This window comes from Talpa occidentalis, unplaced genomic scaffold, assembly GCF_014898055.3.
Source record: "Talpa occidentalis isolate TD23 unplaced genomic scaffold, MPIMG_talOcc4v2.1 talOcc4.12, whole genome shotgun sequence".
Taxonomy (NCBI): Eukaryota; Metazoa; Chordata; class Mammalia; order Eulipotyphla; family Talpidae; genus Talpa; species Talpa occidentalis.
Genome location: NW_023601212.1, coordinates 91,752,258 through 91,822,072, shown reverse-complemented (window position 1 = coordinate 91,822,072; position 69,815 = coordinate 91,752,258). Strand labels below are relative to the sequence as shown.

Here is a 69,815-nt window from a genome sequence, read left to right as displayed (position 1 = left end):
AGACTATTGTCATTATAATAAATGTGAGCGTATGACTGTCAGGTTGCAATTATGAAATGAATGTTGGTGTTCAATTAAATCCAAAACAGCAAAAATGGTTGTGGGAGATACACACAAGGAAAACCCTACTTGCCTTCTTGTGGTGGCTGCTTTATCAGAGTGAATCTCTCTTCTTCCAGATGCCTCTAGAATCTGCTATTCACCCCAGATATTAGTCAATTTGCAAACCCTACTGAAAAGCCAGGCCGTTCAGACACTGAGCTCACCTAAAGCACCAGGACTGAAAGGGACTGAGACCTCTGCTCTCAAGCTGCTTTAAGTCTGACCTGTAACTACTCCCTCCCATAAGTGCTACTTTTTTGAGCATTGTCAGAATATTAGCACTGAGCATGGGAAGTCCATCGTGAACTTCTTGGCAAACTTTTAGATTATTGTCTAGCTGGGATTTGAAGATGGGTATAACTTCGACATATCTGGGTTATCGAATACAGGCCACTTTCTGGGGTAGCAAAATCGTAATAGTATCGCTTTCTTTTGGTCTCAAATATGTTCCTTGGACTTGCCTGCCACTTAAACTCTAATTAATTCATCAGAACTCCATTCAGATCTTACCACCTGATACATTTTTCCCTGATCTTTTCCAATACGGTTAATTACTTCTCAGTGAGTTCCCTGTCCACTGTGTACTAATTTGGGATTTATTTGCTTATAAACGTGTCTCATTTTTGTAATTGTTCGTTCTGCCTATGGGCTTTGTTCCTCTTATATTTGCACACTGGTTCCTTTTTCTTACTTGGTAACTTTATATTGCCTCCTCTGAAAAATTTTCTGACTGATCATTCAATTGTATCGTTTTTCTTCCTATATTTTTAGCAGAACATATCAAACATCGGTTGGGCACACGGCCACCAAAGATAAAGACTATCTTTCCCAGCTTCCTCTGCAGCCAGGTGTGGCCATTTGACTAAGTCCTGCCTAATGAGATATAAGCAGAGTATAAGGAATTGACTTCTTCCCTGTTCCTTCCATCCTGCTGCCTAGATATGAAAGTTTGAGCTCCAGCCGCCATCTTGGTCTATGAAGACCAATGGCCACACCTTGGAGATGGTGGAGGTGTGAGCTGGAAGGGCCTGAATTCTTGATGACTTTGTGGTTCCACCCCACGACCCTGGGTTGCTTACCTCTGGACTTCTTTATGTCTGAGAGTAACACACTTCTGTCTTATTTAAGGTGTCATTACCCAAGCCAGTAACTTTCCACCCCATCAACCTTTTTTATTTTTAAATCACCTTAACTTTTCATTGCCTGTTTCCCAAATGGAAAGTAAGCTCCATGAGGGCCTGTGTCTGTTACCACTCCATCTTCAGTACTTAGAGCAAAGCCTGGCACAGCGGCTACTTGATAAATATTTGTTCTAAGATGACTTGCTCCCTGTTGGACTGAGCATCTCGACAGCCAATCCTGGGTCTGATCCATTTCAGTCTCCATGTTGCCTAGCCCAGGGCCTGACACTAGAAGAGACTACTTGAATGTGCACTGAAGTGAAAGGAAGGAGAGAGAGCCCGGGGGAGGGCTGAGGGGAGCCAGCGGAGCTGTGTACCTGCAGTGTCAGGGCTGCCACTCACGAGACCAAGAGACTGGGCTGGGCCACCTGAAGACAAGAGCAGAAGGAGAAGGTTTGCTTAGACTGCAGTGAGTGTGGCACACGGCTGCTGCTCCAATCCCTTCTGGGCTTGGCATCACACCACTGGCAATCCACTCTGTGGGGCACCTGTTACTAGCAGGCACCTTTCTAAATGCATCCCATTTAGAATGGATTTGAAATGCAATCCCCCTAACAGATCTATGAGGGCAGTCTTATCCCCACTGGACAGATGGGAGACTGAGGCTGGGGATGGGTAGACTTCCTATGCTGACCTGGCTAGGAAGTAACAGGGCTGGGATTTGAATCTCAGTTTGATTTCAAAGTGGAAGTTCCTTGCCCCTCATCTACCCTGTGACACCCCACGGGGCTTCAAGGTGAAGGCCCGGTAAGGGGCAGGACACCCAGGGCAGAACCTCCTTCACGAGACAGGCTCAGTTTACTCATTGTGAGAGTGGAAGGGGTAGTGGGGTTTGCTTCACAGGCTACTGTGAGCATTCCATGTGCTAATTCATAGGCCGTGTCTTCAGCTTAGCACCAGGCTCAAATCCTCCTCCTCAACATCGCCACTCCTACATCCTAATTTCTTTAGGACAAAAGCATGCTTTCCTTCTTTTGAGTTTCTTGACTCCTCCATTCTGATTGGAATAAAAACCATGACCACTAAACTGCAGGTAGGATGGGTGAAAATTCTAGGAGCCGTTGATAAGCTTGCCCAACCTCCCACCTATCATACTGTCAGTGGCCTTTGAAAACCAATTGTTCACCAGACAACAGCACAGTTGGGTCAGGATTTAGAATTTATCCCAAAGGGACTAAGAACATGGGAGCAGGCAAAACAAGGGAAAGGACTCAGGATTTGGAATGAGACCCAGCTGGGTTCAATTGTTACTCCAGCTTCTCACGAGTGGGTGACCTTGGGTACATCACCTAGTCATTCTGAGCTTCAGTTCCTCACCCATGAAGTCAGGGGAGGATTGAGTGAGGAATGGACACTGAGAGCTCAGTCAGGCCTTTAGCAGTGGGGAGGCCTGGCACAAGTGGTCAGTGCTGGGGCATTGTCACCCAAAGCCCCTCTTGGAAAGACAAACCGGCACTGAGGAGGCAGAAAAAGACTAGGTTTTTGAGTTGGTGACTGCAGGGACCTGTGGTCAACTGTCAACTCTTGTCCAGCTGGCCTTATCTCTAGGACTCACCTTTCCGAGTGATGGGTCCCAAATCCAGAACCTGGTCTGAGTTGATGGCTGTGATTTCACTGCGGAGTTGTTTTCCTGAGCAAGACTACAGGGAAGGAGAACTCTGGTTATGCGACAATTTAAAGGCATGGCTCCTGTCAGATTGCACCTGCAGTGGGGGGGCAGCTCTGGCCTAAGAACCAGGCCCACCCACCCTGTGGCCCTAACTAATGCTGCTCTTATCTCCATCTGGAATTCTTTCTGCCGTGTCATGCACACACAGGTTTGAAGTTCATCTCCATTCTCTTAGTGTCCAATTTGAGACAAACAACATCAATTCTCTACACTATTATTCAATAGTACTTTTCTGTGTGTGATAGTTAAGACCAGCCATGTCTACACATGCAGGCACATAGTATTACCTGACAAAGTCAGCCATTAGCAGGCGAATGGGGGTCAAGAACATGGGCACAGGAGTCACACGACAGCCAGGGCAGATCCCAGCTGATCTCTTCTACCTGTGTGACCTCTGGCAAGGGAATGCTCTAAGTTTCACTTCCCTCATCTGTATAACGGGGCTGAACAAAGAATCTACTTAAAGGGTTGTTGTGAGAACTACATTAACTATGGCATATGAAAGTTTTAGTAGTTCTGGGATGGAGTAAGCACCACACAAGCCAACTATTATTATCTTGTGCCAAGGAAACTTACTGGACAGGTGCCTCCATCTGATCTGCCTCTTAGGGACACAGTGACAGTTTACAGGTAAGCTTTTAGGAAGACTAAAGTCCAACCATTCATCCTTCCTTCTTCTCTTCATCACTCCATCCCTCCACCCATTCATCATCCAATTCTTCAACTCTTTATCCATCTGTCCAATCTCCTCTCCTCTCCCCTCCTCTACCTTCCCAGGCCCTCCCCTCCCTTCCTTCTGTCTGTTTGTCTTTCTTCCCATTCATCCAGGATTCCAATAAATACGTATGGAGAGTCTACTAGGTACCAAATCCCACGCCAGGCTCTGAATAGCCCAACCCAGAATGATACTCACTGGCTTGCACTGTTGAGTAACAGAATCACAGAGCTGAATCTCACAATGCAGGAATACCAGGTCATAATGTCCAATAAACGCAAACATCTGAACTGAGAACCGGCCTTCTGAAGAGACCCCATTCTCTTCCACGAAGATTGTGGAATCAATGCGATTTGGACAGCTGGGAGGGAGACAGGGCAAAGTTCTAACTTCTAGACCAGCTCAGGAGTCCTGAGCCCCTTGCCACATTTTAAATCTGTCCCCAGTATAAAAACACCATCAGAGAGAATGAACATCCCTTATACCCCTCCACAGACAACATGGACTCTATTCCTGCAGGTTACCCTAAGCCCACATAGTTTAAGTTTTAGGGGCACAGTCTTTGGAATGAGGCAGACTGGTTTCAAGTTCTTACCAGCTCCACTTTGCAGCTAAGTGATTATGAACCTACTACTTAAAACTTATAGTGTCTCACTTTTCTTATTCAAAAAGTGGAGGCAGGAATATTCATCTCCGAGGGTTGATGTGAGCAAGACTGAATCAGCTAATTCATGTACACCACTTAGCACAGAGCTTGGCACTGTAGCTAAACTCAGAGAGAAATACCGATGAGTATTATTTCTGTGGTTTGAATCATGATCTATATACATGCGTTTTCTCTTCGTTTTCACCAGTTAACAACAGTCAGTATTTTGTCCCATAGCACTAGCCATTCTGTTTTCATGTTGATCATTCAGTATTACTATCCGCACATTGTCCCTCATTACTTAATTGATAACCCATTTTTGAACTGCGAGCCTACTGCCAAAGTTATCCAGAGTACTGCAATGAAAAATAGTTATTATTTCTTTACCCTGCTGACCTATTTTGCATCAATGCTTTAGGCTAAAAGTTCAGGACTGATATTCCTGCTCAAGAGGGGTGGACATGATATGCCACACCAAATGATTTTTCAAAAGGGCTCAACCAGGGGCCTCCCTGGTGGCTCAGGCGGTTGAGCGCGGCGTTGTGAAGCTGTCGCAGCCTCTGCAGTGCCAGTTCTATCCCCGCCAGCCTCGAAGCAACCGCAACCTACATGGCAAGCAGACCTCTCCTGTCTTGCCCGCTGCTCCCCTCAGCAGTGTATTTCAGTCAGTCTGCCTGTTCTGCTCCCCACTCTGTCTCTGGTGAATCCTCTCACCATCCTGTGCATCTGGCCTGTACCCTGGCTCTTGTATAAATAAAAAGAAAATATTAAAGAAAAAACAAAAACTTTAATACAAAAAAAAAGGATCAAACACTTTACTCAACTTCCAGGCAGACATGAAGGGATCATTCCACCTCACACCCCCCCCATGTTGGCCCAAAAAATAACCCCAGAGGACCTCTGTGGTAGCACAAGGGGTTAAGTCTCAGCACTGGGAAGCTATCCACAGCCACTGCAGTATGGGTTTGAACCCTGGCCAGGGAGCTGACCCACATGGCGCAGCAGACCTCTCCTGTCTCTCCCGCTGCTCCCCTCAGCAGTGTGTTTCAGTAGATCTGCCTGTTCTGCTCCCCACTCTGTCTCTGGTGAATCCTCTCACCTCCCCACTTCTGGCTTGCACCCCAGCTCTTGCATGCATACATGCATAAATATTTTTAAGAAAACAACCCAGAGTTGTCCCATACCCATTTTTGATGATGAAATATTTCACAGGGTCATTCTTCTTGCTCGTGGGCGTGGCGTAGCAATTCTTCAGCACCAGATTGAAGCGGGACTTGTCCCCTGTCTCCAACATGGCACCCACATAGAGCATGGATTCTACCGGCAGCACAGCCTCTTCCCCTTCGAAAGGAGACACGTAGTTCCCGTCCTTGAAGAGGGCCATCCTGACGACAAACTCACCCTTCCCATCCACGCTGATATTCTGAGAACTGAGAAAAGCGAAACCACAAAAGGGGAAACATCAGGTTTTGAGCACCGAGAACTAAGGAAATCGAGTCCCATGCATGGGCACGGTTATAAAGGCCAAGGCACATCTTTGATTCCTGAGTGAATTTATTCAAACATTCATTGAAATCAAGACATTGACAGAGAAGTGAACCTCCCGGCTTCCCACGAACTCTTGTCTGCATCAGGGCTCACCCCTCCATCCCCGCCTCCCTCCCCTGGTGGGTGTTCCATCTCCTCCCCTGCAGGATGGGGCTTGGCACCAGTTTTGTGGATTCACAATTTTCAGCAGCAGGTCACCTCCCTACAGCCACAATCTTGAGTGGCTTGCCAATTTTAAGACCATAAACGATGGCTTCGATGGATCTTGTACCCTAACACAATGCAGTCAAAAACTAGAAAATCGAACTAGAAAATTTCCAATCCTGCCATTCTGTGAGCCCAGGAGGCAATGAAGGGAGTGCTAAGGGCAACCCTGGACTTCTGAAAACTCGAGAAACTCCATTGGCAAGTCTAGAAATGCCATGGAATTCATTGAACAGGGCCTCATTCTAGGCACAGTGATACAGCAGCAAGCAAAATGGGCAAAACCCCAGCTCAAAACCAAATTGCTACTTGGTTCTATGTCTGGTGAATTCGGGTGCTGTTTATCTAGTCAAAGCTGATCTAGGCTTACATCCTACTTGCGCAAGCTTAAATCCTGCTCCCACCATTCTCTCTACCAGGATGAGGTCAGAGGCCCTCGTTCCCTTATCTCTCAGCACCCCACGCTTCTCCTCCACTGCGTTCATCCCACTTGTAAATAATTATTGATATAATTAGTTGTTTAATGCTTTTCTTCCTCAAGAAAAACGACTTTGCTGTGGGTTTTTGTTCCTAAGCATATTTAATTAAGTTTCATGTTGCTGCATTGCTTCATAACGATAATCTTTAATATCCACAAAATATTCCATGTCTGCCTTGTTCATGCTGAACATTACTATGTGATCAGCAAATATTTGTGGATCAGTGCTCAAAGGAACAGAAGCTCCTGAAGGAGGCAGGTGGGCACCGCAAGTCTTGCTTGAAGTGACCCATGCCAGAGGCATGGGTCAAAGGCCAAGGTCAGCAGTGTACCTTAAAATGGGCCGCAGAGCAGTCTGGAGGCTGTGGTACATGGTCAGCGGGTAGGCACACTGGAAGTTGATGTTGAGGTTGTTGTCCCTGATGATGACATTGCTGGCCAAGGAGAGGGTGTTTTCGTAGATGGCGTGAGTTTCGTTTTTCTTGGGCATAAAAACAAGACCACATGTCTATTTGTGTGTATGTGTATAGGAGCATCTAGAGCTCACAGCCGTGTGACTCCACTGTTGGCGTTGCTCGTCATGGTGCCACCTTGCCTTCTGACCTCAAGGAGGCACGTGGGCCTCCTCCCTATGGCAGTGGCACCTTATGGGGACGGGAATGAGGATCCTAGATCAGAAACTAGAACTAGAACAGTAAGATACTGACCCTTGAGAAGAGTCAGAAGCACTTGGCTTACTCGTCTGTTGACCCCTCCCACATCACCCCTAATTAAAGTAATCATAATCATCGTGGCTTACCTTTACTGGACTCAAGCATCAGACCTGTCCTAAGCTCTGTTCGTTGACCAAGGTGTATAATCTTACATGCCTCCTAGAAGCCCAGAGAGGCTAAGTAACTTGTCCAAGTTTGCACAGCTGCTGAGAGGGGTCCTACTAGTCCAACTTCCACCTTCTGGCTACAGTTGTGTGAAAACCCACTCACCTCCAGAATGTTCCCACAGGCAGCCACCTGTGTAGGACTGGTCATCGACAGCCAGTTCCCTTCCTCTTTTTGCATGAAATTGCTGCAGTTCGAGTCTCGCAGGTAGCCAATGACCTGGTCCTCAAAACCCAAGGCTTCCAGCTGACACTTGTCCACAAACACTTTCATCTCCTCAGCCCCACAGTCCAGCCGAGGATGCAAATTTTGAACATCTGGAAAGCAGAGAGGGGAGTAGGTAGAGTGGATGGGGATCTAGAAGCAACAGACAGACCACATTCCTTGCCTTTGGGGGAAGTCATCACGTCCTCCAGGAGTGGGGTAGAGTAGAAGGGGTCTGGGACTCAGGTGGGGTTCAAGCCTGGGTTTGCTGCAGTGAGGCTGACAAAACAGGCCCAGGTTCAAGATTTCCAGGCACCTCATGTACAGGTTTTTTTGAGGGCTTTCCTCTCTGATTCACGTGGGGAATTGTGGTCTCTGGGGAAACAGGCCTGTCCCAAATTCCAGACCGGAATCAAAGCTAGATCTGCACTGGAGAAGCACGCACCTTCCTGGGTTTCCAAAGCCGACATGTCTGATCAGGTCCAGAGCCCTTGTATTCATTCATTCATTCAATCATTCATTCATCCAACACTATTCAAAGGAAACTTCTCAAGCATCTACTATCTGCCAGGCACTATTCTAGCACTGCTAATCAAAACTGACAAAACCTCACTCTTCTAGAGCTAGCATTCTGACAGGGGAGGTAGAAAGTAAATCAAGAGAAATAGAGTTTCTGAAACCCCCCAGCCCCCTCTACCACCTACCCAGCACATCTCCCTCCTCCAGCCCAGAGCCTTGCAATCACTCACCAGAGGCTTGCAGGTCCTTTCTGCAGACACAGCCCCAGACGCCACCGTCGACAAGCTTACACTCCTCCTCTGAGCGACAGGTCTTGTTACACTTGTCTGGCACAGTGGTGGGTTCTGGGGATGCAGAATGAAGGGAGAGGATAAGGATGCAGAGTAGGGTGGCCCTGAGACCACCAAGGTCAAGGGCATGGAAGTCCTGCCCCAGGCCAGAAATTCACCACGATTCTTAGTGGCAGGTCAAGCCTCAGTCTCAGATTTCTTGACTCCCCAAGTGGTGATGTAAAAGCCCTGAAGTTGCCTTCTTAAGACTGACCACATGGCAGACACCGTTCTGAGTACTTGCCACAGGCTAGCTCATTCACATGCCCTGCTGGCTACGTGGGGCCGGCTGGCATGAGGGGAAGCATGTGGAATATGGGGCCTGGGGCCCAGGGTTCACATCTCAGCTCTACCACAGTTCCAGCTCTGTGATATTGGGACACATCACTCTGCCTCAAGCCTCTCCACTGAGGACAGTTATTATAGTGCCTGTTCTATGTTGATTAGAAGTTTTTTTTTTTTTAAAAGATTTATTTATTTATACAAGCACTGGGTACAGTCAGAAGCGCGGGAGGGTGAGAGAATTCACCAGAGCCAGAGCGGGGAACAGAACAGGCAGACAGACGAAGTACACTGCTGAGGGGAGCAGCGGGTGGCAGGAGAGGTCTGAGAGCCATGTGGGACCCTCGCCGGTGGCTGGGGATCGAACCAGCTCTGCAGAGGCTGCCAGCAGCTTCTCAGCCCAGCGCTAAACCACTGGCCACCTGGGTAGGCTCCCTCGATTAGAAGTTTAAATGAGTTAATAACCTGCAGCCCTCAGGATAGGGACAAGGACATGATAAGCACTGTACATTACCCTTTTTTGTTGCCATTATCCTTTTTTTTTTCAGGTCAGAAAACAGACGTTCAAAAGGGTAAATTAAACTGAGCCTGAGTCTTAATAGGATCCTGCACATACATACAAATAATTACATAGGTCTTGTTAATTAATGTTAATTTAACGGTGTATTCACACAAAAACAATCAGGAGATTTCACCTTTGAATCTGAATTTTTGGCTTTACTTGAAACATAGGACGGCCGTGTCACCTTGGGCAATCTCCCAGGGGGCAGGAAGGGCCAAGCGCTGGGTGGGGGCTCTTTGCCTAGACTCCTTTAGATCTGCCCCACCCACCCTCCTGAGCCCTGGACATGTCCCACAGCAGCCCTGACCCGCAGATGCCAGTGGCTCTCTCTGCTCACCTGTGCAATATGCCAGATTGCAAGCGGGGGCGCCCTGCAGTCGGTACACATAGTAGTTGTCCTGGCAGGCCTTCACCTGCACCTGGCTCTTCCATAAGCAGCAGTTGCCGCTCCAGTGGGCACAAGCTGTGCGGTTGACGATGCCCTCCTCGACCATGGGGTGGGACCCATTGAGCCACATGGGAGCGGCTGTCTGGCATCGGAAAGGTGGGATGCAGACCTCGGGCATCTTGCTTCCTCCTTCCCCCACAAAGCGGTACCAGCCGAACAGGTTGGTGTCACACTTCAGGGTGCTATCGTTTTCGTTCTCTATGCTTCGGAAGGGTTCGTCCAGGACGGTGTAACTCTCGCAGGGGTCAAAACAGACTCCAGCCTGTGGGGTGCCAGGGTCTCCACATTCCAAGTCCAGCACCTTGGAGCTGGCCTTCTCCTGTTTTCTGTAACCTGGGAAGTGAAGTGTGCTGTTGTTAACTGAGCCAGCCCAGAGCCTGTGCTTTGTTTATCTCCCCGACACGCTCTAGTTTGGATGTGCTGAGGGCTCAAAAAAAGGACAAGAGGCACATAATCCATTAATTAAACATCAGTCCTGGGGTCAGAATAATAATGAGGTCTTCGGTGGGATTTTATAGTCATGGAGAACATCAGAGTTCTGACCATAAATAAATAAAATTGAAAAGGAATTAAAAATCAAGAAATAGGGCCTCCCCTGGTGGCGCAGCCGTTGAACGCTGGGCTGCGAGGCTGCCCGCAGCCTCTGCAGCGCCGGTTCATTCCCTGGCTGCTGGTGAGGGTCCCACAAAAAAAAAAAAATCGAGAAATAAGGTCATTTTTCCTGTTTTTCTCTCTGCTAGTGGGGAGAAAAGGGAAATACCTACACAGCCCTGGGGGCGTCAGTCACGCTGAACTGGCCCCTGGGCTTGTGCAGTGCGCGCCTTAAGCAACTGTACATGTGCTCCTGTCCCACCAAGAGTTGCTCTTCTCATGCTAAATGTAATACAGGCTCATTGGAAAAAAGCCTCAAACATTATTGAAATGAATAAGGTAGAAGTGAAAGTTGTTTTAAGTCCATTCTCTCCCCCAGCAGTAACTGAAAATATGTTGTATCATCTTCTGGTCTTTTCTAGGCGGATGTTTAAAATATAAGATTTTCTTTTAAAATAAAAAATGTGTTTGATGCTATGCAGGTTTTTTCCCCTTGCATTTTTTTTAATTTAATGTTTCATAGATGAGCTTCCATTATCAGCTCATCTAGTTACAGATCTAACACAGGAACTGTCAGACTCAGCACTGTTCTGTCCTCACCACGCTGTTGTGGGGGGTCATTCTGTGTATTCGGGGATATTTAGCAGCGGTCCTGGGATCTTTTCATGTGAAGCCAGTAGCACTTTCCTCCTAAAGTTGCCTCCAGTTGCCAAAACTCCTCTGGAGGGCAAAATCACCCCCATAGAACCACTGGCTCAAAGGGACCCCTGTGTGATTGCTAATCACAAATTTCAGATTCAGGGACTGCCATGTGAAGCTGCAGAGGAGTGAGAGGGAGTGGGAACAGGCTGATCAGTCTGGGTTTAAATCCATTTCAGCACCTGCTGACTGGCTGACCTTGGCAGATGGTTGAACTCCCCTGAGACTCATCTGCAAAACAACACCTGTGAGCTAGTTGTTCTCAAACTTCATGCATTCCCACGCCCCAGTGGCAATGTTTGCCACACCAGTGCTCTGTCCTATTATGCACTAAATATGTTTCATTCAATAATTGTCTCTAAAGATTCATTTCATCCTAACGAATAAGATCTGTGTTAGCCTAGGTATGATGTACTAGTTATATTTTTTAATATCCATGGGAATATATATATATACAATCCTTCAAAAAATTATTTAAGAGTTCACCAAGCACCCCACCGTCATCTGGGATATATTTACCCTGATTTGGGAAATAAAGCCCAGATCAGAGGAGAAAGAAGATGGTAGGTGGAAAATGCCAAGTACAGCATCTGGGTGCTAACAGGAGTTCAAGTTAGTTCTCTAGTTCTGATTTGTTCAATACAGCGGGCACCTGAATGATGAGCCAATGCTGGCAGGACCCCATTGTCTTAATACAACTCCGAGGGACTTTTAGCAAAAGCGGTTTGTAAGCCTCACTTATGGATGTGCCTGCTTGAGGGAACAGAGTTGCCGCACATGTTACTCTTGGCCTGTTTCCTGCTTACACTGTATTTTCCCAAGGAAAGGTAGGAGCCGAGTCCCTTTCTCCTCCCCCCTAAAACCCTACCTGCAGGTGATGCGAAATTTCCATCCTGGTGTCTAGCCCAGAACATTTCCTACAAGTTCCTAAAATGCCCAAGCCATAGATCGTTGGAAGAACTGCAGAGAGATGATCAAATCTAGTTCATTTGTTTTATAGACGCGCAAACTGGTTTGGAGGGAGGAAGCACTTGCTAAAAAAAGGATACAAAGAGCCTGGATATTCCAAGTTCTCATAAATCCTGGAGCCTCTCTCTCCCCCATATCTAATAAGGGAAGTTATGTTAACTAGCTCTGATTTTCCTTTCAGGGAGTATTTCTGATTTGATTCTGAGAGACTATGACTTGATTCTGGCTCCTCTTATTGTGTCCCCTTGACTTCTAGCTTCTGGGTCACTGCTTCAGACATACCCCTGTTCCTTTCACTGACCCTGAGGCCCCTTCTCTGCTCACTCCCCTGGTATGGCTGGGCCTCTGTGATACCAGGCGAGTAGAGCACTCACCTTCCTCCTGTGTGGATGCCAGGGTCAGAATGTAGGAGGCCAAGGCCAGCCATAGAACAGAAGAGCCCCCCATACTTCCCAGGAGCCAAGACACGCAGGTCACTCAGCAGTGTGCGGTTTTTCCATGCACCTAGGGGAGGGGAAAGAACCAGAGATGATCAGGATGGTAGAGGGTGTCCTCAGGGTACCAGGGTAAGAAGAGAAACACATCAGTTCAGTATCATCACCCTACTAAGCCCCTTGCATCCCTTGGCTCATTTAAGGTTCTCAACCACCCTCCAGGGAAGGTACTATTATTGTTCCCATTTCAAAGAGGAAGAAGCTGAGACTCTGAGTATATTCATCCCAGAAATATTTACTGATTATATTAATCCCAGAAATATTTACTGAGTGCCTCCCATGTGTAGCCACAGTGTTGAAAGATAAATAAGTTGCATAAGTCGCACACCCAGGTTCTCAGAAACGAACCCAGGATTGCCCTCAGAAAGGGCTGTATTGTTTCATTGCAGGCATGACTTACAGAAATAAGGTGGGGTAATAAGAGGGGTTATTGCCAATCTCACTTGCCAAGGGCGTAAGGTTCACAGCAAGAAAGCCACAGGCTATCTTAGAACTGGCTGCCAGTGCAGAATGTCCTAGAAGGTCTCAGATTGGTTCCTATTCAGGTGGTGATAGAGCTTTTGGAGACTGGCTGGAGGGGAAGCTTATGGTGCTATGAATACCTACAGAGAAGAGTCATGGCTGCCCCTGTGTGGTTCCCTTTTCCCCTAACAGTTCTATGCATCAGGCACTGTGCTAAGAGCCCCCTGCAGTGTCCTCTATGGGTATAGATTTCCGTGAGGCTGGGCCCACATCAGACTAAGCTCCTTATCGCTTCCCCTAGCACAGTGCCTGGTGCACAATGGCTGCCCAATAAAGGTTTAAGAGATGAGTGAATAAATCAGTGTGTGTGTGGCGGGGGGGGGGGGGGGGGGGGGGGGGGGGGGGGGAGGGCGGGGGGCAGGAAAGGAGGTAGAAACAAAGTGCTGTGAAGGGCCTGCCAACTCTCAAATTAATAACATTTCCTCTTCTGGGAAAGTCTTTCCTCAAGTGAGCACGTCTTTGGATGACTTCTTAAAGCCCCAGGAAGACTTTGGTTGAAGATAGATATCTGTTTCTGGAAGGGATGTCATGGCTATGTTAGAGAATCACCCAGGACAGCTAATTCTGAGAGATGAGATCCTCCGTAGAGGCCCATCTTCCTGGTAGGGGTGTCTGGGGAGAAGGGTGCAGGGGCATCTTGAGCTATGGAGCAATCAGCGGGCAGCTGGGATCAGCGCTGGACACAGAGGGCTATCTGGAGTACATGACTTAGGGCTAAGTTCTAAACTCCTCGCTGGTTCTGAAAGTTTCCAGAAATAGATAACCCTGGCAAGTCCAGTGAGTTAAGTGCAAGGGAGAACCCTCTACTGTCAGAACACAGTCTTGTTGGGTCTTAAATCAGGACTTACCTTGGAATAAGAACACAGAGTGATCCTTCTCCTCTGGCCAGCCGTGGGAATGTGAGCCTGCTGTGAACTGTTGTTTTATTGCAATTCCCGCCCATGTGGCTCCCCATGATTGGTGCTGAGCTCTGACTGCAGTTAAGCTCCTAGCCATACACGGGACTTGCCGAGTGTAGGTAAGATAAATGATTTGCCACAAAGGATGGCAAAAGAGGGAATCTTTGCTCACCCCAATGGAAACCCTTCTAACAGTCTCACCTTCTCACGAATGCTTCTGCAGAAACCATGGGCATGTGTCCTGAGTGCTGAGTGCGCTGGGTACTGCATCGCAGCCCTACTTCTCACATTTAATCTTCACAATAAACCAAAGAATCTGATGCCATATTTATGACCAGAAACCAAACACTAATCAGAAGGAAGCCAAATACCCGAAAGGATGTAGAGAGAAATCAAACAGGCACTTGTTTACACAGTGGCTTTCCAAATGTACCTTGTGTTCTTGTGTAATCCCCTTAGAACACTTTTGCTTCTGTCTGAATGCCACTTAGCTTGGTGTCTCCTTTGAATCATAAAGCATTCCCCTCCAGTCTCCACTTCCTCTCCCAAGCTGATTAGGCAATATTCCCCCTTTTCACAGTCAGTTCCTCTGTCCCTCTTCTGACTTCTTCATTCCAGTCTGAACTATGTAAATGTCATCTCTTCAGCCACTTTATTGGGTATTTGTTCCCAGCACTGGGCCACTAGATTTGTTTGCTGTTTCCTCTGGGTTCTCTGCATTTCCTTGACTCCCCTGTGCCACTGTTTTTTAGTCTCCTCTACCTATTTGGATACTTGTGTTCTACCATTATCCTGATCATTACCTTCTTCCTCCAGCTGTCCTGGAGAATGCTGGCAAGTCTTATTTTTTTAGTCACTCTGTATCCTTCCCCGCGGGGGTGTCAAGTTATCACATGGTGTTGAGTATCATCCATAGTCTGGTGACTTCCAAATCTGTATCTCATCCCTGACTACCCCCTCAAACTTCTGATCCATCTGCCTAGTTGTCTGCTGCACCTCTTTGCTTTGACTGAGATGCTTGAGGCAGTTGTTCCAAATCTGAGCTCATTGATTGCCATAAGATGCTCTCTCCTCATTGCATCATCTTATCCTCATCACTGGCACCACAGCTCATCTGGTCACTAAAGCTAGAAACCTGGCTTCTTCCTTTCTATTAGGTTCTTTTCCTTTCTAGGCTCATTTCTTTCTCCCTCAGCGCTCACCAAGTCTTCAAATATTTCTTGAATCTGTCTTTCCTTCTTCATCGTCACTTCCTAATCCTAATTTGGGTCACCACCATCTCTAATGGGGTTGATTTTAAAAGCTGCCTAATGGTTCTCCTTGCTTTCATTCTTGTCCCTCTTAATACTGCTCTCTCCCCTGCAGCCAGACACAGTATTATCTCTCAGCATCCTCCACTCCTAGCACTCAATGCTTCCTGAGATCTGACCCCTCTCCACACCCCCCACCTCATCTAAAGCCTCAATCAGCTTGAGGTTCTGTGCTCCAGTCAGTCTGAGTTTCTCTGAACTCTTCCCCAACTCCAAACGTTTGCATAAGCCATTCCTTCTGCCTGGCTCACTCTATACCAGCTTCCTACTATTTATCGTTTAGAGTCACCACTTCCAGGAATCCCTTCTTAAGCACAGGCTCACTGGTGGTTCTCTTCTCTGCTCCTCTGCTTCCCTGGGCTGATTCCAGTCCCACCCAGTTACCTACTATCTTATCTGTCTCCCTTTGAAGGCTGTAAGGGCTTTGGGCACAGGAAGCCTGCTCTGCTGTTGTAGTCAGCATCTAGTAAGTACTAGCTGGGTGAATAAAGGGACAACAGCACAAAATGCATGAGATCTCCCCTGTGAGTAGTGCCCCCAGTGCATGACTGTCCAAGTTTCAGTCACTGTCCTGCCTCAAGCCTTGGCACTTGCTGGTCCCATTATCGCCACTGTTCCTCCTCACACATCTCCTTGATTAACTCCCTTTTCGCAGCTTCTGCATTTCAGAAAGACCTCCCCTAACCAATCTATGTAGAACAACATTCCCATTATTCTATTGTCTTCCCCTTTTTTCTTATTCCCCAAAAGTGCTGTCAGCACCTGACATCTCACATCGTCATAGTTTAAATGTGCCCTCTTTGTAATTTTTTGGCAAAGAGTTTTATTAATTAGCACGGCATGACACCTTGTATTTAGAATATAACTTGCTGAGCACTTATGATGAGAAGCTAGGACATAAGGTCGTATTTAAAAGAAAGTACCATACAGTTCATATAAACAAAACAGACATGGAAAATGTAATTTAGTTTGTGCATGACAGCAAAAATGGCAGCTAATTTTACCAGTGTCCTATAGATAAAATGTAAAATGTCTTCAATTAGGGAAATTTTAAGTTGTGTTGTTTTATGTCACACTCTTTTATATTGTTCTGCTACTTGCCAGAGAAATACAAACCAGGCATTGCGGTTCCTACGTTTCAGAAAACATATGATTTGCCATCTTCAGTCAATAAATGTCAATCAATCCCAAGTAGGTTACTTGTAAACCAAAATAGTTTCCTACCCCTCTTTTAAATCCAAGTTCCTTACCAGCAAGGGCTCTATTCTGATTCCTTGCTGTTTCCTTGGTGCCCTGGCCTTGAACATATGCTCAAAATATCTGCTATATATTGAGCCAAATAACTAACTGATGGAAAACAAGAAAGGAAAGAAAAAGAGAAGGAAAAGAGAAGGAAAAGGAACCAAGTGATAAGAAAGTTTCATTCTAATGTGCCTCCCCCACCCAGCCCAAGTCTTGCTTTTGGCCCTTGTTTTTCTTTGTCCATATGTTCTGTTGTACCAGAGTCAAGGTACAGATGAATCCGCATAGGTCCCAGCCAGGCTAAACTGACCGTGCACTGACCACCGACGGGGCTGGGCTCAGCCTCAGGGTCCTCCTCTGATGCAAAGCTCTTATGTAAAGACAGTAGGCGTGGTGCTTCAGTGCATGTCTGTGTGTGATAAGAGGCTGTTCCCACAGCCCCTGTTTGCTGATACACACGTGTGGTTTTTCCTGGGACCAAAGAACTTTGACAATGAAACAGGGACTTGGGATTTCTCGGAAAGCCACGGACAGAGTCCAGAGAAGCAGCTGGCATCAGGGCAGACATTTCTCATTGGCATTGGCTTCCTTTTGCCCATATCACAAGGTCATCCATAGGCCCTTGGGATATCTTGGTCTCCTAAGTCCAGCAGGTTCTTGATTTCTCACTGTGGCTCCCAGGAGCCTCCTGGAGGATCTCTTTTGCAAAGCATCCCCTCCCAATGGGGGTAGTTGGTCTGCTCTCCACTGTTGCTGCAGTTGTAGCTCTGTAAACAGGCAATGTCTTCTGAACTGAGAGGGAGAAGTGTAGCATTGGAGGGGGTCCTCAGGATGTGCCAGATACAGATGTTTATTCCAGTTGACTCTAAGGATTGTGAGATTTTTGAGGGCAGGGAATGTGTCTGTCTTTATTCATCAGTGTTTCCCCAGTACTTAGCACAGTGCCTGGCACATATTGGGTACTCTAAGAAATGTTTCTGGAAAATGGAATGAAACCCATGAGGGCATCATTATTAAACCATTAGGCAAAAGGAATAGTACCTATTATACCCTTCACTTGCAATGATAGACACACTTATTCAAGTTCCCCTTTCCCTCCAGACTATACGCTACAGGAGTGCAAGTAATTGCTCTGATTTGTTCGTTGCTGTTCCTCCAGCAGTCGACATAGTGCCTAGCCATAGCAGGTGCTCAGAAGATATTTCTTGAATGAATGGATGGGGAGAGCTCAGAGACCTTTAGCTAAGGTCACACAGTGAGCCAGAGTTGAACCCAATCTCTCTGACAAAACTGTGAATTTCATGAAGGCAGAGATGGAGTCGGATTTTTCCCATCATGGGATCGTCAGCACCAAGGACAGTACCTACACACTCTAGATGCTCAATCAATGCTTGTTGAATGAATGAACAACTTCACAGAATGAGCTTTAAAAATTATTATTATCTTGCCACACTCTTTAAGGAGATAGGGACCCATTTTGAGAGAAGGCATTTAAAGACACGGGCTGTTTTTTTGAAGCAAGTATTAAAGGGGAGAAAATAGGAGTATGAGTTCCCTTTACTGTGACTAAAGCACTAGACTGCATCCCTTCCCAGTCAGCAGGAAGTGAGTTGGTAGCCACACAGCACAGGGGCTCCAGCTTCCCATCACTGGGCCATCAGGGTCAAGGTGGCCGACAGAAGCAAAGGCAGCCAGACCTTCAGAAGCCCTGAAAGAAAAGCAATTACAAGATTGTTGCTAGCACGATGTGTCTTTGTACAAAATTAACAGCAGATGCCTCCTATGGACTGACCAATTAGGAAAACACCCTCTCTGGGCTGACCAGTAAGAAAAGGAAAATTTCTCTGCATCTGCCCTAAAGACCAATTAGAAGACCTGTCTACTGTAGGTGGAAAAATAATTGGTCTTCTAAGTAAGAACAATTTGGGGGAAAGTAGCCTTTTCTCTGGCACTGGGCTTGGTATCCCCTCAAAAGGGCACTCTTGTGCAGTGTCCAACATACTCAACCATCCTGGGCAACCTTAGGATACAAGCTTCTTAGGGCTCTTGTGCAGTGTCCAACCAACTCAACCATCTGGGGCAATCTTAAAGATACCAGCCTCTTAGGAGCACTGAGGGCAAAGGTCTCCAGCTCCTAGCTCTCCAGTATTGGGTAGAACTAGCTCAGGCCAAACACTAGTTGGTATCAGAACCTTCTCTGATCTAGGTGCCAGGAGCCAAGAAGGGTAACAATTACATGGAATCATTTTTAACTTAGATTTTTAGACAATTCAGTAGCCATGTAAATCAAGGGCCACAAAAATGCCACCAATCCCTGGCCTTTGTGGTTGGAGGCGCAAAGCAGGAGAAAAACAGGGTTTTCTCTTTGTCTGTTGGGTTCAGGTTGGGACAAGGCATGGCACTTGGCATGCAGTAGCACTCAATATATGTTTGTCACTTGTTGAAAAAATTCTTTTTTCTTTATTTTATGTTTTTTACATCATTTTTTATTTTTGTTGAAAAAATTCTTGAGGCATTAGAGATGAACCTCAGGGCTTCATGAAGTGCCTGACGTGCAAATCTAGAGCAGGTACATGACCTTTGTGTACAGGTTTGAAACAGGCTTGTATGTGTCTTTTTTTTTAAAAAGAATTATTTATTTATACAAGAACCGGGGTACAGGCCAGATGTGTGGGAGGGTGAGAGGATTCACCAGAGACAGAGCAAGGAACAGAACAGGTAGACTGATGAAAGACACTGCTGAGGGGCACAGTGGGAGAGACAGGAGAGGTCTGCCATGTGGGACCATCGCTGGCTGGCAGAGATCAAACCCGTGCTGCAGAGGCTGCGACAGCTTCACAGTGCGGTGCTCAATTGCCTGTGCCACCAGGGAGGCCCAGGCTTGTATAAGTCTTTACATGCAAATATACAGGCATGCAACAGCAGTAGTTTATGCATCTTTGTGTGCAAATATAAATGTGTTCCTGCGATTTCGTGTGTGTATGTATGTGCATGTGTGTGCAAGGATGTCTAGGCCATGTCAGTGCACACCTGTTTCTATGTGCATATATATATTATGAGATATCTGAATAAATGCATGTGTGTATGCATTAGTATATATGCATATATACAGCCTCTGTTCTAGGTGTTTCCATAAATACAGTCACTTCTTAAGAGTTTAGACCAAGCAGACCAGGCACTCCAGCATACCCTGCGCCCACCAACAAAAATCTCAGAGGAAGATTCTGCTGCAGGTCCCAAACTTACCCCAATTGCTGGAAGCAGCTTTGGAGACTATGACCTGGGCAGCTGCAGAGGGAAAGAGAAGGATCAGTGCAAGGTAAAGGCATACAACTGGCCAGAAGCCTGAGAAGCACCCCTCAATCTGCTCTTCTTGCAACCAGGGTCGTCTTCGTGAAACCCAGATCTGATAATGTCCCTCTTCTATTTTGGACCCTTCAGTGGATCCCAACTGCTTTCAGGAGAAAAGCCAAAAATCTTTTTTTTTTTTTCAAGATTTGTTTATTTATTTATACAAGCACTGGGTACAGTCAGAAGCGCGGGAGGGTGAGAGAATTCACCAGAGCCAGAGCGGGGAGCAGAGCAGGCAGAAGGACCGAAGTACACTGCTGAGGGGAGCAGCGGGCGGCAGGAGAGGTCTGCGCGCCATGCGGGACCCTCCTCGGTGGCCGGGGAGCAGCCGGGGATCGAACCGGCGCCGCAGAGGCCGCGGGCAGCTTCGCAACCCAGCGCTCAACCGCTGCGCCACCGGGGAGGCCCAAAAACCCAAAATCTTAACAAGAACTATGAGGGCCCACATGGTCTGGCCCCTCCTGCACCATTTCACCCCATGTGGATCGCCTCCTCCCCCCAGTCTGTGTGGTTTTCTCTCAGTTCCTCTAGCAGGCTGGCTTCCCTTCCATCACAAGTCCCCTACCCAAGCTGTGCCCTCTGCCAGGGATTCCCTCCCCCTCTTCCTCTGACCCTCCTTGATTTCCACATCTTCCCCAGCCCTCCAAATGGGGTCTGATTCCCATGTTGTAAGAGCTCAGCATTCCTGATACATTTTCTTCATGTATTATGCTTTTATCACAACCACAGTTATGCACATATTATTTTAATTACATCTACTGGTGCATGTAAACTGAGTCTGTGTCTGGTTTTGCTCATCATGAGATCCCCTAGCACAGGACCTGGCACACAGCAGGTACAAGAATCTATTTCTAGGATGAATAAATGAATGAATGAACAAATGAATGGGAACTAGAAAAAGAAGGCTGCGTCTATGCCACCTTACCCTTAAGAACCTACTTGTGGGCCTCCCCGGTGGCACAGCGGTTGAGTGCTGGGTTGCAAAGCTGCCTGCAGCCTCTGCAGCACCAGTTCGATCCCCGGCTGCTCCCCGGCCACCGGAGGAGGGTCCCACATGGCGCGCAGACCTCTCCTGCCGCCCGCTGCTCCCCTCAGCAGTGTACTTCGGTCCTTCTGCCTGCTCTGCTCCCCGCTCTGGCTCTGGTGAATTCTCTCACCCTCCCGCGCTTCTGACTGTACCCAGTGCTTGTATAAATAAATAAATAAATCTTTAAAAAAAAAAAAAAAAAAAAAAGAACCTACTTGCTTCAGTTCTTCAGACCCCAAGGGCCAGCTTGCACTCCCTCTTCCTCCCAGAGAACACGCCTTACCCAGGGAGAGAAGGGCACGAGCGGCTCCCTTACCTCTCCGTGTGATGGGACCCAAGTTCAGGACACGGGTGTGGTCTATGTTCCCCCCGCTGCGGAATCTGGTCCCCGAGCAGGTCTGCAGAGAGAAGGCAGCAAAGGAAACTGGCTGTGAAGGAGACTGCCCGTGGGCCAGCCACGGGCACTGGATGCACCCCTTCCCAGGAGCCTCCTCCCGCCTGAGTTTGGGCTTGAGGGTGGTAGGGGCAGGATTTGTTAAAAGACCTGGGCTCACGTGCCAGCTCTATCTATGGATGCATAAGCTTAGATGCATAAGCACCTGTTCTCTGACTCACTCTCCCCTACTAGAAAAAGGGCCAACAAGACCTCCCTTGTTGAGTTTCTGGGCGGTCTTAAAGACGCGACAGACAGAAGGTGCACACAGGCCTTAAAAGGTCAGTGTCTGTGGCTGGAGCGCAGGCCCGCAGATAAGCTGGAGCGCGCGCCGGCCTCTGCCAGCCATGACCACCACCCCATTTCGCACGGGTTCAGGCCTCCCCGGGCCCGCCCACCCCCTCTTTCTGCTCACTCTATCCCGGTCCTGAGGGGGACACTCAGCAGAAGGGTGTTTCCTTTAGATCTTGTGGCCAAATGTCAGAGATGCGCCATGGGGAGGGTGGGCGGCGACTTACAGGCTTGCACTCTGCATGTATGGCGTCGCAGAGATGCACTTCGCAGTGCAGGTAGACCAGGTCATAGTTTCCAGCAAAACGGAACATCTGGACCGAAAACCGACCCTGGGGGGACTCCCCATTCTCCACCACTTGGATGGTCGAGTCCTCAGTGCGCGGGCATCTGGGAGGGAAGTTGTATAGCACGTTGGTTAAGCAAAGACTCTGGGCCAGACATCCGGGGTCCCCCACGTATTATCTGCGACCTTGGGTCACTGACTTAATCTCTCGTGCCTCAATTTCCCTATCTGCATATAAAGAAAAAATAATTGTAACTTATACCACAAGGTAGTTAGGTTTTCAGTTCGTTTACTGAAGTGTTGGCACAGAATGGGTGCCATGTTTTTATCTGTGATGCTAAAGTAAAACTCATCAACACAGAGCTGCAATTATCCTAAAGCTAGCACTTTCTGATTTCGAAGGAAATGGCATTTAGGAATCATCAGCTACCAGGTATTGGTGACCTACTATGTACCTGATACTAACTATAACGATGGCACCTGAGCACTGACGGCCACCCTCCTAACTGGCGTGTGCACCCACCTGCACACATACACGACGCACCCAGACACGTAGGGAGAGAAACTCCAACCCGAACATCAAAAACTCAGCATGTGCACCAGGCTGGATCTGGATACACAGGCCCTCTGGGCAGGCAAACCGGGTGCCCCGTGCCATTCATAGTGCTTGTCAAAATTGATGAGGACAGAACAGGGGCTGAATGAGGATGGCACAGAGAATAAACTGAGGAGGGAACTTCTGGGGGTGGTGTTTACTCTCTGCTCCGTGCCCCCCACAATTCAGATGTGACTCCAGAATGACACACAACACTTGGAAAGGAAAGCCCTGCTGTTAAGTGGGTCCACGAAACAGACTTAGAGAGTGGCATCTGGCAAGGCCATGTGGCTGCCCCACAACTCAAGGGGGGCATTTGGGTGCCCCCTCCAGCTATGTTCCATGTCTCTTCCTCTACCTGTCTCCTCCTTACTCATTCTGGAATATTCTGACTCCTCTGGTGGACCTCAACCCAGTGCAAACCCACAGCTACTCCCAACATTTCTTCCTGCTTCATTGTCAAAACTCTCTAAGCTTTCCACAATGCTCTACCTTTATACTCAAAAAATAAAATAAAATAAAAGGTACAAATCCCCACATCACAGTTATTATTCATGCCTATTTGATATATAAGAACACGAATTTTCAGGGAGAGGAAATGATTTGGGTCTCAGAACTAAGAAACAACAAAGCCAAAATCTGAACTGAAATCTTGTGATGCCCCATCCAGGTCATGCTGATGTTTTCCAAATTTCAGTTCTTTTTTGCCTTCTCCAACCACTTTATGAATGTTTGCCTTGATGCATGTATAGATGTAGGTGATGTGTACGTGATATAGGGGTGTGTGGTGTGTGTGTGAGATGCGTCCTGCTGTGGAAGCACATCCTGTCCAATTGGGTTCCCCCTAGACCCTGAATTGCAGGGTTAAGTCTCCAGGGACCCATGATCCTGACTGGGGTCAGCAGGTTGGAAATGCATGAGTGAGTGAATACAATTGAGTGTTTTATTGCTAAGTGTTTGGGTATTTAGAACTTTGGTGATGTTCTATGCGCTGCAGGAACTTGTTTCTATCAATTAGCCTCTGGCAATATTGCTTCGTTATATCATTTCACTTCAAGTCACAGTTTCCAAGAACCTGTGGATGTCCTCACGTGAGGACTTACTTTTACTTCACACAGGTCCAAAAATCCCCCATCCCTCTGCCAGGCTCCACCCGTGGCCCCCAGGAAGTGAAGCTTCTCCTTGCCTGTCTTGGATGATGAAATACTTCAAGGGATCGCTGGCATTGTTGCTGGGTGTCGCGTAACAGTTGGTCATTAGCAGAGCAAACCGGGCCAGGTCACCCCCATCCAGCATGGTGCCCACGTACAGAAAGGCCTCAGTGGACAGGGTCACGGAGGCGCCCTGGTAGGGCTGCGTGTAGGCGGGGGTCTGGAAGAACACCATCCGCACGGTAAACATGCCCGTCCCGCCCATGCTGATGTTCAGGGAGCTGCAAGGGGAGAGGGGCTGGTGAGACCCCCACAGCCCCGGGGCAGCCACAGAGGGACCAACCACCCTGTCTACTCTGCAGTCCTGGGCAGGGACTTGCAGCTGTTTGCATTTTCATTGGGTGGTAGGACAGGAGCCCACCCACCCGCATTGCTTTGCACAGTGCAGGGTGCATTGCAGTTGCCTTAGGATCTTGTTGAAATGCAGGTTCTGGGACAGCAGGCTTAGGGGTTGGGTTTAAGTCTCTGCATTTCTAACAAGCTCTCCCACATATTTTGTGACCCAAGCACCCCCTTCCTCAGCCCTCTCCTTCAAGACAGCGAATACATTCTCAAGGGAAACTCAACCTAGGGCAGTTCCTGGGGGTGGGCCGGCCAGCAGCCCTGGCCATCTCCTCTGGACGCACCTGACCATCGGCTGCAGGGTGGTCTTCAGGCTGACTCTCATGTCCAGGGGGTAGGAGCAGGCAAAGTTGAACTTGTTGTTGCGGTCCCGGATGATGATCTCGTCGGCCAGGTAGAGAGTGTTGCTATAGGTGACGTGGGTCTCGTTGCTCTGTGTTGGGGTGGGGGATGGGACGGAGGAGAGAGGAGCATGAGGAGCTGTGTAAATGGCAAAATCAAAGGAGTCTTCTCTACCCACCTGTGAGTCGCCTCCCAGTTTCCACGATCAAATGTCACCACAATGATGACGCCACGGGAGTGGCCTCCTGCCAGGCCCTGCGCTCAACACTCCTCCGACCTCACCGCTTTGGCCCCTTCACAACCCCCCAAGGCAGGGCTACTGACTTGCTGCCTCGTGATGAGGAGGTTCAACCCCTGCTTGCTCTAGTAAACACTAAAAATCAAGGCTTCGGGAGTGGTGAAATTGCAAGAGCCAAGCTTGGCAAATGACAAGGACTTCTTCCTGTCTTTTGTCTTCTTTTTCTTTGGGGGGGGTGGGTGAGGGAGATAGGCAGAAAGGTGCTCTGCCCTTATTGCGGTGACCCCTGGGTCCCGCGGGAGCAGGCCACGCAGACCCTGCCTCCCAGGACAGACCCGCTTCTAAACCCAGTGCTGATAGCCACATGGAAGCGCCACTGTCCCGCCTGAGCCCTGATCTTCCCGTCTGTGACATGGGTCACTGTCACCGTGGATGGGCCTCGTCCCTTGAAGTTGGCGTTTATTCAGCACTTACTGTATGCCACTCACTGCCCTACTCACTTCACACACATTTAGCTCCCTCGACCTCTGAACAGCCCTATGAAGCAGGTACTAGTGTGACTCCCTTTTACAGTCGAGAGAGCTGAGGACACCGCCCACACCCGTACCCCGCGTCAGGGGCAGAGCTGGGGCTTGGCACGGCCCCACCCTGGCCAGGACGCACCGTCATCACCGTCCCACAGGGGCCATGCCTGGCGGGGGTCACCACGGACATCCAGTCCCGGTCGCCCCTCTCGGTGAAGCCGGAGCACTGGCTGTCATGCAGGTACATGAAGACCTTCTCGAAGCCCAGGCTCTTCAGCTGGCACTTGCTCAAGGACAGCTTCATGTCATTGGGCCCACACTCCAGCCTGCGCTCCAGGAGGGTGATGTCTGAAACAGGCAGGGTGGGACATCGGGCCCAGCACATCCCCAGCGCCCATCTCCGGGGGGTGCTGAGTCCTGTCCATCTAATTTCCCGGTGGTGCCCCTTCTCAGAGTGAGAGTCACAGACTGGACGCCCGGCATCGCTGGAGGGACCCACTGGCCACGCCTCCTCCCTATGTTACCCCATGCGTGGGTTGTACATAAAAAAAAGGAGTGATTTTGGGGGCTTGTTCCCTGCCTGGGCATTAAATAGCTGCGAATCCCAGTAGCACATAACAACAAGCAAACAAAAGATGCTAATAAGTTAATCGCCATTTCTTTTCATCATTTCTACACCAAGGACAGCCCTCACTTGCTGCTATTGTTTTTAACACCAGGCACACCTTTAAAATGACAGCACAGGCCTCAGGCTGAGTGGGGTGTGCTGACAAGGAGATCCAGTGGGATGCTTTCTGAAACTTTTTTAAAACTGGAGTATCACACAGCTATTGGAAATGAGCAGTTTTCATTTTTTACTGCGATCTAGCTTAGGTGTTATCAGATAGGTGCAGTCTAGATGCATAGATGCAGTAGTGACCATCGTTGTCCCAAATTTACTTAAAAGAAGGGATTCAAGTCAGCAACAGAAATGGCACTATAGGTAATCCTTGGAAAAGGCAAAGTTGTCAGATTGGTGCTCGGATGTGACAAACCAGGAGCGAAGTCTGGGACGTTACAGTCTGCTCCAATCATGGTACAAATGGGGAAACTGAGGCTTCCAGAAGGCCCCATCCTCCTTGGGCCTGCAGGGGGCAGTGGAAAGGGGCCCAAGAAACTGCAGCAGGGTTTCCAGTCCTGAGCAACAGGAATGTGACTCCGTAGCCTGTGGCAGTCGGGTGTCCTGTGTGGTGTGGGGCCCTCAGAAAGCACCCTACAGGTGTGGTGGTCCCTCAAGCTCTGGGGGCTTTGGGGTCAACCAAGGGGAGGCTCGGGGAGTCCAGAGAACATCTTGCTGTTTTTAATGGTTATTCATGGAGAGGTTTTCACTGCGATTGTGTGCCCAGCAAGCCCTGAGTCATCCCGACTGTCCCCCAAGCTCACACTCAGGAAATGTCCCTCCACCCCACCACTGGCATTGCTCAACACCTCGCCCCTGCTGGCTGGCCTCACCAGTTACATTGATGTCCTGTTTGCACTGGCAGTGCCATCGGCCATAATTCGATTTGCAGTCCTCGTCTACACGGCACTCTTCACATGTTCCCTCGAGGGAGCTGGGGTCTGCAGGGTCACAGACACTGCCAGTCAATAAGGACAGAGGCCCCCCAGATCCCTGTGGTGTCCACCGAGGACTTGGGGTGGGGCGAATGGGGGTGCCCGCTCACCTGTGCAGTAGGCCAGATAGCACTCGGGGGGCGCTGTCAGGTTGTAGACATAGTAGCCACCGGCACAGGCCTTCACCTGCACGGGCGCCTCCCACTGGCAGCAGTGCCCGCTCCAGTGCGCACAGGCCCTGCGGCTCACGATGCCCTCTTCAGTGGATGGATGTGTGCCGTTGAGCCACATGGGCGCGGCCGTGTTGCAGCTCAGGATGGGCACGCAGGTCTCTGCCATGCGCACACCGCCCTGCCCCACAAAGCGGTACCAGCCGCTCAGGTTTGAGTCGCAGACGTAGCCGGGGCCGTAGTTGGTGCTGCGCCAGTAATCGCCCAGGGTGCTGTATGCCTGGCACGGGTCAGCGCATACCAGACCATTGCCCTGGGGCACGCAGTCCAGCCCCGGCCCACAGGAGCCTGGGGCGCACTCACAGTGTTGCCCATCCCCCCAGTAGCCCGTGGGGCACACGCACGAGTAGTTGCCTACGCTGTTGACACAAGTAGCCAGGGTGTGACAGTGGCCAAGGCCAGGCTCTGCGCACTCGTCGATGTCCGTGCAGCCCAGACCCGGCATCAGCTGGAAGCCTTCGAGGCAGGTGCAAGTGTAGGAGCCCGGGGTGTTCACGCAGCTGCTGTTGGGGGTGCAGTTGTGGGCACCTGGAATGGTGCATTCGTCCAGGTCCACACACATGAGACCGTCGCCAGTGAAACCCGGGTGGCAGTAGCACGAGGTGGCTGCTCCAGTCTCCACGCAAGTGGCATTGGGGTGACATTCATAACAGCTTCCTGTGGACGGAAGAGAGGGGGTAGCTGCGCAATGATCACTAGAGACTCGGTGTCCTGGAGGGTACTCCTGTTCTTTAAGGCGTCATCCCTAGGGGACCCGCCAAACCCAATAACTGGCACCCCCACACACACACACCCGTATGTCTCTCCTTCCAACTTCGTTCTCCTGCGCTGAGCATGGCCTTCCCCCACGCAGCTTCTTTCAAAGCACCCATGTTCCCACAGCCCCAGAAATTAGGTGGTTCTTGACACTTTGTAAGGTTCTAGGTGAAGCTGTGACCCCTCCCCCATCTTTGCACATTTGGGGCTTTTGCTCAGCTTCCTGGTCCCCTTTCTAAAGGTTTCCCTGATAATCTGCTCCGTGACAATGAAAAGTTAAAATGAACGTGTTGTCCCTCACTCAGCACTCACTGCACGCCAGCCACTGGGACGGCGCTTGTCATTTGTGGGCTCAGTGGCACCTTCCCAGGGTGGGCTCCCTACTGCATTGACCCTAATGTTCTAAAGACGAAGGTTTAAGCCACTTGTTCTGTTGGTCAGCAGCTCAGACTCGGGTGCCAGGACTACAGGGCGTGTGCTGTTAACCACAGACCGCAGTGGTATTTACCGAGTCACAAAGTCATCCAGATGGGGAGGTGCCCAGCTCCCTCCTCCAGGGAGAAGCTGGAAGCAGGTGAGGGCTAGGCACAGCCGTGTGGAAAGGCCTCTGTGGGGTGCAGGGACGGGACTGGGTGTGTTTGGATCTCCAGCGTGGTTGAATATGTTCCTGACCTTCCAGTAAAGTGCATCTGGGTTGTTCTGGGCACTTGCCTTTCAGTGTGTGGCCCAAGGAGCACAGTGGCAGCACCCCTGGGAGCTTGTTAGAGACGCAGAGTCTCAAGCTTCCCTCTTGCTGAATCAGAACCTACATTTTTAGCAAAATTCTGGGTGAGCCCTGTGTACATTAAAACATAAGAAATGGATCTTGAATAAAGACTGCAAATCCCAAGCAAGATAAGAGAGGAATTGAGACTTCTGCTAAGAGTGATGTTCACACACACACACAAACACACACACACACACACCACTTACTTGCTTCCACGGTATCATTGACTGCAGCTGTGATGATCCACAAGGTGATCAGCACCACCATGCGTACCAAGGTTGGAGAGAAAAGCCCACTCATCCTTGCTGCTCTTCACAGCTACTTCTGGCCCAGGGAAAACCTGTCCAAAGGGAAGAACCAGTTGGCCCTTGGGGTTCCTTCCTGTCCCTGATGGCTGAAGTCTTGTGAACAGGGGTGGATGGAACAACTGAGTGACCTAACTCCCCTCCCCACATCTGGGAGGAGGGCTTCTGTGGTGTAGTCCGGGAGAAGCTATTGTATGAACTGCAAGTGTGCAGCGCTGTGGCCCTTGCTTTGGAGGGGTCTTCCCTGTCATATATGCCCCCCTTATTCCCATGTACAACCCAGCCTTGACTCCCCAAGTCTCAGCACGTTAGGAAGAAGTGAATCTCATTTGGAGCAGGGAGCCATGAAGCGAGATGGCATTTGGGACACATCATCTCGTTAGCTATGGCTTTGGGCTTTAGCAGCCAACTCCTGATCTCCTGCTAGGAAACTTACAACTTGTCCAGGTCCCTGTATTTATTGAACAAACATTTATTGAATAGCTGCAATGTGCCAAACAGGGAGTTAAGCGCCAAGGAAAACAATGAACCCAACAGATAAGGATCCAGCTCACTGTAAATAAAAGGCAATTAGCTTCACGCACCAGTGCAAGGTGTCCAGGGAGGTCCCTCACTGTGTGGGACCTGGAGCCTGCAACCAGGATTCAAAGCCCTTTTTCATCAATCACTAATGGACGACACTGGACAAGATATTTCAATTCACTCAGACTAAGTTTCCTCATCTATGACATGGGGATTGTTACTCCCACAAATCCAAGGCCTATGATGTGCCAGGCTCAGGTTAAGGTCTCTGTGTTCTAGAACAGTGACCAGGTCCACTGTAAGGAAAATATTTTATGCCTCGAGCCCCGTGCAGTTGCTCATGTATGTGCCAACATGCACGCACATACACGCACACAAGATAAAAGTTTTATAAAACAGTATCCTTATGGGCCTCCCCGGTGGCTCAGTGGTTGAGCACTGGGTTGCAAGTCTGCCCACAGCCTCTGCAGTGCCGGTTCGATCCCTGGCTGCTGGAGAGGGTCCCGCATGGCGTGCAGACCTCTCCTGCCGCGCCCGCTGCTCCCCTCAGCAGTGTATTTCGTCAGTCTGCCTGTTCTGTTCCCCACTCTGGCTCTGGTGAATTCTCTCTCCCTCCCACGTTTCTGACTGTACCCAATGCTTGTATAAATAAAAATAAAAAAAAATTAAAAAAAACCAATATCCTTATGATGGTATATGTTGCTTGCGATATAATCTATTACATCTGATGAAAAGAAAATTGTGGATACAACCCACCCGTGATTTCCTGGGTTGTGACCTATCATTTGACAACATGATACAGGGTATGTGATATTGTTATCAGAGTGATGAGTGAAAATAAAGTTTAGAAAGCAGGAGCCAGTGCAGAGGAAATGTCTTGTTCATTGCTGCCTCCCATGCCTGGTGTGTGCACGGGGCATGTAACTGGCACATGTTGGATCAGTGAAAATATGGCAGATGCTGCTAGGAGAGTGTTCGCTCAAAGAGAGGGAGGTTGACTTACCAAGAATCACGAAGCCAATGTTCAGCAGAGTAATGATTCTATGTAGGTGTCCCAGCTCTCAATTTCCTCTCCCCTCTTCTTCAAGCAGGATGGAAACCAGCAGAAGACTAGATGGGGGAGGCGTGGGCAGGAGAGCTGCAGATAGTCTTACCTGCAGGAAGGTAGAATTACAGGTGTGTGCCCCTATATATACAGCTGCCCCTCGCTGCCAACGTCTCCTCCAATTATTGTCTGGTTCTGTTTTTTGGGACTGTTTTCTTGGGGGTGGAATATTTTTCCCTTTGGGCACTCTGTTTTCCTTTTCTGGCTGTGGGGTGGTTGTTGTTCTTTTTCCTAATAGGTAGAATCCCAAATGATTTGACATGGGTGGTCACACTTGTGCCAGTAAATACAAGGCCCCTGTTTTTCCCCCCTTTGGATCAAGAGATTCCTTAGTTAGAAATTAACTGAGAAAGCAGTGCCAGGTGCTGGCTTTTCCTTGGGCACTCACAGGGACAGGGTTTACCCAAGTTGTCAGGCAGAGGTGGGTATCTGAAGTCGGTAGGCTCCAGGAGAAATCCGATGTGCATCGTCCCTACTGGGATGTGCACCCATGGCCACTGGGGTTCCCTGTCCTGAAAAAGGCAGCTTCTGAAGGACCCCCATCTTCCTGGGCTCAGTCAGGTCTCCTGGGGTCCAGACATGAGCAGGAGAGGAGCTGAAAATGGCTGAAGGTCAAAGCCAGAAGGTAATACAGGGCATCATGGGACCAGAACTTTTCTAGCAAGCCGGGATCCCGTGAGAGGAGGTGCTGGGGGACGTGGGCATTCGTGATTGACTTTGGAGCCAGGCCATCTGAGTTGTGACAGGCCATTTGTTGTGAGCCAACAGGTTAATTTCTTAGCCTTCCTGAGATCGTGTTCCTTATCCATGAAGTGAGATACCCATGTCTGGAGTTTTTATGGTGCTTAATGGAGATGATGCAAGAAAAGGTGGCAATTTCATCTGTGGAATGCTTCGGGGTCACGGGGGCGGTATATGGCAGCCCCTGGCTTCACCCCCACTTCTCCTACCCAGGTCCATGTGAATGGCAATCCAGGATGAGAAAAACCAAGCATGGGCTGAGCAGAAAATGTCGCAGTGACCCACCGCATTTGCTTTTTCAAGTCCTTTCTCTTCTTGTGTCCTGTGTGAGGCCTGAGAGCACAACCTCCTTGGCACTGTTTCATAGAAAAGCAACTTTGGGGTCAAAGAGGGAGCCCAGGATTAAAAATTTTGATACCTGTTCCCAAGCAGCACCCTGCAGAGAGTTTTAAAAATTTATATACAATCCCACCCATCCTACCCCACTACTCACAAAACTTGAGCATCATTAACTGTCATTTTTTTTTCCAAAAAAGCAAGCAATCACTCATTATTACTTATTTTTGTTATTCTTGGATGAAGAGGGAAGTTATTTTTCCATTTGTTTATTTATCCTTCTTTTCTCAGCTGGGTATTTGTATCATTTCCCTTTTTTCCCCTAGCATAAGAATGTTCCCCTTTTCCCTGCCATTGCTTCAGAAGAAAATAAAAACTCTTTATATTTCTCCCCTCCATTCTAGTTGGTGACTATTGTTTCTGGTTTGTACTTCTGAGGCCCCAGTTTGGGCATCTTTAAAGGATTAAAGATGGAACTCCAGCTGTTGTCTGGACAACAAACCTGGATCCCTGCAATTTGGGGCTGGAGTCTACTGATAGCCTAAGAACCATATTATTCTAGTTTCTGCATTTGATGTTTTTATGTCTTGAGGTTTGGCTGATCCTGGAGGCTGGTCCCTCTCAGGGCTAACCCAGAGCTAGCAAACCAGCCAATCCAGAGCCCAGCCCTACCCTCCAGGCTCACACTCAGCTTCCATCCCCTGCCTCCATCAGCCCAGCAGCAGGTAGCTGACCACCAGGGCCAATTCCCACATCCCAGAGGGTGCTGCAATGACTCCAGCCAGGCAAGCCTTACCCTGCCTCTTTCATGCTTGCAAAACTAAAACAAAGGCTCTAATCCACACTGCCCCCTCACACCCCCCTCTGCCTCCTGGCTAACCCTGGTCCCCTGGGCAATTTCTCCCATGCCCTCCCCATGGTATGGGGTGATCCTCCCCCTGGGTTCTGTGAGTATAATAAACTGTCTTTGCAGGGGCAGTCCTCGCCTGGTTTGTTGGCCTTGGCATAGCTGCATAATAATACAATCCATGTTTTAAAACTATAAGCACCATCCTAGCTTCTCACAGTTGGACCATCCTGGGGCATTCACTACCTGTCCATTTTTCTACTCTTTCTCTCAAAACTCCACCCCTCCCCTGTCCCTATATGCTTGATGTCTTCACAGCATATTTCATTGGCATCACTAAGGGTGTTCCCAAATTCAGTAAATGTTTTTCTCTTTATTGTAACTTTCAGGTAAGATAAAAAAAAAATCAATCTCAGTAGTTCCTTCCCTGTTGGAACATTCTTCTCTCTTAGCTTTTAAATATGGAGACTTGAACTTAATAATCTTGACACTTGTCACTTACTGAGTGCCTCTCTTGGGTCAGACACTGTGATGGGAGCTTTTATATCCATTGTCTCATGCATGGAAACACAGCAGCCGTGTTACTGAGAAGGCTATTATACAGCAAGGTTGAGTAACTTCCCCAAGAATAATACACAACTGGCTAGTGTGAGCCATACTATCTGGTGCAAACTCCAGACTAAAGCTCAACTCTCTCAGATTTACCCCTATGATCTATTGCACTCTTTAGTGTAAGGAACATTCCATGCTCAGCTATGAGCCTTAGAGGGATAAGATTTTGTAGATCTATTTTGAGTGAGTGAAGCTAAGGTCTGGAGGCTTCTGGAAAAAGGCATCAAACAGAAATCACAGGATGAGAATGAGTGTGTGTGTTAGAGGAGGCAAAAAATGAGCAAATGGTGAGACCTCCCACATGGAGGGGTATCAGCTGCTGCCCTCCATATACTGCTTCTCCCATTCTGAGCCCCTACCTCCTAATGTCCAGTTAGCCCTGGGGGACCTGCAGGTAACACAGCCAAGCCCTGAGTCGTGGCCAGTGGGGGCTCCATTCCGCATGACTAGTCCCAGCAGTCACCTTGCACCTCTGCTTTGACTGGCAGCCATGTGGCCTGAAGACTGAGGCAAGTGAGCCCTGTGTGTGCTCTGAATACTAACTCCTGCGCCATGAAAGCGTCAGGCCCCAGTGGAGGGCCCCCGGCTATTCCCTGCTGGGATGTGGACAGGTCAGGGTTGGGGCAGGTGGCGGTGCAAGAACTGACTCTAAAGGCCTGAAAAAGCACAAACTGCCTTTATGTTACACGATGGGTGACAAGTAGAGAGGACGTGTGGAGACCTGGGTCCCTAAAATAATAGCCACTCTATAGTTGAGAAGTGGTGGGTGGCTGTAAATGGAGGTGGAAGTGGGTGGAGTCACGTGGAAGTGGGTGGAGTCATGTGGGGGAAATGGGTGGAGTCACATGGACTGGTGTGACTGCTTCTGCTTCACAAGGAAGGGAACTGAGGATTCCCCTAGTCCCTCGCTTGAGAGAGTGTGCAGGTCACTTACTGAGATGTGGAAGACTGGAGACAGGTCTGGAGTTGGAACTTCATGTCAAAATACAGTGTAAACAAGTCAGTCCACCGCATTTGAAAGGTCTTAGCCAAACTCGGAGAACTCAGGTCTGCTGGAGCTGGCTGCAGACTTTCTAGAGTAAGACTGCCTGGGATCGTAAGGGCTTTCTAGCTGTGTGATCTGGACTCTTTGCTTTGGCTTCTTCATCTCTGTAAAGGACATCATGAAACCAGGCTCCCAGTAATGTGAAAACGAGACAAATGCCCAGCATGTTGTAAACCCTCATTAAGTGTTGCTTTTATGGCTTCCCTCACAGCCCTGTCTGAATTCCAGGTCAAACAGCTCTTCCAAGCCAGCACCAATGAGGAGCAAGAGAGAATGAGTAAAACAGGACCAAAGCCATTCTAGGACCTTTATTATCCAGCCCCCACCTAACCACCAAAATGATATATAATTTTATTGAAGTAGATCTGCTCAGAAAATGATGCCAGAACCTGGAAAAGTGGCATCTTCTCTCCTGGCTTTGGAAAAGCTACAATTCTTCCTTTATTTCTGGTTTCTTCTCTGATCTTGGAGGCCCCTTTGGCTTAGCCACTTTCTCCTCCTCCTTAGCTGCTTCCTTCTGCCCAGCTGTCTCATCCAGCTTGGCTGCCTTCTCCAGCACAGGCAGCTTCTGTTCAGGTAATTGCTGCTCCATGAAATGCACCTCCTCTTCCTCAGCTAATACCTCCTCTTCTATCTCTTCATTTTGCTCGACAGATAGTAGCTATTTAGGAAGGGAGAGGTGGAGGGAAGGAGGAGAATAATGAACTTGAAAGACAAGAAACGTGTGATAATCGTGATTTCGCTGACCAAGCCCTCCTTCTCTGAAGTGCCCAGAGAGAATCAATCTTTAAACTCAAGGATCCAGGCCCCCCCAGTGGTACAGCGGTTGAGCGCTGGGCTGCGAAGCTGCCCGCAGCCTCTGCAGCACCAGTTTGATCCCCGGCTGCCGGCGAGAGTCCCACGTGGCACGCAGACCTCTCCTGCCGCACCCGCTGCTCCCCTCAGCAGTGTGTTTCATCAGTCTGCCTGTTCTGTTCCCCGCTCTGGCTCTGGTGAATTCTCTTACCCTCCCGTGCTTCTGACTGTACCCAGTGCTTGTATAAATAAATAAATAATAAACCTTTATATAAAAAAATAAAGTCAAGGATCTTCCTCTAGGCAAACATCCTTTTGGTGTTGGGTGTGGAAGTGCTCAACTGTGGTTTTGCCCTACTGCTAGCAGGACTTGTGAAAACCACCCTTCCTGCTTCTGTGTCAAGGTGTGTCTTATGCCAGGTTCCAGGGTGGGTCATGTGAGCCTAGCCCAGTTAATGAGATCCTTGTCCAGGACATTTGCTGGGACTACTAAGAAGTAGGTACTTTCTAAGCTGGGAGGATGTTGTTTTAGAGCTTTGGGGCAAGCTTTGACCCTCCATAGGGAAATAACTGAGCATGAAGCCGGCATAAATAAAACAGAGATGGGGAAACAGAAAACATGTTGGAACTTCTGGATCCACCCAGACCTGATGTTCTACCAGTTTTATGGGTTAAATTTCCGTTGTTGCTTAAGCCAAGGAGTAGTGTTTCTGACATTTGTAACTTAAAGGGTCCTGACTAATACATATGGCACCTTTCAGCAGATGGCCTCACTGTGGGATGCAAGGGTTTAGGAAGAGAACTAGGTTTGTCAATCCACTAGGAGAAAAATTCCAGAAGGCAGGACCCCATAAAAGCAACTGGTTACCAATTCAAGTACAGTGGACCCAGACCAGGGAAGCAGCCACAGAAGCTGGATGAGACCTCAGAGCCCCTGGCTTTCCCAATTTGTCTAAAAGTCTGCCATTTATACTTCTTTGCAGTAGTGCCCTTGAAATAAAGTCACCCAAACTGGTGGATATTCATCTGTTCTCTGCTCTCTCCAGATTAGGAAGCTCTTGGAACACTCTTTCCCAGTCTCTCTGAGTTCTTGGTGATTCAATCCACGGTCCTATTTCACCCTTACCTCATCTTCATCCTCAATCCTGGTCTTGACTTGACTTTCCAGAAAGTCAGAAAAGCCCTTCAGAGTGTGTTCTCCCTTATATGGTACAGCCTGGGAAGAAAACGGAACAGGATCAAAATGTTTCTGCAAAACACAGGAATTGCTGTAGGTAAATCCAGGGTCAAATTCCTAGCAACCTGAGTATGCTGAGTAGGCCTTAACTTCTCTCAACCTCCATGACCACGGCTTCAAGAGAATATAGAAATGCTTCCAGCAGCCCTTCTAGGCTCTGACCTTGGCTTCACCGCTTAGCAGTGTGTGGGGTCTGGTTATTTAAACTCTCTGTGAATCAGTTTCCTTATCAGAATATGAAGATAATAACACCTTGCTCATCTTTTTGTTAGAAGGATCTAATGAGTTGTTAGATGAAAAATACATAAAACAGTTCCCTGGCTCATGGTGAACAGTATGCATTTGCTATCCCTATATCATCATCATCATCATCAACATCATCAACATCATCATCATCATCATCATCATCATCATCACAGGAAGAATATTTTACAAAGCATCTGTACATAGTTGTGCTGAGTCATCATGAGTTCCCTTTCCTCTTTTGGTCTTTAAGATGATTAGCAAACAGCTGACTGCCCACTGGTTGTCTAAACCCCTCTTCAGATAACTGCAGATCTATGCCAGCCCCCCTCTCTCAACCCAGCAGACTCATCTCCCCAGGACTCCCCCACATGCATCTTCTGAGCCAGGAGGATGGCATCTCCTTCGCTGCAGTGCTGTGGTCACCCTTCTGCCCACCTCCTCACTCACATTATACTTCCTACCTAGAGTTCACATCCCTTCTTCTAATCTGACTTAAATCCCCGCTGTCCTGCAGAGTCCCAATCTGCCTGGAGACTTTCAGCCATACCTGCCCTTCAGAATGGCCCCTCCAATTCCGACTGTGCCTCGAGATGGACCTAGATCATGTCGACGTCTCTCCCACACTCATCCTTACTTTTCTGGGGGCAGGGACCTGGGTTTGCACTTCTTTGCCATTCTTTCTCATATGACAAAGTGCCATGGAGTGTGTGTTCCCTGAACACTGGTGATGTTTGATGACTATAATTTCCAGTGTGAAAGGCATTGATTGTCTCTCATGCTTTCTTTCTTCATCTGATAGCACCCTAGACCAGGTACTCATGTGGAGACACCCCCACCTTATTCCACAGAACCTGGCTAGAACTCAGCCCCAAATACTATAGGGAACCAGGTAACCAGGGTCTGACCACATGCACTTGGCCATAATGATTGGGTCAGGGGTGAGCAACTGACCTAAACTGGATACCATTGGTGCAGTTTTGGGACATTTTTAGAAACTAATCAAAAATATTCTTTAACTTGACAATGAAAGAATAATAAAGGCTAGAGCTGAAGCTTCTTTGGTAGGAAGCAATCTGGAGGTAGGGAAGAACTGAGTTTGTGATAATAACATAACATTTTCAGGCATGTGCCCCCCCAAAGGCCCTCACTTGTTGAGAGTCAGTAGGGAAGAGTTGGAAGAAGGGGTACCGGTCCAGATACATCAACTCTATGTCGTTGGCCGTGATGTCGATCTTGGCGATGGTGACTGTGGAGTGGTTTTGATACTTTGTGCCCATCTCTTCCCACAGGGGGAACAGTGCCCTGCACTTCTTAGACCAGGGTGCATCTGGAAAAGAAGGGCTGATGCTCAGGCGTGAAGACTCGAAAGCCAGTGCTCCCCCATAAACACCCTCCCTATGTTCTACTCATAAAAAGCTCTACTTCTTTGCAAGTCACATACTCCCTCTTTCTTTTAGTAGTATACTAGGCTACCTTAAGTTTCAAACATAATACCTGATCATTATGAAATAATTTAGGAAAAAATTAACTCAGTTCTCTCCCACCCAGACACTAACGTTTAACTTACTGGGGATATTTTCCTCTTTGTTTTCTCTTTAATATAGTTTTCTACAACATTTGAAGAAAATCAACAAGAAAAAATGATGCAAGGGGATTCCTCACAATCTTCCAGAAAATGTTTGTGTGTGTGTGTGTGTGTGTGTGTGCGTGCACAAGAATTTTCCAACAGTTTGATGAAGTGACCCAGTTAAGCAAGCAGAGAAAGTGGGATGTGAAGACAGCCTTGACTTGTGACCATTACACCACAGTACCTTTCAGGTCAATGGAGGGGAATGTGCCCAGAACTGAAAAGGAGGTTGTATCAAGCACAATTGCCCTTTGAAAGGGATACCAGACTTCCTTGTGGACAGTTCCGTGAGACTTGGGTTTGGCTGAGGCTCCTGGTAGTCTGGAGAGAAATCTGGGACTAGCTCCAACACAGAAGAAACTGGACGTTGCCTGCTTTCATCCCATTAAAGTTTCTGACTATGTGAGAAGAATGGCTTCAAAGACCCCAGCACTCCACATTTGGATGATCATCCTTCCATTTACAAACCAGTGCCTCCTGTCTGCCCCCTCAGCCCTCCTGGAGCCCGACGGGCCCTGGGTCAGAACAGATGGGGGCATAATGGTCATAGCTCCAGGAGGCCAATCTGCCAGCCATGCTTCCCAGAAAATGAGGTTGCTTTCTCCTTTTACCAGAACAAAATGGACATTTTCCTAACCCTGGGTGTCAGGGAAGTGCAGAAAGGCTGTCCCCAGCCTCTCATGGCTATTCAACCATGCAGATCTTAAACATCTCACCCTGTGGATGAGTCCATTTCAGTGAGATTGAAAAAAGCTGAAGGATGCAATCCAGCCCATATTTCACCCTCCAGGAAGTGATGGCATCTAAGTTCATTTTGAACTTTTTGCTTTGCAACTCACAGTGAAACCTGGGATAAGAAACCACCAGTCTGAGACCGAGTTCCCTGATCAATATCGTGGGGAAATCCACTGGATTTTTTGAGGAGGAAGTGACGGCACAGTCATTGTCGATGCTCAGTCGGGGTAAACCCTCTTAAATAAAACTTCCATGTTATCCTTATCTGTGTTTCAGGGCCAGGAGAGAACGCCCTGCTGCTTTGACTCCCACATGCAAATCAGGAACAGTGGGCCAGGTTATGGTTCTTACTAGAGCACTGGAAATATCAATAATTCTAACAATAGGAATAATAGTGGCACTAATAGCTGTCACTTATCAGGTGATTGCCATAAGCCCAGCACTGTGTTAATTACTTTCCTTGCCTGGTTTTGGTTTACCCCTACCCCCCTTTGGTCACACAAACTCGGGTGGATGAGATCCGGGTCATTTGGTAAGTCACAAAGAGGCAGAAGCGGAGCAATTTCTCTCAGCGGTTCCCAGCAGAGGCGCCAGAGTCAGGCAGTGAGGTTCCAATTTGGGTTCCAGCACTTACTAGCTGGGTGACTTTGGAAAAGTTTCCTCCCATCCCCAAGACTCCTTGAGTCATTCTGTCAAGTGGGAACAGTAATAGCTGCTTTCAGAAGTATGTGGTGAGGATTAAATGAGATCATGTCAACATGGCCTGACTGGGAGACCCAGGCAGTCAATCAGGATGATGATTTTTATTATAATAAACAGTCCACAGGCCTGGGATCATGTGTTGGGCCAATTCCTGACCCAGGATTCAACTTTGGGGGACAGCCACATTGTAGGTGACAGCATCTGGATGCAAACTCTTTGGCTATATGAACACCATCCTCACACAGACCTTTGATAGGTCTTGGAGATCTGGGTACCCAAGAAATCAGGGACAAATTTGTAATGTCAGGGTCCCTGTGGAGATACTTACAGAACATCACAAATACGTCCCTGTCCTTATCAAAGACCACTAGGTTGAAGTTCTTCCCCACAAGCTGCTTAACCGGACGCTGGTCCCAGTATTTTGGAATCTCTTCGCTGGGCTGATGTTTCTAGGAAACACATGAGAGGTTGATAGTCTTGGGGGAGAAGAGGTTAGTGGGGGATGGTGGTTGGGGGGTGGGATCCCCGCCAGACTGGAAACAACAGGAAGCTTTCTCTCATTCTTACCCAAGAGCTGGAGGAAAAGTCAAAAGAGTCTGAAGTGCTGAGATATAACGTGACTGAAACCCAGGCTTTCCTGGGTTGTCCCGCCTCAGGGTTGAGACCAGAGGGTGGAAGGGAAGACAAGGCTCCCAGCCGGGCAAAATTCCAGTATTTTGTTCTAGTTTGGCCCCTTTGGTTAGTCTGGTAACCCTTTTGTTCAGGTAGGTTGTTAGAGAAAGACTGAGCAGGACACCTGTTCAAATAGGACTTTTGGGAAAAATTGACAAGAGTCAATTTCCCTGTTTGAGCAGAGGCTGGGCAACCCAGTGGTGGTCCAATTCCCATGTTCAAATGGAAGCCACTTATGTAGCGATCCAATTTCCTCTGTTCCAACGGGCAACTCCTATCTCACCAGCTCAAGATTTCTTTTATCTCCTAAACTGGCTCAAGGGGATTGGAGCTCATGGAAAGGGCAAGGGATTATAGCAATGTGGGTGCTGGAGAAGGGAACTTAAGATGAGGCTTTCAGAGGGGCTGCCATCTCTAAAGAGCGACTGCAAGAGTAGGTGGTTAGGATGGCACAGGCATACCAATTATGAGAGAAGGCTAGGGTTTAGAAATGGTGGCAGAATAGGGTTGGGAGGCAAGTTGGCATGAGGAGCTTAAATCCTCAAAAAATGGACTTAAGATGATCTAAGCAAGCAATGGGTCAGGGCAGGTGCAGGTGACCAGAAGTCCAAAGGCAGGGGATCTAAAGGATCTGGGATATTTGGAGGGAAGAGGAGAAGAAAAGATGTGAAAATGGCATGGAGAACACCACCCTCACCAGCTGACCCAAGATAATACTGAGCATATGGGAAAAAAACAGCTTTCACTTGAGAAAGCTACAGGAAGTGATATCCATGGGGAACTAGACAGAAGGTAATGAAAGCTCTCCAAGATAAGGTGACCCTATATTCCAGTTTTCCCAGATAGTTCCAATTTATTCCTGTTGTTCTGGGATACTTTTTTTTTTTTTAAGATTTTTTTTTTTTATTATTTATACAAGAGCTGGGTACGGGCCAGAGGCTTGAGGGTAAGAGGATTCACCAGAGACAGAGTGGGGAACAGAACAGGCAGACCAACTGAAAGCACTGCTGACAGGAGCAGCGGGCGAGACAGGAGAGGTCTGCCCCACCATGTGGGTAGCTCCCTGGCTGGTCGAGAATCGAACTGGCACTGCAGATACTGTGGACAGCTTCATAGTGCTGCGCTCAACCTGCTGTGCCACCAAGGAGGCCCTGTTCTGGGATACTTTTAAAGAATGCCCACATTATTCTCAAAAGTGTTCCATTCTGGGAAATGAACAATTAGTTACCTAACTCAGCAGGGTCGTTGAGGAAATATCTGGTGCTAAATAAACAGCAAGTGCTATTGCATTAGGTGATCCTTCTGCAGTCTCTTCCTTTCTGCAAATAGACACTTTTCTAATCCCATGCAACCAAAGGCCCTCAAAGCCTTTGAGACTATTCTCTGTTGCTCAGTATGTTCCATCCCCTTCCCCCCGCCACCCCCAAACAAACATCTGTCCTTGAGCCAAGTAAATCTTTTACATTAGAGTCTGCCAGGAGGATACGTCCATTTTAGAGGACGTAGATTTTAGAGGATGTTAGTCCTGGGAGTGCTTGTATCTCAACTGGAAATTCCCACAAAGGAAATTCTTTAACTTTTAAGAAAAAAGAATTAATGGGTAAAAACTAGTGTTACTGCAATAAGAAGAAAAAAAAAAGACAGGGGAAAGAATGGTGAAATTATAGGGTCAGGACAGGTCAAAGGTTGACCAGATTCTAGGCAGGAAGGTGGGGTATTTCCCCACGTTGAGCCATAGATTGACCTTTTTAATCTGTGCTCCCACTCAGAGGATCAAAGTCAAGGAAAACAGGCAAAAAAAGGTGATGGGGAGGTTCTGGATACATCTGGAACTGGGGAGGTCCTGGAAACATCTTGTTCCAGAACAAACTTACCTTGGCTCTCCTGTTCAGGAAGTTATTGCTGAATTTCTTGAGGTTTTCATAAGTTATCTCATCAGAAGGCATTTTGTACCTCGCATCTGAGCTCAAGTTTAGGATTTGGACAGAGGGGATGTCAACCTCTGTGACTTGGAAGTATTCAAAGACACGCCCGTTTCTGGGTTCATCCGCATCCACGAGGATGAAGAGAATCTGTCGAATCAAAGGAAAACTGTGTCTGGGTGGATCCTTTACTGTGGGATGGGGGCTTTGGGGAGGCCATGGTAAGGCCGGAGAGGAACAGGAATATCAGGGTCCAGATGAAGCTCTGGAAGACTCCATAGAGGCACCTGCCCCCCAGCAGCCCTGCGCGGGGGGCGCACACGAGAATCCACCTGCAGGCTGGTGTCACCTTCCTTGGGAAGACAGTCCACACCATCCTAGGCAGTCAGGAGGCGCTGAGCTTTCACCTCGGATCCTTGGGGGAAAGAGTGACTCCCCTCTTTGAGCCTCCATTTCCTTATTTGTAAAGTGGTGATGGTAATGGTACCCCCCCCTTCCAGGTTTGCTCAGAGAATGAAAAAGAGCGATGCCTATAAAGGCGTGATTCAGAGACTGGTAGGCACAAATGCTCCATCCAGGTCAAAATTTCTCTTTGTCCTAAATTATGCTGTCAAGAAAACTCATTCTCTCATTCACTTGATAAATATTTGTGGAGTGTCTCCTATGGGTTATGAATTTTACTAAACACTGGGGATACAAGGCTGCCCAAAGCAGACAAAATCTGTGATCTCATGGAGTTTATGTTTTAGTGAAGAAAGACCTAATGAGTATCTAATAAATTCAGATAGTGAGTGCCAATTAGACCGCAAAATAGGGCCCGGTGATTGAGAGTGACAGTACAGGTGGGTGAGGTAGGGGCTCAGCATTGGGCAGGCAGGTCAAGAGGAGTATCTGAGGATGTGACATTTTAGCTGGGACCTGAGTAAAAGTCAGAGGAAGGGTCTCCCCGGTGGCACAGCGGTTGAGTGCTGGGCTGCGAAGCTGTCCACAGCCTCTGCAGCACCAGTTCGATCCCCGGCCACCAGCGAGGGTCCCACATGGCGCGCAGACCTCTCCTGCCACCCGCTGCTCCCCTCAGCAGTATACTTCGGTCCTTCTGCCTGTTCTGCTCCCCGCTCTGGCTCTGGTGAATTCCCTCACCCTCCTGTGCTTCTGACTGTACCCAGTGCTTGTAAAAATAAATAAATCTTAAAAAAAAAAAAAAGGCAGAGGAATGTTGATTCAGCAGTGGAAACTGTTGATGCAGAGGCCTTGGAGTAGGGGGACAGTAACTTAGAGCTGTGAATATCAGTATTTAGGACCCTATTGAAATGAGGTTGAGAGATAAAATGTACCCAACCATGCTAAAAGCATAGGACCCAACATGCCTTGCCTCTCCCACCAGAAATGATGCTATTTCTGCTCCAGTGGAGTTGAGAGGAAGTCCTGCAGGTTATTGAAGGGGGTTTTGTTAGTCTTGGATTTGGAGAAGTGCACAGGGGTCTTGCCATGAATGTACCCTCCCATTCGCCCTCCCTTCTGCTGTCTGCTTTGAAAGAAAGCCTGCTTGTTGTTGCAGTAACTGATCACTTTTGTGAGGTCAGTAAAGTATCCCAGGAATAGAAAGGAAAGGTAGTGTGACTTTTGTCCCATGAAAGAGAGCTGTGAAGTGTCAGAGACAAGGTCAGAGCACCAGGAAGGAACTTGGGTTTAGTCTAAGGAGCTCGGGAGGCCACTGAAGGGTAGTCAGCCAGTGTGGACATGATCATTTAAAAAAGATCATTTTGGTCATAGAGAAGGAGTGGCAGCCTGTGGGCCAGTTAGAGGCCATAGCAGACAGTGGGAACAGACACTCGCAGGTCATTCATCTGTCAAAATATGAAGAATCCTACTAGTGCCATAAACACTTGTAGGTCCTGGGGAGGATGTGAAAGCAAAGTGAATATATTAAGCCGTCCTTGTATACTTTCAATTAATATAGGTTAGCAGTGAACAAGATACAGGGGTGTGATCATTGATGAAACATTCATCCAACTGTTTATCTTTCACTCTAAAATGGATCACAGTCAGTAAATGGCATGCTATCTGGTGTGAAGGTGATTTAGAACCTCATCATACAATGTAGGACAACATCAATTCCACCTAGGGTAAAGAGTTAATGAACAAAAAATCTGGAAAAAAAGAATAAGTATTGACTAACGAGGTGAAAAAGAGGGAAAATAATCAAATTGTCAGAAACTTAATTACATCAACAATCTCAAAGCTTAAAAAAGACTAAACCAAGAGACATATTTACAAGAGGTATTTCTGCCATTGGACCCACCTCTTGGAGAGTAATGAGGTAGGACACAGCCTGGTTATACAATATATTTATGCCCTAAGTTTATGCCCTCTGAGTTTGAGTGTCAAGACTTTTGTTTCATTTGAATTTCAGAATAATTTTCCTCAAAAGAAAAAAAAAAACCAGTTATTATAATGGCCTCCTTATAAAAATAAGGAGAAAGATTAAATAACTAGCCCCATAGTCCAGGAGGCGGTAACTACATAAAATGTAAGGAAAGTGTTTAGGAAAATCGATGTGTTTCTAATCATGACAGTTACAGCATGTGCTTTGCATGCAGGGCAATGCCTCTAATTCTTACCACAACTTTGCATTTTATACAAGGGACTGGAGACAGAGGTAAAGAAACTCACCAAGACAAAAATCTCTTGTAAGAGGAAGAGACTTTGAAGCCAGGCCTGTGTGAGGTTAACACTAGAATCTCAGCAGCGACCTGTCAGACAATCTGTTTCTTCATACCCTCAGGTTTTTCATACTCCCAGGAGTGATCTCTCCTCCTTCTCACCTCCAGGCGTAAAGTTCCCCCCATGGTCATAATTCACTCTTAGCAAAGCTTGGTCCATCCAAAATAGCATTATGTTCCAATGGTAGACTTATCAAGAAGATGAGGGAAGAAGGAGCATAGATTTGACAAGAGAGGGAGAGACCAGCAGAAGGAAGGGGGATGGTTTAAAATTAAATAGTAAATGACATATAACATTGATATGAAAATAAGGCATTGCGAAAGAAGTGATTATGCAAATTCCTCCCTGCTTAATTTAAATGCAGCAGGGCAGGTGAATGAAATGCTGTCAGGGCCAACAGGTATTGGGGGTCGCAGTCTGAGAGCCCTAAAGGGCAATGGACTCTTTCCACAAACCTTGTTTTGAAATTCCTTTGATGCCAGCTTATAATGCTGCATTATCATTCCAAATGACTCTGAAGCTTTGGAGGCGAAGAGCAGCATGTGATTCAGGATGTGCAATTCGTAAATCAGATCCTTATTCTGAAATTACAAAGACAAGTCATCCTGTGCACCTTGTTCCCTGGGACCTGACTATGATTTTGTCACTGACCTCAGAGTTGTATTCAATCACCAGATCGGTGAGTTGCTCTCTTATGACTTGGTGGAGGATGTTTTTGTTGTTGCTGTCATTAATGAGCTCCTGGCGGTTCACAATTTTCCCCTTGGACAAAAGAAGAGAAACAGAGGAGGGCAGTAGCTTCCATGATCTAGACACTTAATAAATATAAATAGCACAATTTTCCCAGAGGATAAAAGGGAAATACCATGGTGACAGGGTAATCCATAATCTAGGTACTTAATAAATATGGATGGCTGGGCAGAATCGCCTGTGGGTAGAATATGGGTATGAGGCAGCCATGAAAATGTCTAATCTACAAACGGAGTATAATCAACTGAGAGCCCTCGCTGCCTTGCTCTGACATCCCTCACCGTGTCTATGCTGATGCTGTGTAGCTTTTCTCCTGCTGCTCCTAAGCAGTGACTGACTGTCTGGGATACTACAGCAAGCCCATTTCTGGCCGATGTCGGACTTCTCTGAGAGTTCACTTTGATGAACGTCCTGAGAAGGCCACTGTTGTCTACAACTTTTCATCCGAACTTCCTTCCTTCCAGAGGGTCCTTACATGGTGTTCTGACGACTCTGAATCTTTCTCACCCTGTTGTCCTTTACAGACATTTTCCCTGATAAAGCTTTGCTTGTCTAATCCTGCTTGGTGACTGCATCTCAGAAAGACCTGACCCAGCACAGGGAATGATAAAATTCTCTGTAGCCCAGGAGCCCAGTCTGTAGGGGATGGAGCAGCAGCAATCACCTCATTTTTCTCTGCTCCATCTCCCCCTCTTCATCTGCACTAACCCCACCCTCTAGTCCAAGCCGCTTCCCTGGACTGCTAGAAAGTCTCATCACGGTCTTCCAATTCCTCATCTTGTTGGCCTCCAATCCATTCCCACACTTAGCCAGAAAGATGTTGTTAAAGCGCAAACATGACCCTGTTATTCTCTTGCTTAAATACATCATAACCCCTGCTGTCCTCTAGATAAGGTGCAAACTCTGTCCTGGTATGCCCATAGTCTAATTGAGAGCTCAGGCTGTACCAGTTCTAAGCATGCTACCTGCGCAAACTCACTTAATCCTTGCAATACCGCGTGGAGCTATGTGTTATCATCTCCCCCACTTTACAGTTGAGAAAACTGAGCTGCAGAGAAGTGAGGGACTTGTGAATTTGCTAAGGGAGTCAGAAGTGGAGGCTGCATCTCACCTAGGCGGTGTGACTGCAGCGCCCATGCCTGCGATCATTGAAACATACAGCTTTCATGACTGAGCTTTCCAAGTTTGCTATTTGGCTTTTCATTTTGTGATGGGGTTTATTCTGCAGAACTTTTACATTTTTGCATGGTCCAAATTTATCAGTACCTCATTTCATAGCTGCTTGGCTTTCTATGATGTTTTATAAAGGGGTTTTCCTATGCTAATTTTAACCAGCAAAGTCCCCTGTGGCTTCTTCCAATCTTTCCATGATTTCATTCTTATGGATTCAGCTTTAGTTTAGTTTTTCAAATAGCTACTCATTTCTCTCTACTCTAGTCACTGAATAATAAATATTTTCTTCACTGACCTAAAATACCATCTTTATCATATACTAAATTTCCATCTGTATTTTAATCTGTATCTAGACTCCAGGTTGTCACATTCAAAAACACAAATCAGGCCATTTTATTCTCCCACTTTAATCCTTTCAATAACTCCTATGGACCCAAGTAAAAACACAGTGGTTAAGAATCTTCTCTGAAAGTCAAACCGATCTCATGTCACTCCACTAACCTCCTGTGTAGCCACTGAACCTATCTACAAGCATTTATGGTTGTAGTAAAAGTTTGGCTTTGTGTATGGAAGGAGTAAGGCAGCTCTAGGAAGCAGACCACTGTGTCTATAGCAACATTGTTCAGTGCAACTTTCTGTGTTGATAGAAATGCTCTGTAAGCCTGGGCAGTCCAGGTCATCAGCCACTGTCCACAGGTAGCTGTTCAGCACTTGAAATGTGACTAGTTTTATTGAGGAACTAAATTTAATTTAATTTAATGTACACAGTTGCATGTACCCAGTGGCCGCCATATTGAACAACTCAGATCTAGATCCCTGAGTGGAATCTAGACTAGAAAGTAGTCAGACTATAAAAGGTCTTCTGATGTTCATTAAGGATTTGAGTCTTCATCCTGAGAAAAAAATGAACCATAAAAGGAAAGTAAGTGGGAAGAAAGAAGAAAATGACTATCAAATCTGAATTTGGGGAAGACTGCTCTTTAGAGGGTGAGAAAGAGTATGGAAGACAGTTGCGTGGCTGTTGCAGGAGGCTGTGGAAGATGATGGCCACTTGGTTCAGGATAGCAGCATCAGAGAGAAATGGAGAGATTTTAGGGGCTTTTTGGATATAAAATCAATAGGATTGAGATGTTGGGTTGGTTAGGAGGGGCGGAGAAGAGGGAAGTGGTGTTAGATTGATGACTCTGGCTCTGTGAAACTAGATGGGACAGATGGTGGCACCATTCATTGAGAGATAAAAGACACTGGAAGAGGATTTTGGAGAGCAGTACCGAGATAGCTGGTGATAGATATAAAGTTCTGGAGATTAAAGAAATCTGGACATGGAAAATTTTAAGTCATGGGTGTGTGGATGATAATTGCTCATGAAGGGTGCACAGAGGAGCATGGCCCACAAGGAAAAACAGAAGAGAGGGTTGAGGTTTAATGAATGCCATTAACTGGTTAAGGAAAGGAGAAAGAGCTTACAATGGAGAATGCCTAGGAAAGCTAGAGAAATATCAGAAGGCTGATTGCACAATAGTCCATGAGTTCAATGCCATGAAGCTCCCATGTGGCAGAGCCAGAATTTGTACCCCAAATCCATACATAATATATGTAGCTCACTGTTTTGAACTAGAGACCACCTTCATTGCAATAGGATCAAAGTCTTACCTTTTTGAACACCAGGACACTGTCCAGTGTGACGTGGAAATGCCCCAAGGCATTGTGAATTGATATTGCTCCAAATGTTAGCTCTGGAAAGTCTTTAATCATATCATAGAACAACTGTGCTACTTCTTCCTCTAAATCCTGTTTGGGGAAACATGTTTGTTAAGGTTTCAGTAGCAAGCAAATTGCCTGGCTTATTTAAGGGGATGGTGGCACTGGTGACCAATTCTCTCACCTTTCCAAGTGCTGGAGTGGCCTAAATCCCTTTTCAAGGATGTTTTGTATCCATCTTGCTTGTCTGGTTCTGACTGAGGTCAACATGGGCAAAGCCACATACTGAATGAATTGATAAACTTGATCTTTTCTATTCTAAGTATTAGAGTATGTGCTCTGCTGAGACAGGGTGAAGACTTTTTTTTTTTAAAGATTTATTTATTTATTTATTTATTTATTTATTTATTTATACAAGCACTGGGTACAGTCAGAAGCGCGGGAGGGTAAGAGAATTCACGAGAGTCAGAGTGGAGAGCAGAGCAGGTAGACTGACAAAATACACTGCTGAGGGGAGCAGTGGGTGGCAGGAAAGGTCTGTGAGCCATGTGGGACCCTCACCGGTGGCCAGGGATCGATCCAGTGCTGCAGAGGCTGAGGGCAGCTTTGCAACCCAGTGCTCAACCGCTGCACCACCAGGGAGGCCCATGGGTGGACACTTTTTAACATTTATTCCTTAATTGCTTTCTGAATAGGCAATTGATTTGATCATATTTTGTACCAATTATGAACTTAGGACAAAATAAGGCTGTACTGTCAGCCTTCATCTTTGGCTTGAAAGACAATTGGGGTTGCAAACACTGTCAAAAAGTGGGGTAGTAGAGAAAGAGTCATGTTCTCTTCCCACATATAAATACATATAATGCCATAGTTCTGACCTGGGAGTAGGGGAGGGGTTATCAAGTTACAGGAAATTAGGTAAGACATTTAAGAAACAAATTCTCCAAAAGGAAACACAATTTGCATATTATCCAGTGGTGTTCTAAATGGATCCTCCTCCCAAATTAACGATATTGTTAAAACCAATCCAAGAAATGTGTTCATCTCTTCTCGCTTTCCATTCTTGTCCACCTTTTTAGTTAGCCTCCCTATTACTTCAACTTCCCTTTTCTTTCTCCCTTTTAAGCCTGTGGATTTTCTGCCCCCTCCCAAAAAAAAAAAAAAAAACCCAGCTTTTTGGATAAGGAATCATGGGTATAGAATTAAACCAGGTGAAAGACCTCCTTTTAGCCCATTCTTCTCCCAGATATAAGTCTTTCAAGTCAAAAGCCTCCTCCCACCTCTTGACCCCAGTACCTGAAAGAAGCCAATGATGACCAAGGGCCTGGATTTCACAAACTCTGCCACCTGTTGGGCATTAGTGAACAAAAATGCTTTCTGGCTAATTTGTCTTCTCAACCAAACGACCAAGGCAGTAGATTCAACCACTCCTGGAGAGAGACATAGTTAAATGGATCCCACAGAAGTTTTCTGTTGTACTGGAGCAAGATACACCTTGAAAACCAAGGTCAATTACTCCACTTCCCCCTCCTGTGCCCCCAAGTTCCAAAGCATGAACATTAACAAGGGCAACTTAATTTTAATGACTGCTTTCCAAGGACCAAGCACTGCTTCATGCTTTTCAAGCATCACATGCCCACAAGAACTCCATGGGATATTCTTACTCTCCCCATTTTGCAAAGGAGGAAATTGAAGTTCAACTTACCAATGGCCACCCTATGAGCAAACCTGGGAATCAAACACTGGAGGAAGCATGCCCAGGGTCTTATCTACTCTCCAAAGTGACAGGAAGATGGATTTGGTTTTTTTTTAAATATAAATAAATAAAATGTAGATTAAAAAACTAGCTAACTCTGTGACCTTGGGAAAATTCCATTATCTCCCTGAGTTTCCAATTCTTCAGCTGACACATAAATGTCTGCTGAGGTCACAGATCCTGACATCCATTTCTCAACTCTCACATGGGAGGTGCCAAACACATAAAAAATCTGAGCTTCTAAAATTGGAACACATATACCATAACTGGAGCAACAGAACAGTGAGCCAGATGCATGCACATTTACACAGATGGACATGTGTTTGCTAGGATCATTAATTTCACGTGATGGCAAGTAATGTAAAATATTATATTAAAGTTAGCTGTAGAATAGCCTGAAACATTTAAAATGAGTTTGCGAGATCATGCAATTCCTATTGTGAAGAACTTGGGATTACATACAGAGGACTACGTTCCTTTACCCATTCATTTCATCACTCATTCATTCATTTGACAACTATGCATTGAGTGCCTATTAAGTTATCAAGTGCTATGCTTGGTCCTGGGGACACAATGATGAGCAGGAATAAAGACATTGCCACATTGTAGCTCTCATTTCTGTTGAGTTGTCAAAGAATTACACAAACAAGTATATAATTAACATTCAAAGTAAGTGTCTGTAAGCAAAGTTCTATGAGCCTGTAGCAAAGATATATGACCTAGACTATGAAGACAAGGAGGGTTTCCTGGAGGAAATCACTTGCGAACTGAAAACTGAAGGATGGTGTTCTGGAGGCAATAAGATAAGGGAAAGGTTTCCAGGTAGATAATCAGCCCAAGCAAAGGCCCTGCAACAGGGCAGCTTGCTGCATGGGGCTTGGAGAATGCACACTGAGTTACTAAATCACAGGACTCTACTTTCAGTATCTTTGCTTATATTTCCCAAGAACATTAGGCCATTTTAAAAACTTGAAATTAAGTCCATTTCATGCAGAACTGTACAGTGACGTTTCACAAAATAAACATACTCAAGTAGCTACACCTAGATCAAGAAATGGAAGGTGACCAGCCCCTCAGAAGTTCCTCTGGTGCCCTCTCCCAGTTGCTCATCCACCCCCCACTAGGGGTAAACAATATTCTAACTTCTAGCAACCTGCACTGGACTGCCGGCTCTGAACTCCGTGTAAGTGGACTCATGCTATGAAGATGCCACAACTGGTGTATCCACTCTCTGTTGATGGGCATCTGGGTTGCTTCCAGTTTGGGGCTGTTAAGAATTAATTCTCGTGGATGTCTCTGGGGTCACATTGTACAACTCCACTTTGGGTACGTGCCCAGGAACAGAATTTCTGGTCATACGGGATGCTGTGCTCAGCTTTAATGGATACAGGTTAGGTCATTTTAAAACCCGCAGTGAATCAGGCCTTTCAAGGTTCATAGGATGGGGATGTGGTGGCCTCAAGGTGAAAGCGTGGCCGATCCACCCTCTCAGCAGGGAGAGCCGGGTGTGGTTAACTATGTTCTGAGCTGGTTTTCACAGAAGCAACAAAGCCTGATGCTCTACAATGAATCTTCTGCCATAGCTAAGAGCTCACCGGCTCGGAACCAAAAAGAAAGGAGGAGCCACCCGGTCCGCACTCAGAAGCAAGGGGTCCACGCGCCAGGAAGATCCGGTCATTTGAAAAGAAACTTCTCTGCTTGGGCTGACTTGTTATTACCAAGGACCTCCTGCCAAACCCACATTCCTCAGCCAGTGGAGTTCAATTCTATGATTCTCTCAAGCTCCACTTCTCAAGATATGGTATTAGTCCTTTTCTCCAGCTTTTGGGGGAGGTGCAGCTGAGTCTTGGGCTTACCTCCTGCTGACCAGGCTCAACATTAAAGTTTTTTCTTTCCCCAACCTTGAAGTAGATCTTTGACATTTATGTGCATCTCAAAGATGAGACCTTGATTTCTTATTAACAAAGGGACGGGGAAGGGGTGCTTCATGCCACCCTCAGGCCATGACCCTGCACCCCACTGCAGACTCCCCCTCCTGGATTCCAGTTCCCAGGCTGAATGTGTATTTTCACAGTGTTCTGAGCCATTGTTCTAGAAGAAATGGGCACAGATGCAAAATGTTTTATAGGTTTTTGTCTGAAACAATTATGTTGTCAGTGCCCTAAAAAGAAGAGGTTTAAAGATTCTGAAAATGTAAAGTAAGGTGAACAAGTTCCTCTGAGTGCAGGAATTTTGGGTCTTCAGGACCTTTGCTCGGCTCTCACCTTGTACCACTGTCCTCCACTATCCTTGCAGTGGTCACTCCCCTTTCCTCTGACACATAAACCTTTGACATCCACCAGCCCCTCCCCTTGACTCCTCAGTTCTTCAAGGTCATCTCCTCCTGCTTACTCTGTTCTCAATTTGGCCTTTTCTTACTGACCCCAGCCCAGCCCATCATTACCTCATGACCTGTTGTCTGTCTCTTTCTGACATTGTGCTGTTTTCCTGACTTGCCCAGAGGCTCCTGAAACATCTGGCTCATAAAAGGTGCTCAAGAAATAATTACAGGATGAATGAATGAGGTGAATGAATCATTAGATTAGCTGGCTTGAGGGAACTTGCTCTTGGGTCGCCTTTTCTGGGATGTCTGAGCTCCATTTGCCCTGCTGGACCCCATGGCAGTGGATCTGAACTTGGCAAATAATTTGTTCCCGAGTGTCCGAAGATTGGGCAGGCCACTGTTCCTGCTGGGCAGGTGCCTCCTCCAGCACCCTTGCATTTGGCTCTGAGCCAGAGGACACAGTGCCAACCCAGGTGTGAGCATTATGTCAATGATTGACTGGGGCCACGGCTCTGTCGCATATTTCCAGGCACAAGTTATGAATGCATCATTAATTGTGGCCCTGGAGGCAACCTGTGTCCCGTCTTCCAGGGAGATCGCCAAGGCCAGGTCTCTCACCATCAATCCTTGGAGATTAGAGGAGAAGGTGGACGGGACTCACCCCACCTTCTGGCTCCTAAGGAGGTTCTCGTGAAAGTCACAGTGCAGGAGACAAAGCGAAGCACTCGCTCCTTTCAGTTCAGGGAAGCCCAGTCCAGTCGAAAGAACTGACACTTGCCCTTCTGTTTGGGAAATGAGAAATTAGAAGCCTGGCTCAAATCCCCCTAGCTAGTCCTGTCCTAAATTCCAGATCCGGCCCCATCCTGTATCTCGCTGCTTCCCTCCCTGGTTGGAGCGGGAATACCGAGGAAGAAGGATCGGCAAGGCCAGTAGAAATTGAAACTGGCTCCTGACCCTGGCTTGCCTGCTCTGGTCCCTTGGAATTCCATTCCTTTCAATTCAAAAACCGCTCTTTAATTTCCTCCATGTTCTAGGCACTGGACCAGGGGCTGAAAATTCATAGTTTAATAACGCTAATAGCTATGGCGGCCATTTACTTGGTATAGTACACTGTAGAGCAGGGTTGAGTCAGTCATAGCGGTGGCCACTTCCGCCTACTAATCGATTTTATAGAGAAACTCTTATTGGAGCACAGCTCACACTATGTTGAGTTCTGTAGCCACAACAGAGAGGATCTGGCCTGCAAGCTATCAACTATTATCTTGAATGTTTGTGACTCTCACTACTTATGAGGTTTGAGGAAGGTGTCCCACCACTCTGTGCCTCAGTTTCCCCACCTGTAAAAGCACCTCCAGTGTGGGGGTTTTATAACATATGAGCAGAGACCAGAACAGTGCCTGGAACATGGCAAAGGCCTTTCAGACTTATTTCCTCTTTCCAGTAACCCTAGGAGTCAAGTGTGTTCACCATCCCCATTTTACAGATGAGGAAATTGAAATTCAGTAGGAGGAAGTGATGGTTCCTTGGGCATGCAGTGAAGACTTGAAGATGGGGGTGTCTGCCAGGAGGGCCCAGGAGCAGAAGTGAAATCATAGAGCGCGAGGAACAGGTGCAATCCTGTGAGGTGAGGGCCTTGATGCTGGAAACACAGGGCCTGTGAGACCACAGAGAGGGGCAGGCACCTTGACCCAGTCAATCAAGGGAGACTCCCTGGAGGCGGTGACGTGGAAGCCTGCTGCATGGCCAAGGAGGACCCAGACACTGGCTCCTCCCATGAAGGGGCTCTGGCAGTCTGGAAGTGGCCATATTGTCACCTCTAAGTGGAGACAAATCTCCTCTGTCCGTCAGGAGTGGAGGCACCGAGAACTTGAGCCAATGCATGAGCGGACTGGCTCTGAAGAGGTTTTCCACAATCGCCCTCAAAGCCAACACATTACAAAGGGCTCCCCTCCTGGGAGTGTGGGTCACCACTGCTGAGACTGTGACTCAGTCTCCCTAGGAAGCATCAGTCTCTGTTCCCTCTCCCGCAGCTCCTCTGGCCTCTCCACATCTCTTCTCTCGCCCCCTCCCGGCTCAGTGATTTCTCAGCACCTTCCTCTGCACATCTGGGCCGTGGGTCTCCTGCCCCCTTGTGTCCATCCTGAGAACTGCAAGAGAGTTCTGAAAACCCAGAAAGGTTTTTCCCACGTCCACCCCAACTCCTCTGGCACTTCAGGTCTTGCTCAAACAGATTTTATCACAAGCTTGCTAAATTCCAGGACCCGCAATGCCGTCTCAGTTTCCTGAGATTCAATCATTCAACACTTGAGAACATTCTACTAGCATAATAGGGGCTCTGCTGGGGGTCTTGGTTTTTTCAGTTTTATTCCCTTCATCCATATGTCTACATTGATGCACTCATATATTTAAGATTTTTAAGATTAGGAAACATTCTCCAAAGCATGATGGGGCTTGACACACGGCAAGTTATCCATTAAAGGGTGCTGAAGAGGTGAATGAAATGGAGGTTGATAGAAGCAAAAGTGTTTGGTAGTCACCTTTCCCAAGCCTGTCCTGTTCTATCATTCCCCAGTCTCCCTTTTGGCCAACCAGTGCTTCATGGGCCTATAATCATTCTAGATCCCTGGCAAAATTAAAGTTTTGGATGTGGAGAGAAGGAATTAGGGACTTGCTGTTCTCTGGTAGTTTATAAGCCTTGCTCCTCACCCACTTTCAGGGTCTACCAGCTGAGATGCAAGCTGAGGTGAAGGCGTCTAAATTTTCATAAACATCTATTTTCTTTTCGTTAGGGACACAGAGCGGGCCATATTTCTCAGCCTTTCAGTTGGGTGGGGCCATGTAACAGAATTTTGGTACTGGCGAGAAAATACAGGGATGTATTTTCCTGGCCAAGGGTTATGGCCACCATCACTGGTGCTCCATCCACCTACTTGCCCCAACTTCTAGCCACCCAGAGGAAACTGCAGGTGGCTCAGAAGCCCTGGAGGAGGGTGGAGACACTAGCTGGAAGGAGCCTGGGTCCTTGAAAGACAGTGTGGAGCAAAGCCCCACCTCCAGCCTCTGGCTGCCATCTGCAAGATGGTTTTGCAAGAGCAAGAAGTGAACATATCCTGTTGCGTCTCTGACATGCTGGTGTTTATGTATAGGTGGTGTCCCCTGGATTGACACACAAGCACCATTACCTGTGCAGCTGATGGGCTCCAATCTGTTGCCCTCAAAAAACAACTTCAACTCTGGGGCCTTCTTAACATCAAACTCCTTTCGAAGTTCTGTCTCCACTGTGATATCCACTTTGCCAAAGCCGATTCCATTCTTGCCTTTGCCCATGATCTCCATGGCTTTGCCCAGCTCCTCAGCCATGTTCCTCGATTGCTTTGTGGATGGGTTGTCTACAAGAGCCAATAGGAAGAGACAGAATTTGCTAGATACTCTCCTCTCCCCATCTCCTAAGGAGGAGGTGTGGTGTGGACAACTCAGCTCCTGGGCTTTCTCATGCCCTTTGAACTGTGACAGGGTGTGGGGCACACATGACTTAGGAAATGGATCGATTTGGGAGACCCATGTCCTCAAGGTTCCTTGGGGTCAGCAACAATGGAAACAATATCACTTTGGACATCCCAGTCTAGCTAAGCTCCACATTCCTCATGGGTAAAACGGGAAAGTCATAGTGGCCACCGCATGGAGCTGTCAGAGTCACATGGGATATATTTAGCAATCAGGTAGACAGGGATTACTATTTTCTAAGAGCTTTCCATGGATTAAGTCATTGAATCCTCTAGTACCACTCTGGGGTAGATATTGCTAATATTATCTCAAGTTCCTGGATGACGGAACTATTGCACAAGGAAATGACCTATTATCCCCCAATCTCATGGGGCAGAAAGAAGGATGTAATGTGTTTGCGTAACTGCTGTTATTATTATTATTGTAAAATTTCCATGTTCAGAAATTATAGGAAAAGGAGAACGCAAATGAGAACATGGGAGGCCACGAGCGCCATCTGGTGGAACGTTCAGAGACTAACAGGCCAAACCGAGCCCCTCTTGTTGCCTTGCAGTGCAACATGGCGGAGGCGCTCAAGGAAGGAAGAGCAGGTGTGAGAAGGCCTGAGAGGGTGGGAAAGGCTGATGGCGGCTGTGATGCCCCCCTAGCCCCCTCAGAACCACCCATCTTGGGAAAGCACACTAAATGCTATGAGAAAAAGATACTGGGGGGCCTCCCTGGTGGCGCAAGGGGTTGAGCACCACACTATGAAGCAATCCGCAGCCTCTGCAGCACGAGTTCGAGCCCCAGCCAGCCAGGGAGCAACCCACACATGGCAACCCGCAGACCTCTCCTGTCTCGCCTGCTGCTCCCCTCAGCAATGTATTTTCAGTCAGTCTGCCTGTTCCGTTCCCCGCTCTGTCTCTGGTGGATCCTCTCACCCCCCGCATCTCTGGCCTATACCCCAGCTCCTGTATGCATAAAGAAATAAATCTTAAAAAAAAAGAAAAAGATTCCTCTGTCCTCTTCCCCATTGTGGTGTCACTTGGGGTTGTGGGTATGAGCAGGGGAGCCCTTTTCTGCAGTCAGCCTCAGGAAGTTGGCTCTTGATCCTGGTAGGGGGATAGGACTTCCAGCCCAAAGGGGAGGGGACTAAAAGGCACTCAAGTGTGCCCTCCTTTCTCCTGATAATATTGTGAGCCTGTGGGTCCTCAGCTGACTACCCCAATGCCTGCCATGGTCAATAGTTCTCTTCAAGGCAGAGAACTGGATATTTTATCTTTTCAAGCCCTCAGCCCATCTGGAGTGCTGGGGGTGGCGGGAAATGTAAATCACCTCTACTGCTGTGGGAGAGTTCCAAGCCCAATAGAGAGGCTTTTGTAAAGCAAACCCAGAAGGCTGGGCCAGGACAGCTGGCACCCTCCCACCCCACGGCCACTCAGCACACCTGCCCCTGTGAGAGAGCCCGAAGGTGAATGATCACTTTCATTAAATTCCCAGTCAATGGGCTGGAAGAGGACTCATCGCCTCCTTCATAGATCGATGCCTCTCCACTGCCTGCTTTATCACCTTCATTACCTTCGATGCCCCTCCATCCATCACCTCCTGCAGTGCTGGCCTATTGCTGGTTTCTCTAGTTTCCTTGTGGATCTGGCCATGCCTGGCTCAGGGTTGCTGATTGACATACTGTCCAAATCTGAGTTTCTAAGGTAAGAAGCTCAGGTGAGTGATGTACTTGGACTGATTGTCCAAATGGGGCTGTTAGAGCTTCACATTGTGTCCCAAAGTAGAAGTGGGAGAAAGGTTTTGAGAGCCAGAATGTTGGGACCTGAGGGCTGGACAGGATCTAAGTAACAATAATAGTAATGAGGAGCCTCCATCCATCCATCCATCCATCCATCCATCCATCCATCTGTCTATCAGTCCATCCAACCTGTTTTAGGATCCTCCATGTGCCAGGGGCTGTTCTAGGTACTGGGGATTTAACAATGAACTGACCAACAAAAATCCCTCTCTCATTGGAGAGAACAGAAAATAAACAAAATAAAGTATGCCTCCTCCCTTAGATGCCCAGTGCTATGGGGGAAAAAAGAATTGGTAGTTGGGAGTGTCAGGGGAGTTCTGATTATAAGTAGGGAGGGTAAAGAAGGCCTCACTGAGGAGCAACGTTTTAATAATGACTGAAGGAGATGAGGGAGCAGCTCTGTGACTATGTGGAGGGAGTGCATTCTGGGCAGAGGAACTGTAAGGGCACAGGCCCTGGGGTGGGCCTCTGTGTGACATGTTTGGGGCACAACAAGTCTTCCAGGTCTAGCAGAGTGAATTGAGGTGAGGATAAGATGGTGTCAGCTTTTGAGGGCCATCGTGTAAATGTTGACCTTTCCTGGGGAGGTTGTGTAGGGCCCAGAGCAGAGTTAGATGAGAAATGACTGTTAAACTGGGTTGCTCTGAATGTTGTAGGACCAGACCACAAAGGGGAAGGAGTGGGTCCAGAAAGACCAGTTGGAGGCCACTGCGATAATTCAGGTGAGACACAGTAATGACTTGAAACTGGGTGGTGGATTTAACGGGGTGAGACATGGTAGAGTCTTGAGAGATTTTGAAGGAAGAGTTGACTGAATGTGTGAATGGATTGCACGTGGAAATGAGCAAAAGAGAGGGGGTCAAGCATGACTCTGAGATTTTGTCTGGAGCAACCAAAAGGATGGTTGTTGGTGATAATTGTGGTGGTGATGGTGATGATGATGATGATGATGATGATACAGTAATAACATTTACTGAGCACTCACTATGCCAAGCACTTTGCTAAGAGTTATATGCATTATTTTGATGATAAGTTACCTACTATTCTAGGTGAGGAACATTACAGATGCAGAAATAGAAGTTCAGAGGCATTACATCTAGTAAGTGGTAGGCTGAGATTCAATTCTAAGGCTGACTCCAAGATCTATGCCCTTGTGCCCTAACTGACTGCCAGGTAAGCTGGGCTGAAAAATTTCCCTTTTTCCTGGAGGGGAGAGATAGGGGTGCATTTCCCATCTCTGCTCTGCCCCCATCAGGGCAGAATCTGTAGAGCTAAATCCACTCTTTATGATTCATAGTCCCACTTTTTGTCTTTTTAAAATTTACAAATTTGTTTTACCCCTGGGGATCTGAAACACTGGATTCTGAGTTTGTAAAGGTGAAGTGAATGCATGCACTCCCTCAGCATGCAGTGACTGTGTTCTACAGGAAATGCCACTTGGGGTCAAGGCAGGGAGACGATTCATTGCTGTTGGCAGACCAGTGTCCAGTGGACTGTGGATGAGCAGGGCGTCCTTTCCTGGGAGGGCAGGAGCTCCTGTGGGTACAACCTTCCTCAGCTCCTGAGCTCCACCCTAGTTCATTGTCTGGTCCATACAACGAACTTGAATTCCAGAGATTATATCTTAAAACAGAGTTATGGTGGTGTACAGCACTTGTGGCCTTGGCAAGATGTTTTTTAAACTCTGTGCCTCAGTTTCCCTCATCTGTAGACTGGATATGCGGATAGGTCCTCTACCTTAGGATGAGCCCACATAGTAGGCAAGTCGAACAAAGCTCTAGCACAACAGTGCCAATAAACATTAACTATTATGACGCCATAGGTGGGGTCCTGCTCTGAGTGGGTCTCTCTTGGAAGGGAGGGTCCCTTGGAGATATCAGACTCCTCAGCAGATCTCCTAGTTTTGGGGGAAAGGAAAACAAGGGTGACCAACGCCCAGTCACCCAAACCAAGACCCAGGTCTGTTGTGGGGCTCACATGCTTACGTGCATTTGGAGGTAAGTAAAGGGGACGTGGATTATGTTAGACTAGGCAGCAACTCTGCCTGGTGTGCAGACCTATTAATGGCTAATGATCCTAGAGTCAATGTTTGCTGGGTTTTTAGTAGCTAAGCCCAGATTCCCTTTTCTGAGCAGCTGGTGTGAGGCAGGGGAGGGGCTGATGCATGGGGGAGGCGGGAGCACAGGGACTAGAGATCAGCTTCCGACAGGGAACTGGAACTTGCCTCTCTTTACACAGTGTTTCTCAGCAGGAGACACTTGACCATGTCTGGGACATCTTTGGTTATCGCCCCTGGAGTGCTGTCAAATAAGGCCAGGGAACTAACATCCTCCAATGCACAGGACAACTGTCCCCTCCACACACAACAAAAATCACCCAGCCACAATGTCAGTAGTGCTGAGGATGAGAAATCTTGCTTTAGACCAAGTTCCAGATCGAGCATGGAAAAGCTTTCTGAGAACAGCCCTCTCCCCATTCCACGGGGCCATTTGTTATTAACAGGCATATGCCGGGTGGTAGGGACTTCAGGATGGTCATCATTTCCTCTCATTGCTCTGAGGCCAGCTGACAGAGTTCTCTTTCATTGTCATGACTTACAAGGTCCCATTGTTCTGAGCTTATTTCTGACTCTCTAGTTAGCAACTCAGCTTTACATGAACCACCCTGACACCTCCCTGCCTCAGAGCCTTTGCACTCACTGTCCTCTGCCTGGAAGGCTCTTCTTTCTCCCAGATATCCGCCTGAATTGCTGCCTTCATGTCTGTGCTGAATTGTGCCCTTCTCAGGAAGGCCTTCAAGGTCCCCCACATAAAATCTCAACCCCACCTCTAGCCACCCTTGAATGCCCTTATTTTTCTCATGTGCTTTTCTCCCTTGTACTTTTAACCAGAAGCCATTCTCCATCTTTTTCACTAATTTATCTGTTTATCCTGAGTCTCTTCAGTCTTTTCAGGCTGTAAGTTCCAAAAAGCATGGAGGTGTATCTGTTTTCTTTCCTACTCGGTACCTAAAATAATTCTGGTATATGACAAGTATTCAATAAATATTTAATGAATGAATCTTCCACTTATCAGCACAGCTTTGGTGTCAGACCTGACCTAAAATCCAGGCTTCATCACTTACCAGTTGTGTGAGCTCAGGCAAGTCATCCATCATTGTATGTTCAATGGAATAATGAGGCCAAGCCCAGTGCCTGGGGTCACCATCATCATCACCTTCCTCATCACCACCCCTGTTATCATCGTCATAGCTGTCTTCATCACCAAACTCATCCCTGTCACCATCACATCTAACCTGCTCCCAGAGAAGGCTTCCTGCTTTGGGGATAATTACATGATCCTATGTGGGTCTGCTACTCCTAGGCAGCCTATTCGGCCGCCATTTTGTCACCTAAACAAGGTCAAAATGGCCTGGCCAGTTAGGTATAGGAGCCCAACCCTTCAGCCCTTCAAATCAAACAAGAGCACAAAGCTGGATCACACTGGGAAGGTTATGCATCACGAGGTATGACCGGGAACACCCAGGGGGCCGTGGACAAGGGACCCCAGATCAGTGGAACGCCTTGTTGATAAGATTAGAACCATGGCTGGGGATTAGGGTGTGTCATCAAGTAGATAAGAAGTGCCTGGAGGGCAGACTCATAATCCCTAATCTTCTACACCCTTCCCCTTTCTTTAATCTCCTTCCCCTTAATCTCTTTTTGCTCCACCCCCTTATAACTAATATCTTGTGTCAATAAAAGGGCCAGGATCTAGCTCTTCAGCAGCATCCTGCATTATGTAGCCTGCTCCATGACTCCCATTTCTTTATCAGTGTGATGTTGCCCGATGCAACAATCCTGAAGATAACTGAGTAATTTCATTTTGACTCTTGTCTCTGAATATCTTTCTCTCTGCCTCATTTGAGAACACTATGGGCCAAAGGAAAGCCCATTTCATTCATTCATTCACTCACTCATTCAACATCTCTGCAGCCTACATCAGCCTCTGCAGATGTTAGGAAGCAAGATGAGTGCAACTTGGCTCCTGCCCCCTATGGAATTCACAAGTTTATGAGATTTTAATACTGTCCAGAAAATTCTTTGAGAAGGAGGGTGCAGAAGCAGGGCCCATGGGTAAGCACATGGGTGGCCCTTCTGGCTTGGCTACGTGGGGGTGAGGGTGGATAGATTCTCCATGAACTTCAACCACCCAAATCAGACAAAGAACTGGAAGAACACTGCAGGCAGAGGAAACTGTGAGCACAAGACCCTGAGCCCCAAGTCTGACCTATCTATCTGGAGTGGAGCTAGATCCGAAGTAGATCAGGTAGAGGACATTGAGGCCACGTGAAGGAGTTTGAGTCTTAGAGAAATCTCTGAGGGTCTTTCACTAGAAAGATTTGCATTATAGGAAAAAATCTCAGGGTATGCCATAACGATAGCCCTGGAAGAACTCCGTCAAGGGAGAGGCTGCAGCATTTCAGGTGGGTTGTTATGAGGCCAGACTAAGGTCCTATGGGGGCCAGGGGAGTGGGGGCGGAAAGTGGAGATGGCAGCAGCTTTAGGAGGTGGTACCAATAGGACCTGGTGACAAATCAGAACTGAGAATAGAGACGAGTCGAGAATAACTTTGAGATTTCTGACTTTGACATTGGGTGGGTCGTGATGATCTCAACTGAGGCACGATGTGATCTCAGTTAACATCGAAGGTTGTTGGGAGCACATCAAAGATGCCGAGGTCTGCTCTGGATATATGTGACACTTGAGAAGTGACAAGCCCAAGAGGAGAGATGTGCCTCGCCACTGGCACTTGAGCCAGCCAGGGGAGAGAGGAGGAACTGGGCGGAAGTTAAAGATATGAGAGGTCTGTCCCCAGGGACAGTGTTGGAAAGTTCCTTCTTGTGAAGAGTCAATTTATCCCTGGAAGAAAGATTTTGAATGTTTTCCCAAGTGATTAGTTTTTCCAAAGGTCACTTTAGGAGGCCTGCAGGTCTTTGAAAACTCACTTTGATTTAGATAGTGCATTGGGAGGGCTTCGAACTATTTTGATGGAATTTTGTGCAAATTACTCAAAGTCCTTACACCTCAGCCTTCTCATCTGGAATTTAGGGCGGATGCCACATACATGTTAACTTTTAAAAGATATTGATAATATACGCCCACAGTATTTAGACATACATAAAACTCTGCTGGCCCTCTGGAGCAAGGAGGTAGCTCTCAGCCCGGCCGGTGCCCCCGCCCAGGTATGGGGGACACTCACGGAAGAGCACCATGAGGAAGCGTGTCTGGTTCAGCATCTGGGTCAGGCCGGCCGCCGTCAGCACCATCAGGTTGCGCTCCACCACGATGTGCAGGGGCCGGGACAGGTGGACGCCAGCCTCCTTGACGTCTACCTCTGGGGAGCCCTGGACAGCCGACGCACACGAGGCCACCAGCAGCAGAGTCACCATGAGCGGCTCCATGGCTGTCCTGTGGGGACAGGAGGAACAGGAGCCTTATCAATGCAGGTGGCCAGGCCCCATGTCACCACTCCCTCCCTGTCAGCCCAGTTGGGGATGGAAAACAGGGCCCTGCCCGCTGCTCAGCAGGCACACTGGAGGAGAGGCTGACTTTGGGGTGCATGGAAACCGTGAGGGTATATATCAGTATAGCAGGGAGCAGTGGGAAGCTGAATCACAGGCTGGTCTTTGAGTCTACTGAACCCCCAGACACAAGGTGAGGATGGTTTAGATGTGAACCCTACTCCAGACCCTGGGGTGAGCCTCTGCACCTGAGAGATGACTGAACACCTCTTCCCCCTGCACATTTTCTGCTTCATGCTTCTGCAGCTCCTGCTTGAATGCCCCTGGTGACGGGAAGCTCACGACCTTGCCATCTATTCATTGGGTTTTTGAATAAATTTTCTGCTCAAATGGACATATTTCTTTCAAAAGTCATCCTCATAATATATACTTGCAAAAATTATAAACAATGCAATAAAAATATGTTAAAGGGAAAATTAAAAGCTCTCTCATAACCCCACCTCCAAGAAAACTGCTGCTAACCATTTGGAATGAATCCTTACAGATGTCCAAACGCCTATGTGAATGTCCATTTGAATGTGCATATTTATTTTATTTTTTTTTTTTTTTTATAGAGGCATGTTTATTTATTTATTTATTTTGTTTGTTTGTTTTGTTTATACATGCACTGGGTACAGTCAGAAGCGCGGGAGGGTGAGAGAATTCACCAGAGCCAGAGCGGGGAGCAGAGCAGGCAGAAGGACCGAAGTACACTGCTGAGGGGAGCAGCGGGCGGCAGGAGAGGTCTGCGCGCCATGTGGGATTCTCCGCCGGTGGCCGGGGAGCAGCCGGGGATCGAACCGGCGCCGCAGAGGCCGCGGGCAGCTTCGCAACCCAGCGCTCAACCGCTGCGCCACCGGGGAGGCCCTGAATGTGCATATTTAAATCAATATTTTTGGGTGCTCTAAATTTCTTACTTGAGGATATGAAATATGTGGTAGATTCCTTCCCAGAAGTCTACCTAGTAGCTCTGTAGCATAATCTTTTCCCCCACTGCTGACTGACTGACAGAGGAGTTGACAACTCCTAACTGTTAGCGTGGTCTGGACCAGCTGCTACCTGTCTCTAAGTTCCAATCCCCAGATAACGATGTCTTCCCCAACAATTTTGAACACCAGGTCACTTCCTCAGGTTTTGGCTCCTCAAACACTGAGCCATTTTCCTGGGTACTGTACAGACAGCATGAGTGTCTGAAGTAAGAAGACTTTACAGGTATATCCTAGGTCACCCCTTCAGATTAATTCTATAAGGACCCTAACCTTATTGACAGCTGTGTTCCCAGCATCTGACCCTTATAGTAAGAAAATGAAGATAGATGAGCGAGTGAATGACTGAATGACCTGGGGGATGTGTTTGGCAAACTGTCTGGGGATATTTAAAAATAGATATTCTAATGTAATATTTTTGCCACCTATGCAGAGAATTGTGATCAATTCTCAGTGCTAAATGTTCTAAATACCCATAGCTGTACATGAATTTTCCAAATACATGTACCAGGTTACTCTTCTAGAGCTTTCCATGTCATCATCTGTCTTAGGACAACCCTATGACCTATAACCCTAATATTGTTATTCCCATTTAGTGTGTATAAAATGGGGCACAGAGAGGTTAAGTAATTTTCTCAAGATCACACAGCTAATAGGCAACAGTCAGGATTTTAACCCAGGCAATTTAGCTATAGACTTCATGCCCTGGAGCACAGTGATGCTCCACCTCTGCAGCGTGGATGTGGTGGACAGTGTTTTAGACTCTGACATAACCCCGCCCCCACATCCTATGTCCTCTTTCCATTATTCAATCTTACTCTGCCTCAGAAAAGTGGGCAGTGGCTGAGTTTGGTCACCGAGATTGGAAGTATATTTTTGGATTTTGTTTACAAAGCAGACCCTTGATATTCATAGCAGGAAGGGGTTCTGAGTCCCCATTCTGCTGTGGGCTCTGAGTTTGGAAGAACATTTTGGCAGAGGAGCAGTTCCCTGCCCCAGATGAGATGCCAGCTTACCTTCTGATGGGGAGGAGCAGAGTTTTGGTGCTGCTGGGGTCCTGAGAGAGAAATGCTCCCCGGGTCATGAGAGAGATGTGCTCCCCTCTGTCCCTTCTCTACGCTGAAATCCCGACCCCATCACTTTGACCCATCACTGAGCACCACGCATGCCTATCACAACAAATAAATCACTCTTCTAAGTTAGGATTTGAGCCTTATAGTGACCATATCCTTAGTTCTCACTGCACGTCTATGAGGTAGGTACAATTACAAGGCACACTTTACAAAGGGGTGACCTGTCCAGGATGACCCAGCTGCTAGATGGAAAAGCAAGATGGGCTCAGGTAGATCTAAGCCCAGCGTCTTTGGTTTAAAGCAGGTGTCAGGACTCTCTGTCTGTTGCCTGTTCTTATAAACCCAGTGCTGTTGGATCCCAGCCACACCCGCCCCTTTACTATCAGTTATGACTGCGTTAAGTATTTGCAGCAGAGACCATATGTGATTAGCAAAGCCAAGCATATTTATTATCTGGCTCTGTACAGGGAACGTTTGCTAAGCTTAGGTCTAAATCACCAGGCCGCACTGCCCCTGTGCCTACACCTGGGATCTTGGATGTTGGAAGTGGCCCAGATCCTCAGGTTTGCAGAGTCCACGCTCAGAGCCAAATGTCCCCATCTGTAGCATAGGTGGACAGTCCCTGCTTCCAGAAGGTGATAAAGAACTTGTGCTTAATTAGCACTTTTAATCCCAAGCGCACATTAAACTCCTCTGGTGTACTTTTAAGACAATCTTGGTATTTGATTTCATCCCAGACCCACTATTTAAAAATTGCTCAAGATTTCAAGGGTCCAGTCACCTAGATGTTTTAAAATCTCCCCAGAGGATTTTTTTTTAAACTTTCTATTGGGCAAAATGAAGAGACACACAAAAAAATGGTATGATGGATGCAGTTGTCACTGCCAACTTGACTTCATTTACATTCTCATTGACTCCCTGCCTTTTATTACATTTCATCCATACGTTTCAAAGTCTTTAAAAGGTAAGGACTTTTAATAAACATAACCACATTACCATTACTGTGCTTAACAAAATTAGCAGAAACTCTTTCATATCATCAAATATCCAGACGGTATATGCATTAACCCAATTGTCTCATAAATATTACATTTGTTTGAATCAGGATCCAAATGAGATCCATGCACTATCATTGAGGCCTGTGTCTCTGCAGCCTCCCAGGTATTTCTGCTGTCTGAGGTTGAGAACCACGTAGTTAAATGAAATCAACAAAGGCAAGTGGAGATCAGATGGAGGGTAGGCTGGAGAGCCTGGCTTTCTAGAAAGCTGAATGGTGCATGTGATTGGAATCTGTATCTCAGTCAAAGGGATCATGAACCCCTGTCACCCCTGAAGGGTCCCTAATGCTCCCCAGAGCCCCAGGGCCCGCACTATGTGGGTGAGTCTGGCACAGTGTTACTTGGGTAACACACAACTTGGGGTGAGTCTGTTTGTGATGACTGTTAGAACTTTTGGTTTTCAAATTAATTTACCTGCTTACTTATTTGTTCATTGATTCCTTTACTTGGAAGAGAAACTGTTATCTAAAATTTTTTTGATGAAGATGGAGACATCGAAGTGCTAGCGAGGTAACTTACTCTACAGAAAATCTCTAGAAAACCCCTTCTTAGTTATGTGAACACAAGGCAGTGAGGGCCACCAGAAGCTTCCTAGGCTGACTGGTGTTCCTCCCAAACCTCCTTGCTACCCAGAATCCCTTGCAAATGTGCCCAGGGGTCTTGTAGGAAGAACCCCAGGATTCAAGATTGTGAGACCCTCTCTGAGAGGTCTGGAAAGGCTTTGTCAGAGGGAAAGGGAGGCTGAGTCTTGCCTCAGTTCCAGAGCTTTCAGAATTGGTGCTCGGCCACGCCAGCCAGGTGGGTGCCTGTGCATCTGAGTGGCAGCTAAGGCAGTGGGGGCTTTGGAGGGCTTCTCCATCTCAAGCACCCCCTCACAGGGACTCGACCATTTCATGGGGCTCTAGGAGGCCTGAAACCAGGTTTCCTGTTGCCTGGGAAGGTTGGTACTTGAGCCCGGAATACTACCAGCACCTCAGGTCTTTCTGATAGATATCCAGTTCCCCTGGCCCCCCAAGTTCACCCTCTTGCTTCAAGGCATCAGCCACAACTCCTGTTCATTCATCCATTCACTTGTTTGTTCATTAAATATCATTGAAGGTCTTAATACATGCTATGTACCATTCTGGGGATGAGGGATGCAGAAGGGAGTGAAAGAGACAGCAGAGCTCGTCTTCACGGAGCTTAGAGTCTGGGAGAGGCAAAGTGAGGTGAACATAGAATAACTATGTCCGATGATCTAAGTGACAGGGACAAAAGTAAACAGGGAAGACCCGAAAGTGATAAGGCGGTGGGGAGCAGTATTGCAATATTGACATTTTAAATAGAGTGACCCTAGCAAACATTACTCAGAAGCTGACATTTGGCAGAAGGGAGCAAAGACTTCAACTATTTGCATTTCTGGGAGGGAGAAGTGTGGGAGTAGGGTTAGGAGTGTCTCTCTCTCTCTCTCTCTCTCTCTCTCTCTCTCTCTCTCTCTCTCTCTCTCCTTTCCTCTCTAGTCTTCTCTTGTGCTCTCTCCTGAGACCCTCTGGTTATGGCTCAGCCTCACCTCAGACAGGATTCCCCTCAAACTCTGCACCCCATTCTTGTTCAAGTCCTGCTCTGTCCCCTCAGCTCCTCTGATCCTTCATTCTCTGGGCCTGCTGACGCCCTTCTCCCTGCACCTGCTCCTCCAACCTGGCCTCCTTGTGGCCTCTGTGTCCCCAGGGAACTGTTTCCTTGGCCCACAGATTCCAGGCCTAGCTGCCGGCTGCAGCCGAGGGAAGTGCCACGAGGAGAAGCTCACTCCTCAGAATGGGAATCCCAATCAAAGCCAGGAGAGCTGACATGGGGGACTCGCTCCTGGCCGCCTTGCTGAGCACCCCTGTGGGCCTCCACCCCCAGGTCTCCTTCACAGGGACTCTGCTCCCTCATGCTCTTTGTCCCCACAACACCCCCCCACCTTCTCAGGTCCCTTGGCCTGGGCGCTCCATTCTCCCCACTCCGCTGTCTCCTTCTCTGTCCTCAGCACCCTGCCTGGGACCTGGGCCTCTGCTGGGCACCCTGACCCGCATCTTAGCCTCTCTGGTCACTCAGTCCAGCAAGGACTCCAGCCACTTAGGGGGTCCTGCCTAGGCCCCACCTTCTCCATCTCCGCTGCCTGCACTGTCAGCCACATTACGCCTGTTCGCTTCAAGTTTTTTATTATTATTTCTGGATATACCTTGTTTGTATGTCTGAATTTTAAATGTCAGTGCCTTTTTTCGTGGCTGTTTCTCACCTCCTCACCCAGTGCCTGCGCCAGGTTGGGAACTCAGAGAATGTTATCTAATTAGTAGATGAACAAATGACCTAATTTAACCCTCCCATGAGCCCCTGGTCCATTCCAGTGGTTCTCAACATGCTCACACATTAAAATCCTTCAGGGGAGCTTTGAAGAAGTGCAAATCCTGGCACCCAACCCAAACACGTGATTGCTCTGGGTGGGGAGAGTCTGAGCATTTTTTTTTTTTTAAGGCTCCTAAGTAACCCTAATGTGTAGCCATTTATGTCAAAATCCACACGTCAATTTGGAATGACTTTGGCAGAGGGAAAGCTGCCAGGCAGGCCCTGAGGGTCAGTCACCATTTTCACACAGCTCGTACCTGCAGGGAACCTGATTCCTCTCAGGTCTGCGGGGGCCCAGTCGGGGTCAGGCAGCAAACTCTGTGGTGCTGAAGGAGAGAAGCTGCGGCCTGAAGAGCAGGCTCCTAGCTCCCCTTTGTGGCCAGAGCAGGCCCTGTAGGAAGCTGGACGTTCTAAAGAAATCCAGAGGCCGAAAAGGAGTTCTTTGCTGGCCACCCTGAGACTGCAGCCGCTCACCAGCACTGTTCTGAGTTCTGGGATTCTGGAGGACCAGGGGTGCCTCTGGAGAAGAATGGGCCATTGTTGAGTAAGAGGGGGCCCTGCCCTGCCCTTGCTGAGAGGAGCTTGCCCAGGGATGGGGGAGTAGAGGTGACTGGGAGGACCACTGTTCTCTGGGACACTGGGTGTAGCATAGAAGGTTCCCGAACTTGGTGCTTATGGATTGGAATTTGAATTCCGTCTCTGTTCCTAAGTAGCTGTGTGTCACTTGTGCTCTCTGAGGCTCAGTTTCCTAACTCATAAAGTAGCCTATGGCTCATAGGGGTGCTGTAAGAGTCAAATGAGATGGTACAGGCACGCGGGATAGTACCTGAAAAACAGGGTAATCCATTTTGCCCTCACCTCTTAATGATAATCATTTACACAACATTTGAAATCATCACACCCTCAATAGATACAAATTTTTTCAATCATACCCTCAAAAAGCTGGAAAAAATATATTGGATGTTAGAAAGAGATAAATTCTAAGGAGGAAAATCAAGCAGGGGATGGAGGCTGGGACATGTCAGGAGCGACAGGATTGCAATTTGGGGTCAGTTGGTCGTTGGTTGAGACCTGTGGGTGACAAGGAACAGGAAGAGTGTGCAAGGGACCTCCTGGCACAGAGACAGGCTAGCTCCAGGCTGAGCTGGCTG

General features: G+C 47.7%; 3 protein-coding genes across 4 annotated transcripts in view; all 3 read right to left on the bottom strand.

Moving 5' to 3' along the window:
- The window catches only part of GP2 (glycoprotein 2), a 15,283-nt gene extending 1,357 nt beyond the window's left edge, over positions 1–13,926 (bottom strand). Inside the window, exons 1-10 of the mRNA XM_037507515.2 lie at positions 13,889–13,926; positions 12,399–12,528; positions 9,655–10,098; positions 8,375–8,488; positions 7,527–7,738; positions 6,876–7,024; positions 5,498–5,743; positions 3,866–4,028; positions 2,839–2,923; positions 1,601–1,651 (exon numbers count right to left, since the gene is read on the bottom strand). Coding sequence (XP_037363412.1) covers positions 1,601–1,651; positions 2,839–2,923; positions 3,866–4,028; positions 5,498–5,743; positions 6,876–7,024; positions 7,527–7,738; positions 8,375–8,488; positions 9,655–10,098; positions 12,399–12,471 — 1,537 coding nt within the window. The 5' untranslated portion in view covers positions 12,472–12,528; positions 13,889–13,926. The remainder of the gene's footprint in view (positions 1–1,600; positions 1,652–2,838; positions 2,924–3,865; positions 4,029–5,497; positions 5,744–6,875; positions 7,025–7,526; positions 7,739–8,374; positions 8,489–9,654; positions 10,099–12,398; positions 12,529–13,888) is intronic.
- A 3,992-nt stretch (positions 13,927–17,918) lies between these two features.
- On the bottom strand, positions 17,919–30,447 carry UMOD (uromodulin). The gene is made up of 11 exons (XM_037504562.2): positions 30,307–30,447; positions 28,683–28,816; positions 26,835–27,611; positions 26,623–26,730; positions 25,271–25,479; positions 24,312–24,460; positions 23,661–23,906; positions 21,821–21,983; positions 21,186–21,267; positions 19,738–19,779; positions 17,919–18,199 (listed from the first exon to the last, which is right to left on the bottom strand). The coding sequence occupies exons 2-11, from the start codon at positions 28,774–28,776 to the stop codon at positions 18,138–18,140; spliced, it is 1,932 nt and encodes a 643-aa protein (XP_037360459.1). The 5' UTR covers positions 28,777–28,816; positions 30,307–30,447; the 3' UTR covers positions 17,919–18,137.
- Positions 30,448–34,287: 3,840 nt separating this feature from the next.
- PDILT (protein disulfide isomerase like, testis expressed) lies at positions 34,288–69,161 on the bottom strand. 2 transcript variants are annotated; one of them, XM_037507513.1, is made up of 13 exons: positions 68,922–69,161; positions 65,183–65,335; positions 62,880–63,088; positions 55,535–55,741; positions 49,570–49,703; positions 48,226–48,363; positions 45,301–45,411; positions 45,105–45,230; positions 41,878–42,075; positions 39,660–39,780; positions 37,416–37,594; positions 35,911–36,000; positions 34,288–34,650 (listed from the first exon to the last, which is right to left on the bottom strand). In XM_037507513.1, exons 2-13 carry the CDS (start codon positions 65,248–65,250, stop codon positions 34,417–34,419), a joined length of 1,815 nt encoding a protein of 604 aa, XP_037363410.1. In that variant the 5' UTR covers positions 65,251–65,335; positions 68,922–69,161; the 3' UTR covers positions 34,288–34,416. The 2 variants fall into 2 exon arrangements, with proteins under 2 accessions (XP_037363410.1, XP_037363411.1); XM_037507514.1 differs by lacking the exon at positions 65,183–65,335.
- Between the last annotated feature and the right edge of the window lie 654 nt (positions 69,162–69,815).

Excerpts from the sequence above, each read along its gene's own strand:
- UMOD (XM_037504562.2), bottom strand. The coding sequence starts at position 28,776 with ATGAGTGGGCTTTTCTCTCCAACCTTGGTACGCATGGTGGTGCTGATC. Across the intron at positions 24,461-25,270 it reads CCTGTGGGACGGTGATGACG|AGCAACGAGACCCACGTCAC; the intron begins GTGCGTCCTGGC and ends ACCCCAACACAG. Across the intron at positions 21,268-21,820 it reads TACATGCAGAGTGCAAGCCT|ACCTGCTCGGGGACCAGATT; the intron begins GTAAGTCGCCGC and ends TTCTCTCTGCAG.
- PDILT (XM_037507513.1), bottom strand. The coding sequence starts at position 65,250 with ATGACCCGGGGAGCATTTCTCTCTCAGGACCCCAGCAGCACCAAAACT. Across the intron at positions 48,364-49,569 it reads TCATCATTGGCTTCTTTCAG|GATTTAGAGGAAGAAGTAGC; the intron begins GTACTGGGGTCA and ends TTCCCCAAACAG. Across the intron at positions 34,651-35,910 it reads GGATTGAGGATGAAGATGAG|CTACTATCTGTCGAGCAAAA; the intron begins GTAAGGGTGAAA and ends CTTCCTAAATAG.